The sequence below is a fragment of the Nothobranchius furzeri genome, chromosome 4 (assembly GCF_043380555.1).
Source record: "Nothobranchius furzeri strain GRZ-AD chromosome 4, NfurGRZ-RIMD1, whole genome shotgun sequence".
Lineage (NCBI taxonomy): Eukaryota > Metazoa > Chordata > Actinopteri > Cyprinodontiformes > Nothobranchiidae > Nothobranchius > Nothobranchius furzeri.
In genome coordinates, this window is record NC_091744.1 from 54,971,080 (window position 1) to 55,032,246 (window position 61,167).

At 41.0% G+C, this 61,167-nt stretch overlaps 2 protein-coding genes across 3 annotated transcripts; both read left to right on the forward strand.

Moving 5' to 3' along the window:
- Positions 1-8,496: 8,496 nt before the first annotated feature.
- Positions 8,497-35,885, forward strand: ticrr (TopBP1-interacting, checkpoint, and replication regulator). 2 transcript variants are annotated; one of them, XM_015963865.3, is made up of 21 exons: positions 8,497-9,369; positions 10,287-10,524; positions 10,722-10,954; positions 12,458-12,692; positions 14,335-14,473; positions 14,571-14,698; positions 20,165-20,368; positions 20,442-20,590; positions 21,550-21,650; positions 21,787-21,880; positions 22,038-22,120; positions 22,296-22,517; positions 22,695-22,782; positions 22,876-22,948; positions 24,217-24,348; positions 26,445-26,535; positions 28,034-28,092; positions 31,361-31,638; positions 31,831-33,970; positions 35,261-35,389; positions 35,642-35,885. In XM_015963865.3, the coding sequence occupies exons 1-21, from the start codon at positions 8,635-8,637 to the stop codon at positions 35,752-35,754; spliced, it is 5,664 nt and encodes a 1,887-aa protein (XP_015819351.1). In that variant the 5' UTR covers positions 8,497-8,634; the 3' UTR covers positions 35,755-35,885. The 2 variants fall into 2 exon arrangements, with proteins under 2 accessions (XP_015819351.1, XP_070406379.1); XM_070550278.1 differs by having other exon boundaries at positions 35,264-35,389.
- Positions 35,886-39,583: 3,698 nt separating this feature from the next.
- ckmt1 (creatine kinase, mitochondrial 1) lies at positions 39,584-59,009 on the forward strand. Its single transcript, XM_015963867.3, has 9 exons — positions 39,584-39,953; positions 42,282-42,480; positions 44,675-44,770; positions 46,499-46,720; positions 48,883-48,968; positions 53,207-53,330; positions 53,811-53,945; positions 54,236-54,361; positions 58,856-59,009. Exons 1-9 carry the CDS (start codon positions 39,808-39,810, stop codon positions 58,967-58,969), a joined length of 1,248 nt encoding a protein of 415 aa, XP_015819353.1. The 5' UTR covers positions 39,584-39,807; the 3' UTR covers positions 58,970-59,009.
- The last annotated feature ends 2,158 nt before the right edge of the window (positions 59,010-61,167 follow it).

Here is a 61,167-nt window from a genome sequence, read left to right on the forward strand (position 1 = left end):
CTACTGTGATCCCTGATGTTTTGACTACCACAGCCCCTATTGGAGAGGTGAGGGCCGACTGGAGCTCTTCCTCTCTTTTACAGCTAGTGACTCCACTATTTCAAGATCTAAAACAACGCCAATTAGCAAGCTGAGAAGCGTAACCGCTAAGCCACCTGTCAGTACTACAACTCCCACAGGAGGTGTGGCTGTGAAATCTGGCTTTCCCACGGCAACCTCTGGTAGTAACCATGTTCGTAATCTCACTCAGAAAGGACAAAATGAACAAGAAGTGACCAATCGCAAAGCTGTACCTAAGCCACTATTTGGGCCAATTAGACCTAGGTCCGGCGGTAACACAGGGCCTATCTCCCCTAGAGCGAGCAGACAATTGGCTATAGAGGATAGGCTTTGGGATGCCGCCATGCAAAATAGTTGGTATAAATGGGCTTTGTATACGACGAGAGAAATGACTCCTAATGACTGCATAGTGTGCGCTCAAGCACCCGGAATGTTACCTGAGGTTGTTCCAGAAAAGTATACTTCTAGTGAATGTGCCATTACACAACGATGCACATGTAAGACTAGAAAGGAAATAGAGATAAATAAAAAGATTCCACCTCTTCTTAAGATGCCATTGTGTGGATTCCAATGCAGATTGCTCCATGGTACACGAGATAAGTACAAATATGTTGAAAAATATGCAGAATATAACATCCTAGAGGAATGTGCTGAATTTGCGATCCAAACAGACCAAAATGGTCCTCCAATGGACTACAAAATTGATTATCGTGCTGATTATGAATGTTTCGCAAGCGGAGGTTTCGCTGACGATGGAGGAGTGGACGTAGGTAATACATCTGTCAATTGTAACGTCACTTGGGTATTATCCTGGTTCCCGCATGCAAATGTGACACCACTTCTCATTGACACCCCTGTTTGGTATGAAAACCCTGTTACTCTTAGTCAGGATTGTGATGACATATCGATGACGATTCCCACTCTGGATCTCATGGGTGAGCAAGACATTCCAGTGGCCGACAGCTACTGGATGTGTGGTGGTGATGTTCTAATGAATGTTTTGCCAAGTTTTTGGGTTGGGTTGTGTACGCTAGTACGTATGAAAGTTCCAGTGACTATCTTGCATGAAGGTGTGAGTGAATTACTTCAGTTGGAGACTACCAATAGACGTAGGACAAAGAGGTATGATGTGTTTGATCATAAAGTGCATTTAAACGCCATAGGACTTCCAACAGGAATTCCCATAGAATTTCAAGCCAGAGATGAGGTAATAGCTGGTTTAGAGTCAATTCTTCCGTGGATAACAATAAATAAGAATGTGAAATGGATCAACTATGTTTATTTTAATCAGCAAAGAATCTTAAATTACACAGTAAATAACCTTGGCCTCTTGGGTGAACAACTTCATGCCACCGTCAAAATGACTTTGCAGCACGACCAGGCTTTGGACTGGTTGCTGGCCGAGAAAGGTGGGCTCTGTAAGTTTCTGAACTCCAGTGGGCAAGAATGTTGCACCTACATTCCAAGTAATACGGCCCCTGATGGTGCATTTACTGAAGGAATGAGGAAATTGAAAGATTTAAAGATAGAGCTGAGGGAGAATGCAGGCAAGGAAAGCTGGTCCTTAGACTCCTTAGCCCTCAAATTGGGTCAGTGGGGAGCTATTTTGGTAAAAGCAGGAATTAGTGCAGTAGTAGTACTAATTCTGATTTCTCTATTGGCATGTTGCATCCTACCTGTTGTGAGGAGACTGTGGGAGCGAACTCTGGCTGCCCAAATGAACCTTGCTGCGTCGTCTCAATATGTGCAAATGGAAATGGCCGCAATGGACTCAGCACGACACCCACTGTGCCTGAAGAATGGGACGGCTGATGGGACAACGGTGGAGTGATCTTTGCGTCTCATCAGAGATGTTGTTGTTGTGGTTACATGCACTCGACTAAGGAATCGGCCTCAAAGTCCACTTCCAGCGACAAGACCCCTGCAGCAGTCATCAATAAAACTGCACCTGACTTTTGTGTTTTCTTCACTCCATTTCTTTTTTCAGTTCTGCAACTGGGACTCTGACTTCGCTCTCTATTTCGGTTGAGCAGTTGTGTTGTTACATTAAGTATATTCATTACACCTCCTGTTGTGTTTAACTTTTATAGGTTTAGTCACAGCGACATCATCTAGTCGTTCATTCGTATCCACGTCAATCATTTATTTCACATGAGTTTGTATTTTTGATTGCATATTCACGTACAGTTACTGGTTGCAATATTGCTAAGGGTAATTAATGCTCGATCATGCTTATGATTTTTGTTCTCTGTTGGAAAGTTTCATCAGTTTGTTTTCTCTTACGTGTGTTCTTTTGTTAATTCACTGTTACCTAATGTCTGCCATATACTTAGGCTAGGCTTGCATGCTCACTCTGTGCTTTATGTGATCGTCCTGTTTGGGGCCAGGAGGTCAAGCGGGAATTTTTCCTGTTAAGAACAGCGGACAGGTTTTCGCCCCCTTACAGTTTGCGCATGCATTTTGATGTGTTACTGAGCTGGTTAAAGACGTCACATTCCATATTGTGTTTTGAAGCTGATACTTACTTTGTGTACTCATCCAAGTGTTGGTTTGCAGTTACTTCGTCGTTACATATATACCTATATAGTTTGGTTGAAGTTTGTAGTGTATTTGTCATTTTGCCATTCGACACCCATTTACTGGTTTATGTTAACATTCACTTATGTGTTATGTTATATGTTATGTAGCCAGCTTATTAATGGGGGTGGACACCCCCATGGGGGGGATCTGTAGGAGCTAAAAGCAGTGTTTTGTGTACATGCATGTTGACATGTTGCTTATCAATACCAGCCGTTTATCAGGCAGCCCAGCTGCTGAGTACATTTCTCAGAGGTGGGGGTTGAAGAGTATATGATGCTGCGTGGTGTAGGAGAACGTGGGCTTTGCAGGAGGATCTCCAGCCGAGGTGTTTAGATCGAAGCTGGACGCTGTCGCCATGAAGTGTTGGTGATGTATGGATGAGTAGTGTAAATAAACGCCCCACGCTGAGTTTGGACAAAACTTGTCTCTCTCTTGTTTTTGATAAGGAAAAAGAACCACAACAGATTTCATAAACACCACAGAGACTCTGCCACGCTTCAGATTGGGAAGGTTCTGATTGGATCAGTACTACAATGTGTCATGTGATTATTTTCCTTAGTGTATCAGTGTGTGTAGTGAGCTAGAATAAGTCTTATTACTTATTAAAACATATTAATCATAATATTGCGATTTCACAGATTGGTCTCATTATATTATTGACTAACAGTTGTTTTGATTAGCTTTATTGAAAATAGAGTTCTTTGATTTAATAAAAGAAAAGAAAAGAGTCTTCATCTTCTGTCTTCATTGCTGGACAGTAAACAGTTTAGAAGCGAATGCATGACCTTGAGGCTGTTTCATGCACTCTGGCGCGGTGTCAAAGGGAACTGTGGAAAAGATTAAATAACCTTGGAGGAATAGCTCCTTCATCACGTTGCAGACCATAACATTTGCAAAACGGGATTTGCCGCAGCACTCTGGGGAGGATTTTGGCATTTATAGTAGCAAAGCTGAAGCTAGAATAAACTGGCGTCAGGCACCTCTCAAACCAAGATGGGATATAGGAAGGTCGTGGAAGATTTTGAAGACGTGTCGGTGTCAGGTTTCCTGCTCTTTGGCCTTGGAGGTTACCTGACTTACCAGAAAATTAATGAGCTGTCGAGGAATAATGGCTCACTCCCGGAGCTTAGAGATGGATTGCACCGCGTTGTGAATCCACAGACTCATATAATTGTCGAGATGAGTCGTAAGCTTGGAACTTTGGCTGAGAGTCATGCATTGGCACAAAAGACGGATGCGATCAAGGAGCGAGTGGACGAATCAGCACAGATTGGGATAGATTAATCTACGCCATTATTGGATTTTGAGAGTTTGAGGACCAGCGGAACTCTAAGACAGAGAAGAAATTATCTCTGTCTGGCCCCAAAACAATTTCTTATCTGAATCTGGTGCCCTTGAGCCTGTGAGGCTGAAACGAATACACCCCCCCCCCCCACCCCTTTTTTGTTCCTCCACCTGATCCAATCCTCATGTAACCCTCTGATCTCTATTAAGGTAGCGCGACTCGGGTAGAGAATGACCACAGTCACCAATTCTTGTCATGTGTTGTTGCCTATGTATGTCTGATCTCAGAATTGTGTGTACTGAAACTCTAATTTCACTCTGGGATTAATAAAGTATCTTTGAATTGAATTGAATTGAATTGAATTGAATTGAATTGAATTGAATTGAATGTGATCTTGGATAAAGTCACTGCATGGTATTGGCGAGATCAAACCCAAAAATTGGATTTACTGAGAGAGTGGAATGATCAGTTAAAAACTGAAAGGCAGAAAGAAAATTATGTCTGCCTGACGTAAACAATTCTTCTTATCTGAATCTGGCGCCCTGGTTGCCTTGAGCTGCGAGAAGAAAAAACCTCCACAGATCAGGGACCAAAATGTGTTTGTAACATCTCTAGAAATCAATCAGCTTTAAAAACTAAAGCAATTATGTAACTAACCTTACCTTCAATTTACAATACTAAATGAAACAATTTCCTAGTTTACATTATGTTATTTGAACCCAGTGGTATCTCATTATCTGATTTTTCAAACTTGTTGGATTGTGAATCGGTTAAAATTTTTTGCTATATATGTGTCCCTTTTTTATCTTCGAGCACCCGCCCCTTCAAATGTCTCTGCACGGCCCTGGCTAACATTAATATGAGTCAACTAATGCTAAAAAAACCACAAAGTAAAAATATCCAAATGAAAACCAGTGTTGTTCTATTTTTTTGCCAGAAGATGGTGCAAATCTTTCAAGGCACCAACACAAAGTGGAAGTGTTTCTACTAAGGAACTCTTTTAACTTTATAGATCTAGTCCCATCTTCTCCTACTTAATATAAAAATTTCACAAGAAGACAAAAAGAAAGATGAATACTTTTTAAGGCTTTAATAAATTAGAAGGATAAAATATTCTCTTCTAAAATGCTAAAAAAAAGAACACAAGTGCAGTGACAGCTGTCAGACACTGGAGGGCAGCACCTTCCCATCTTCCCTTATTTTCATCATGATGAGAGAAACAAGTGTTTTTTTTGTTGTTGTTGTTGTTTTTTGCCAACAGAGGACGCAAATTATCCATTCTTTCAAGGCAACAATACAAAGTGGAAAAATTTAGAAGACTGTTTCTACTAAGCTACTCTTTAAACTTTATAAATCCAATTATTTCTTCTCCGTCTAGTCCTGCCAGATAATATTAACATTCCCAAGAGAAAGAAAGAAAGAAAGAAAGAAAGAAAGAAAGAAAGAAATCTTTTATATAGCGCCTCTCAAGATAAAAATCACAAGGCGCTTCACAGAAACAAAAGCAAAAAAATTAAGTATAAAAAGATTTCTAAAAATGATTAAAAATATGTTTAAAATGAGAAAAAAAAAGTGAATGAAAAAATCATAACGTAAGGAAAGAGAGAGAGAAAATGAATAGGAAGAGGGAAATCAGTGGATCGTGGGAAAGGCAGAATAAGGAGAGTGGTGATGAAGAGAGAGAGGGGGGGGGGGGTCCGGATCCAGTATTATCCTCTTCTAAAATGCTAAAGGGAACACAATTGCAGTAACTTTGCAATTGCAGTTTTTTTATTAAACGCCCCATCTCCCATTCTTTTCTAAATGCTGCTGGAAACCATTGTTGTTCTAGTTTTTGCCAGGAGAGGGCGCAAAATCCACGTTATTTCAAGTCAACAGCTAGCTACAGCACAACAAACATATCGTGATGAATAAATGTCCCGCATTATAGTGCCTTTCAGAGTCAGAGGACTCCAAAGTGCTTTACCCTACAGTGTATCATTCATCCATTCACACAATGATGTGATGAGCAATAGCCACAGCTGCCCTGAGGCACACTGACAGAGGGTGTATGATTTCAGATCATACGCCCTCTGGTGGCTATATGGTGAAACTAAATCCACCGTACACTTAGAAGGGTTTTTACTCTTAATAAATTCAATGAGGTTCTTAATAGGTCATGTAAAATAAATATATTTAGATACAGAGTTTACCAGCAGTTGTATCATTTCTAATCAAACATGTCAAGGTTTTTAGGGCCTTACGTGGACAACCAAAATGGCTGGTGGCGCAGTGGTTAGCACTGTTGCCTCGCAGCACGAAGGTTGCAGGTTCGTAACTTGGCTGCGGCCTTTCTGCGTGGAGTTGCGTGTTCTCCCCCATGCATGCATGGGTTTCCTCCGGGTACTCCGGTTTCCCCCACGGATCACAACATGCCCTATAGGTTATAAATTGTAAGTTGCTTTGGATAAAAGCGTCTGCCAAATAAATAAACATAAACCTCCATCATATGTTGGTGATCTTCTCAGTCCCTACACTACCAGCAGGTCCCTGAGGTCCAGTGAACAAAGCCTACTGGTTGTGCAACACACCAGGCTAAAGGCAAAATGACATTAGCTGCTGTGACCCCCAGACTGACTCCCCTTGAGCCTGAGATCGGTGTATTCAGCGGTCTCTTTTTAAAAGCAGCTAAAAACTCACCTGTTCAGGCTGGCTTTGGTGTGACCTTCATCACTACCCTCTCCTGCTCTTTCTGCCAATTCTGCCTTTCCTAGGATCCACTCATTATATCTTTCTTATTCATTTTCTCTTTCCCTTTTTTAATGTTTTGAGTTTGTTTTATATTGGAAATTCAATCAATATTAAGAGATATTTACTTATTTAATTTAAATTGAACACAGTGAGTGTTCAGTTGTCTTTCACAAATATATATATATATATATATATGTATATATGTAGATAGATGATAGATAGATAGATAGATAGATAGATAGATAGATAGATAGATAGATAGATAGATAGATAGATAGATAGATAGATAGATAGATAGATAGATAGATAGATAGATAGATAGATAGATAGATAGATAGATGATAGATAGATAGATAGATAGATAGATAGATAGATAGATAGATAGATAGATAGATAGATAGATAGATAGATAGATAGACAGACAGACAGACAGACAGACAGACAGACAGACAGACAGACAGACAGACAGACAGACAGATAGATAGATAGATAGATAGATAGATAGATAGATAGATAGATAGATAGATAGATAGATAGATAGATAGATAGATAGATAGATAGATAGATAGATAGATAGATAGATAGATAGATAGATAGATAGATAGATCAACCTTATTAACAGGCTTTAGATATCGGCCATCGGAAACAAAATTCTTAAAAAATCGGTATCAGCACCTGGCATATTGGTCGGCCCCTATCAGTGACCTCAATCCTAGAGATTGGAGAGTCCAACCCAAAGTGCCCATGCTCTGCTTCCTCACTGGAAGATGTGCTGGTGCAAACCATTATTCACAATAAGGCTAACCTTCTGTGTGACCTTCTTCACCACTCTCTCCTTGTTCTGCTCTCCCTACCTACTTCACCTTCCTCAGGATCCACTGTTCCCTCTCTCCTATTCACTCTCTCTCTCTTTCTTAACATTTTTTATCACAAATGTCTATTTTGCTTATTTTAATTTTTTTAACCATTTTATGAATTCTTTTTTATATCAAATGTTTTGTTTTTGTGAAGCCTCGTGATTTTTATCTTGAGAGGCGCTATAGAAAAGATCGTTTCTTCTTCTTCAACCATAGGAAACAGTAATTACAGCATCCATTTTTATATAAGCTGCCTTAATATCACTTTGATTTTTTCCTGCCAAACTAATGTGTAATTTCGCCAAACCTAATGCTTCCCAACACACACACACACACACACACACACACACACACACACACACACACACACACACACACACACACACACACACACACACACACACTCACAAAGAGAGAGTGAAATCAAAATTAACGAAAGTCTCCGAAAAGGTTTGTAAAAGTTGGCAGCCCTGGCTCCAAATAAAGGAAATTAGCAACAAATGTATAAAGCATAAAAATCTGCAAGCTCTTTAAATAACCTCGGGGAGTTTAAGATTTTAAACCTAGATGCTGCTTTAAAAGTTAAATGCAAGCTGTGCCCGTCAGTCCTCCTATTGCCCGCCTCCTATTCCCAAAACACGGTAGTTCGTATTAAACTGATAGAAATTTAGTCCAATGAGAAGCTCTCGTTGAATCATGACGAACTTTTGACTATGTTTATTGACCAATCGTGATAGCGCTTGCACAAGTCTTCACCAATCACAGATTGGGGCGGGTGTAACACAAGTAGCGCGAACGGTTGAGGATTGTTATGAGAAAATGGCGATTGTGTCGTTCAAGTATGCGAGTAATGTTGCGTGGACTCGGTACGGTCTTAACATCTTTTGAAGATTGAGCCTTTTTCCTTTCTTCCGCCGGTGTGAGATTATTTTATGAAATAAGTAGTGAAAACAACTTTTCTGAGTAGTAGTTAACATAATAGCTAACATGGATAGCGTTGGCTAGCAGGTTGGAGTTAGCTAAGAAACACGAAGTTAGCAGATTTGAACGATTAGGTTAAAATGAGTTTCGCATTCATTGACAGGCGAGTCGGATCAAACATGTAAATCCCGATGAGTGGATATGCGTTTGACGTGCTTTCATGGCATATTTTTAAGTTTACAATCTGAAGAATCACTAAGTATGGCTTTGCACAACTTAGTTTTTGTTATTGATGTTGATTTTGAAAGCGATGAGTCAGACAGTCGACTTGAAGTCAGAAATCATTTCGTTAAACGAGGAATTTTATACATTCTGCTTCACTTTGGTTACAAGTATGGGTTTGAGAAAGTGCGATGGGGTTATAAATTCTTTCAGTCCAAAGCGGCTGGTACTGCCAGCGTCATATCAAGAGTGTCCGACTTCAAAGAGCTTCGAGACAAAACATTTGAGGACTTTGAGCAGGAGTTTGAAGCGAAGTTCGACGGGAAGGATAAGATGTGTTCATTTCTGCAGATGAAACAATCAAATAAATCTGTCTCCGTTCAAAATGCTCTTAAAGAAACTCTGCTGGACTTCCAGTGGGACAGGCCTGACATCACATCTCCCACTAAACTGTTCCTGAGGCCCCGGAAGTCCACTCGTGTTGGAGAGCCCAGCCTGGCTCAGGAATATGACTCTTCAAGCAGTGGGAGAAATTTGGTGTTGGTTGTCTCGCGGTGTCCACGTTCAAGGATACAACTTATGAACTACCTGTTTTCAAAACAGGATGACTTTCCAACAGATGTGACTGAGTGCGTAATATCAAAGAGCCTAAATGACATGCTGGTTCAGAGACGGGTTGTCCTGCACTGGATTGACAGCGGATCTCACAGTCAGGTGAGTACGGAAACATTTACAGTAGACTTTGGGAGAGTGGCTAGTGTTGTGAAAGGGTTTCAAAGGTAATGATAATGTTGTACATGTGTATAGCGCATTTCTAAAGCACTTTGCACACTGATGGTGATGACCGTGTAGCCACAGCTGCCCTGGGGCACACTGACAGAGGTGAGGCTGTCATCAGTCCCTCTGTGGCAGTGTGAGTATCCTGTCACAGTGTCCCGATATGCGCCCTGGCTACTTGGCCTAGGGGATGTCGCTTTGGCTGACTGGTTAGAGCGTATGACTCTCACCCGGGAGTCTGGGGATCGATCCCGCCCGGGCCCTCGTTATCCACCTTGCCACACCTCTGACAGTTGGCAAGAAGGGTAAAGTGTCTTGCTCAGGGAGACATTGACACAAACTGAGCCTAGGTTTGAACTATAAAAATTATTAGAAAAATAATTAGTTTCAGATGACAAATCAAAGGTTTGATCACCAGCTGTTTATTTTTTGTGTGCATCTCTGTTTTGATATAGATTAGTACAGTAACTAAAATATGAGCATAAACCAATGATACCGAACAGTAGTTGTGATGGTGGTTGTCACCAATACTAGGGGTGCACCGATGTGAAATTTTGGGCCAATACCAATATCTGATATTAATATTGCGGTTGTGGCTAATAACCAATATTTGCCGATACTGATATACACACGCTGACATTTATTCTTATGAACTTCTTTTGACGTTTTCTGATGGATCATTTAGTCATATATATTTTTCCATGATTGGAATAATTTTGTTTTGCACGAAAATGTTTTCAAATAAATATGCATTTGAAACAAAGTAACTTTTTCTAACATCAGTTTTAATTTGCCATGTTAAAAAGTCTGTACAACATAACCATTCCCAATGACAACATTGTGTCTAATTACAGGTGATGAACTGTGAGGACTATGTTGGCTATGCAAAGTTCTCTGAGAGCCTTGCTCAGGTGGGGGGCAGAGTGATCCCTGTGGTTGCACTCATGAACCTTTCCTACGCTCACCAAGCTGGCTCAGGATCCATGGGAGAGGTCTTTGCATTCAGACCAAGTGTTGGATACCTGCTGTCATCTGAAAGACTCTACCGCCAAGCTTTTCCTGCCACAACTGGTGTTCTGCATTGGGGACAAGGTTTGAAGAAATGATCACTTTCTAATGTACAAACCACGCTCTTGAGTGTGCAGTATTTTAGTATATATACTGTTTTTATTCATGTAATACTGTAGTTTCAGACCGTCTCCTATGACTCAAACATGTCTGATACAGCCACTGTAGTAAAGATACCAGAGCGTTCCATTTTAATGTGTTATGATTTTTTCTTTAACCAGGTAATGAGACACAAAGTTGTGGTGTCATGGTGGAGCCCATCTCCCACAGACAGAGGCTCCTCCAAGATTGTGTAGAAGTGAGACTAAAGGGAGTGCTGTGGGGCTGGGATGCCTCATCACTGACACAAACGCCTACCGAGACCTGGGTGCTTCAGGGATCCAGCAGCAGCAAACCAGGATCTGCTGCCTTTCATGATCTCTTAGGGCAACTCTCTGCTGTTGCTCTTCACATGGTGAGATATCCAGACGAACAAGTTCTGTTTCACTCTAAGTGTAAATCTTGCAACTGCGATAAAGTTCAGAAAAGGCTCTTTATGGTTAATGTGTGGAGTTCTACAGGGTTCTATTCTGGGCCCTCTCCTGTTCTCACTGTACAAGTTGCCATTAAGGCCTAGTCCACACGTAGCCGGGGTTCTTTAAAAACGAATATCCGCCCCTCCAAAAACTTGCATCCACACCACCGCGTTTTAAAAACAAACTCTGTCCACACGTACCCGGATAAATACGTTGTTAAGGACATGCCAGACCTGTAGGCGGCAGTACTTCCCCCGTTCTTAACCTCGTCCTTCGTCTGTGGACTTCCGCAAGGAGCAGTAATTCCGCTTGCAAAAACAAACAAGCAAAAAGCGCTTGGACAATTGATAAAGCGAGCGCAGCTCTGAGGGCATCCATGCTGTCGGCTAGTGTAAACACAGGTCGCACACGTGATGTCAGCATTTTTTTGTCGCGTAAAGTGACGTTGCGGACCTTAAAACTCCGGTTATGTCCGTCCACACGCAGGCACCCAAAACGGAGAAAACGCAGATCTTCACTTTGGCCGGAGTTTTTAAAAAGATTCGTTTTCGTGTGAAAAAAATCCGTTTTCGTGTGGATGACAGGCCAAAACGTAGAAAAATATCTACGTTTTGGCAGATCCCCGGCTACGTGTGGACAGGGCCTTAGGTCCATTTTCAGAAAATGCAATATTCAATTCCACTGGTTTGCCAACGGTCCTCTATGACCATTAATCCAGTCCTGTGAAGGCTTGCAGTCACTTTTGACTCCTTTAAATTTGACAAACATATCAGTTCAGTTGTTCAAGCCAGTTTCTTTCAGCTCACACTTTCAGCTAATGTTTCATTCCCAGTGACTTTGAAAAACTCACCCATACGTTTTACACGCTTTGACTACTGCAGTTCCTTTTATAAGGGTTTAAATCAGTTTTTCCACCACCATCTACGGGTCGTACAAAATGCTGCCGCACGCCTGCTAACGGGTACTCAAACTTGAATGCATGACACTGCTGCTGGCTTCTCCCCATAGACTCCCTGTCCAGTAGAGGATCCACTTCAGGCTCTTGTTGCTTGTGTTCAATGCTCTTCATGTTCTGGCCCCATCTTATTTCCATGACCTTCTATTTGTCTGCTATCCCACTGGAACCCCAAGATCAAACACCCAGATCTGCCTCGCGGTTCCCAAGTCTAAATTTCTATGAAAATACAAATAAGGGATGAATGGTAGGAAATTGGTGAAATACAGAAGTTTCCCATTCAGAGCAGGAGACTTGGCACCTGAGGTGTAAACGTGGATTTCCATAAAGCGTTACTGCTGTTCCGAGATACATGACTTTGTGAGACTTCACGAGTCCTGGTACCGAGATGTGTTGCTCTTCTCTGTTCACAACAGCACTCATTTTAATGTCCCCTTTATGTTTCAAATGTGTTTGTTTTTGTCCCACTCTTTGTTTATTCCCACAGCTTGCGGACGTCAGTGCTAACGGACTGTTGTGCTCGGCTGTATTCTCCCCGCTGTCACCCTCCACAGCTCTGCTGACCGTTCTTCAGCCAGTCTTCACTCTCCATGCCCGGCTCCCGAGGACAAAAACCTTTGCCCCAGTTACAACTCAAACTTCCCCCAATCTGCCAGATGTAGTGAACAGTCTTCTAGGAGTAATTCGTGAAATCACGAACAAGGACGGTGATGGCATCAATGGTAGGAAGCAAAAGCATGTCTGGTTATATTGGTGCAGACTTTTCCCAAGAAACACAACATCCACTCAAATATTTTAAATCTGGTTTTGGTTATTTAGGGACGGTCAAACATGATGCCCACAACCGAACAAGACTGAATATTTGCATGTTTCAAAAGTACAAAAATTATTTATAATTATTGCAGATTTATTTGTAAATTGATAAAACTTGTAATTTGTGTCATTTATTGTCAATCACTAATGATAAAATTACATGTTTGAAAATGTCTTAAAGTTATAACAGTCATTCACATCAAGTCAGTTGTTGTCTTTCACAACTGTTTACATTTCAGTTGTTCAAATGTGCTCTCAATGGAGTGTGGTAGGGCTGAGCGATCTATCGTTTTTGGACCGAAATTGCGACTTCAAGCAGCATGATCACGTGACTGCAGTTTTTTTTTTTTTTACCAGTTCTGACTGATCCAGGATCTGATGTGTCAATTTTTTTATTTACATCTGGGGTGTCCCCCTGTGTTGTGGTGGCAGCAACAGCCGGCGTGAGGGAGGGGGGTGGGGTGTACCGTCTGGAGCCGAGCCCAATTCCCCAACTGACAGAGCTGCTCATTTAGCTTATTTTCCCTGTTTTGGCGCTGCTAGAGCCGATAATAATGATATCATAGGTGAGTGAGGGAGAGAGAGACTCCTCCCACATCGGACCAGGTTGAGGCTGATTTTTAAAGCTTTGTTTGCGCTTCATCAGCGCGAGTGCTGAGTCACGCACTTTAGCTGATTTGAAAGTTCAAGTTCTCTTTTAAAAATGGTTTGAATTTTTCTTTTGGCACACGTTTGTTCAAACAAGCTAAAGTGGCAGAGTGTCTCTTTCAATGCGTGTGCATCTCTCTCACGGAGCTGACCGCAGCATAAACCAGGCTAGCGAGGATAACGGCTTCGAAAAACGTGCAGCCAGCCTGCCTTGGTAATGCAGGGAAAACTGTGCATTTTTTGTTATGTAATGCATTTGAAAGTTGTTTCTTCCTTCAGATTTCCTTCTTGCATTTTTGGAGTAAAACAAGAACATGTTTTTTATAAAGCACCTCTCTAGATAAAAATCACAAGTTGCTTCACAAGCACATAAAAAAAGAAGATATAAATATTATAATGGGAGAAAATATTAATAGCTTATTGTATGATTAGATAGTAAATATTAATGTGAATGATTTGTTGTACTGGATTAGAATCTAGACCATCTTTTCACTTAATATACAACATGGCTTGTAGTGACAAGGCCATGTTGTATTTGAAGAAAATCGTGACTTAAACTGAAATAGCAATTTCTGCTAGAAATATCGCCATTCGATCTTTTCCTAAAATCGTTCAGCCCTAGAGTGTGAGCCATTTTGATGATTACCTAAGTAAATTCTTGAGTTTTGTATCTTAGTAAGTCGCATAAATCCAACCCTCATTTTAATTTCTATAACAACTGAATGTTCTCTTCAGTAGCCCAGAACCCTTTTTCATTTTTAATCAAGATATTTTGATTTAATGTAACTAACGTAAGAATATTTTGTTGAAACTGAGAGACAAAGAACTGCTTAATAATTAACCGATTACATTTCTGGTGCAGGAATTTTTATATGTTTACTTCTTTGATTTTGTTTTCCACAGATGATGTCAAGGATCATCCGGTCCCCGCATGGGCTCTGCAGGAACTGAGCCACAGCCCACAAACGGCAGACATGTTGGAGGCGTGGTTCCCTCAGTCAGACCAGTCAGGAGTCAGCACTCATTTAATGGAATCAATGAGGTAGAACTGTTTATCCTTAACATGATTTATATTTGTGTAAACCTCATAAAGTGTAAAAATCTGATGATTGATTTTATTTTTATTTTTTGTGTTACAGATTGCTTCATGCAGTGCCAGAGCTGGATGTCGACGTGGAGCCTTTTGTTCCCCAACAGGAACTGGTCAGTGGTCTGTCAGACCTGTACCAGGGATCCCAGGACTCGGTCAACAAGAGGGGCAACAAACGTAATGAAACTTTTACATTTTTGTGATCATTTTCTTGCTGTTGATAGGTGCTGTTAACAAATGAAAGTCAAATATGAGAAGTCAGGGGGGAAATTATTTTGTAAATTTGCCCACCGGCAAAGAAATGATCACTCTACATTTTGAATGATAGTTTTATTTAAACACTGAGAACCAAATACCGTAAATCCTCTAATACAGGCCCGGGCCTGTATTTGACTCAAGCTCATCAAGCTCCAGGTCTTTATTGGAAGGAGGACCAGAATTAGAGGCAGGCCTCTATTTCTATTTGAGCAAAATGAACTAATGGTTTGCTGGAGTTTTTGACAATTAAAAGTGCGCCCACATTTTCAAAGTTAAACACATTTCTTTTAACAACGGTAGTTTCCGCTTCAGCCCTCTCCCCCCTCCCCCTGCGCAGTGGCCGCAAACTCACTGATGCGCCTGCAGCCTCTCAGAGTTCCTGCTGCTCTAAACATTAAAATAATTATTTCATTTTCTGTTCCTCACTTCTGATTACCTTCAATGGTGTCTGTTTGTTGCAACACCAGGTACAAAAACTAACTTGTTTTTATTTGACTATTTTTCTGTCCTGTCTGTTTATTATCTTCCTGCATCTCCTCGCAATCCTAAAGAAAAACTGCTACCTGGGTTCATATATATTCACCTCATGAGTTACCTTTGAACTGCAGTTCTAAAAGATCTACCGACCGCAAAAACAGTGGAGCGCTTGCTGTTTGGCAGCCATATCAGTGATCAGTGCGTCGGAGGACAAGGTGATGCGCGCAGCGCCCCGCTCCACAGCATGCAGCGAAACGCATCAGGCGCAAATAAAAGACAGAAAACATTAAAGGAAATGAACCGACATGAACGATCGCATGTCAGTACCTACGGTCTGGCACAGCGCGTTCCCCCCCCCCTATGCGAAATATCAAGAAATTCTTTTTTTTTTCATCAATTTCATCATAAAATGCACTTTTTGTAATAAAACTAAAAAAAACAAGTAAAAAAATTTTTTTTCTTGAGTTTTACCCCCAAAAAGAGAATGTGATCATACGATAATTCAATAGGGAGCGTGGTTTCACAGACGCGGAAGTGAGAGCGTCGGTGAAACGCCGGCTGCTCTAGGAAACCCCCGAGCGTTCGAGCGTCAACGAAGTGACACGGAAATGCCGGGCTTTCCAGAAGTAAGTAAGATAACTTACTATGAGCTGATAGTTCGTTGGATTGATCGGTAGGTTGGAAACTCTGATCATGAATCTGAAGAAACGATGACTGAGTGGTGAGCTGGAAAGGCGACTTCCGTTTATAGCCGCGGTTTGTGACGTAGGTGCGACGTGGAGGGAATCCCCGTGAGGGACATGCTGGGAGTCCCTACTTTGCGGATTTTCACCTATCGCGGCCAGGTCTGGAACACATCTACCGCGATAAACGAGGGATTACTGTAGTTCATACACCCCCTACTGCTGCTCTCCAGAGTGTTCTGCAGCATAATCAGCACGTTCTCTTTGAACTTGATAGTGTAATGACCTGGCTGGGGTTGTAAGCCAGGTGCATTCTGGGTATTGTGTTATATGTGTTTCCTATCGTTCTGCTAGTTCCTATGTGCTGATTTGCGTGTTGTGTGAGTGTTATGTAAGCCACAGGGAAGGTGATGTGTGTTCTGTGGAGCGGGTTGAATTAGCATGGTTAACTGACACCGTGACTCTGTGTGGTAGGAGCGTGATAGAGGATCGTGTCTGTAGCGTTACAAAGCGTTGAAGAAAAAGCCTAATAAAGGTCTGCGTGAACCTCTATTGCTTCCTGCTGGTTGATTTGATGACTATAACCCTACCGCTGGGACGCTCATACTTGCTTGTTACCACATTCCATCCGGTCACAATAAGAGACCGGCCATTATTTACCTCTGCTGACTCCGACACCGGCCAAAATTGGAGACCCGGCCTTTAATTGAATACCGGCCTGTATTAGAGGATTTACGGTATTTAAAAAATCCTGAAAAAATGCATTTCAAAATTTGTAATAAAGGAAAAGAGTACTTGAACCCCTGTCGAGCAGCAGGATTTCTGGATACCAGGTGTCTATTATACAGGGATTGAGTTGCCTGTAGAAAAACTTCTATGGACACCTAAACCAGTCAATCCGTATTCCAAACTCGACAACGTGGCCTAGACCAAAGAACTTTTCAAGGATGTCGGGGACTAGGTTATGGACCTACATAAGGCTGGAATTGGCAACAAGAACATCAGCATAACAGCTGGATGATCAGGAGACAACAATTGTTTGTGTGAGTGTTCATAAATGAAAGAACCATGAAATTCATCATCAAATCCAGTGAGTCGTGGTGGATGGCTGCTTATACTAAGCCAGGATCCTCTGGAGGTCTCTTCCTGTTAAAATGGAGTTTTCCTCCCCACTGTCGCTAAATGCTTGCTTAGTATGAGGATTGCTGTAAAGTAGGGCTGTAGCGAAGTGTCGATGACGTCGACAGCTCGATTCTAAAAATTCGTCGACGTCAGATCTGGTAGTCGACGCACCACGCCCACTTGTTGCATCCCCAGGAGTTAGTAAATAGAGGAGGAATCTGCCTGTTTTTCCTCTAGTTCGCCCTCTTCTCCTCCTTCACTAACATCTCTGCCAAATACAGAAGAACCGGAACAACGTCCGTCCGCTACTAGATTCCCTGTTTTGCCCGCCTTCGTCTCCCGGCAACGGACAACAACTTCCGGGGTCAGATGCGCTGCTTCGTGTCTATCGCAGATGTAGAAAATCACCAGGAGCGTTTCTCCCTTCATAAAGGAGCTTCTTTCAGACATTAGGAGAGCTGTTTTGGTGGTAGCAGTCTCTCCTCCATGCTGGTCTGTTTGCTGCTGGGTGTTTTTGGTTTATTTAAACTTGGTAACTTGAACTTAACGTTGGTAAAGCTACTGTTAGCATTTTCGCTAACAGCTTCTTGCGTTTGGATAAGCTGTTACGTTTTGGTTTAGAGTTCATCTTTTTTTGTGGTGTAGATCTCCCTTTTATTACATTTAGAGTGTTGTGGGATTTCGGTTTAGTGTAAAATATCACCTTGAGTTTGGTTTAACCACCCAGTTTAGAGTTTGGACCTTTGGAGATTCTTATTTGGTCCAGAACCCAGTAATCTTTGTCCTGTGGGACATCCCTACTTATTTGTACTTTTGTTTTAATTCCCCACAAGCAGAATTAGTTTTATTATTCCCAACCTGTGGATGGAAAGAGTTATGTATTTTTGTAGTTGTAAATAAACCTGATCATCATTTTAACTTTTAGGTCCCGTGTTATTGTCCCTTCCTTTTTGTACACGAGCCAAACTCCCCAGGAAGGGTCGTAACACCACTCGTCTCACTCACATAGGTGATCAAAACAAAGCAGCATGGAGACACTCCATCTCCAACCACCTCTCAAGCAGCAGCCTGCTCTCCCAAGTTCTACACGTCACCAGAACATAACCAACCGCATCACAATAAAAGCAGTGTTATACAAAATGGAAGGCCTGTGGTGTTTATTCTCTTACAGTAACTATTCACTTTTTTTGAGGAATTTATTTGAGATTTTTTGGTTTTTATTAACTGTGCAATAGAAAAATAATCATTAGATTTATCATCTAAATAGTCATGGGCTGTGCAGTGGTTAGAGCTGTTGCCTTGCAGCTCCGGCTCCCTCCCACAGTCCAAAAACATGACTGTTAGGGTGATTGGTCTGTCCAAATTGTCCTTAGGTGTGAGTGTGTGTGTGCATGATTGGTGTCCTGTGTGTCGCTGTGTTGCCCTGCGATGGACTGGCTCTCTGTCCAGGGTGTACCCCACCTGATTGCCCATTGGCCACTGGAGATGGGCACCAGACCCCCCCCCCGCGCGCGCGCGACCCTGCATGGACAAAGCGGGTTCAGAAAATGGATGGATGGATCTAAATAGTCATTAGAATAGTCGACTATTCGATAAAATAATCGTCAGAATAATCGTTTTAAAACTAATCGTTTACCCCCAGCCCTACTGTAAAGTCACTGACACTAGTCAGTGACTCGATGCAATTTGCTGGGTTCTTTAAAAAGGAAACTTTTTTCTGATTGGCTTAATGAACTGACCTGCTTTGGAATGTTTATTATGTGAAGTACCTTGAGACGACTCTTGTCGTGATTAGGCGCTATAAATATAAAAAAAAAGAAAGAAGTGTGCACCACGCCCCATAAGTTTGTAAATGGAGGATTCTGCCTGCTTTTCCTTGACTTCACCCTCTTCTCCGCCTCCACAAAACATCTCCGTTAAATACCCGGAACAGTGTCCGATACCAGATTCCTTCCTGCTTTGCCCGCCTCCATCACCCGGCAATGGACAACAACTTCTGGGGTTAAGGCTGCTGCTTTGTTTCTATCGCAGATGAAGGAAATCAGCAGGATTTGTGTTTCTCCCTTCATAATGGAGCTTCTTTCAGACATTCGAGGACAGCTGTTTTTGTGGTAGCACTCTCTCTCCTCCGTGCCGGTCTGTTTGCTGGGTCTTTTTGGTGTATTTAAACTTGGTAACTTGAGTTTAACAATGGTAAAGCTACTGTTTGCATTTTAAGCTGTTACATTTAGGTTTAGAGTTGATCTTTTGCTTGGAGTAGATCTCCCTTTAGGGTGCTGTGGGTTTTTTGTTTGTTTAAAATATTACCTTGAGTTTGGTTTAACTCACCATGGTCGAATAAGCAGGAATGCCGCCTTTGACTCAAAGAACATCATCTACACCATCAAGCATGGAGGTGGAAGCATAATGCCATGAGGGTGTTGTTCTGTCAAGGGGACAGGACAACTGCACTGCATCAAAGAGAGAATGGATGGGGCTTGGGTGAGAGCCTCCTTCCCTCAGCCAGAGCATTGAACATGGGTCATGGGCGGATGTTCCAGCATGACACGGTCAAGGCAACAAAGGATTGGTTCAAATAGAAGCATACTGAAGTCATAGAGGGGCCTAGGCAGTCTCCAGACTGAAGTCCTATTGAAAGTCTGTGTAATGAGCTGAAGGGAAGTGTTGCCAAACATCAGCCACAAACACTAGTGACGACCCCCCCCCCCCCCCCCCCCAGATGAGTACCAAACTACCAGACACATCTGACGTCTGTGAGTGGCAACAAAGGTTTTGTCACCAGGAACTAAAGCACATTTGCAGAGGGATCAAATGCTTCCATTCATGAAAATGCAAATACATTTGTAACATTTTCAAAAGCATTTTGTTCTGTCTTTCACTGTTCATCCAAATATACCATTGAAACTGTTGAGTGATAATTTCTTTGTTAGAGAGCCGCAAAACTTACCAAATCAGAAGGGGTTCTGATTTTTCCCATCTGATTGTATGTTTTTCAGAAATATAAACAATCCTTTTATTTCAAACTTCAATACTTTATTGTCTTGCAATTACAACACCTCCATTAAAATGTTTTTAAAGTTTAATTTCCTGCCTTGACCTTTAGGCGGCACCCACCGTACACCAGTAAAGCAGAAAATGAAGACAATGAGCCGCTCTTTGCAAATGCTGAATGTGGCACGCCTGAATGTCAAAGCCCAGAAGAACCAGGCAGAAACAGAAACGCTCGGGGTCGAGGGTCGGGGGGCAGACAGACCTGGGAGGAGATCGTTAAAGGACAGAAGCAAATCTGGTGGGACGAGTACCATCAGTAAGTGCTCCTGGTTTAACACAACAGAACTTATATAAAGACCTAAAATGTTGTATCATCTTCTGTTGCTCAGGCTTCACCTGTGAGGAAGAGCTGTTGTCCCACCTGAAGGCCAGTTATGAAAAGACTGTAGCAGAAAGAGACACGTGTCTGCTAACAAGTGTCCAACAACTCCTGATCACTGTAAAAACATTTCTTCTTGTGACAGAATCCCACTGGGAGGTGAGACACGGCACCTTTTAATTTCATGTACAGGTTTGGCAGAGCAATGTAGATCTTTTATTGTCTTGGTATTGCTTTGTCATGGTGGGCGACGGTGGCACAGGAGTTAAGTGCTCACCCCGTAATTGGACGGTTGCAGGTTTGAGCCCCGCTCAGTCTGTCGCGTCGTGTCCTTGGGCAAGACACTTAACCCACCTTGCCTGCTGGTGGTGGTCGGAGGGACCAGTGGCGCCAGTGCTCGGCAGCCTCGCCTCTGTCAGGGCAGCTGTGGCTCCATCGTAGCTCATCCCCACCAGTGTGTGAATGAGTGAATGACTGATTGTGTTGTAAAGTGCCTTGGGGGGTTCCAGGACTCTAGAAGGCGCTATATCAAATACAGGTCATTTACCATTTTACCAAACGTTTTAAAATGTATGTGCTACATAACTGAATAAATATGCCCAGCATGCCACTTCCTTTAAATCTGCCAACAGCACCACCGCTCCTCCCTAAAAACCAGAGTGCTGTAGATATCTGGCAGCGGGCTTGGAGCAGATCAAATAACATCTTGTGGAATAAGTCCGACCATATGAACATTTGTACAACCTTTTACTGAAGGAGTACAGAGATGTGCAGCAGACACTCCTGCTTCTACTTATCTAAAGACTTACATATTTATTCACTTACCTACTTTCTTGGCATGGATATTTACCAAAATCCAAGGAAAAAAACGCTTTTGCTGACCAGAGGATGTCTGCAATGGTGGCAGGACACCTCCAGTAAGGTGCTATGCCCTCTGTTGTCCTGGTGGAGAATTGCTTTGCTGGACTCTCCAGGCAACAGACCGGTCTGAAAGGAAAACGTCCTCGCTGATGGAGAAGTATTGACTAGGCTTTCAAAACTACAAAATTTCAGGTTTAAGCATAAAAGATAAAGCAAACAGAGACAAAACAAGTCACTAATTGCAGTTCTTTTTCCAGGTGAAGACTCTCTCGTTTGTGAAGCAACACCTACTCAAGTCAAGCAAGTTGATCCGCCAGCTTAGTGGAGTTGCTGCTGATGATGACAGCAAAGTCCGAGAGTGAGTGAATTATCACCCAGCTTTGTTTTGAAAGTGAAAAGGGGAATTCCAGTGTTTCTTGAAAAGTAACAAAGTGGATTAATTCCCTAGTCAAATCAGCAAGATTCAAAGTTAAATAACAGGATGTCTCACTTAGGTGCCAACTGCAAGTAGCATTGCGGCTGGAACTGTGCAGACTTATCTCTGCAGAGCAGTTCAACTCACTGGATGCTGATCAGATGGCAGAGGAAGTAAGTGTGTCTACACCTAGCAGGATTTGAGTCCAAATATTTGTTTTCTTCCTAGGCATATTTAACATTCACTCAGAAGGATTAAGATACTTGGAAGAGATTTTGATCCCTTATTAACTGCATTAGAAAATAGTTCAGATTATTTTATTTTCTTCAGGCAGCTGAAATGCTGAGGATAGTCTCACTAAGAAAAGACCCAGTATTCGTCTCAAGGTTTCTCCAAGATGAGGTACTCCCAGGGTAAGTGTGTGTGTGTGTGTGTGTGTGTGTGTGTGTGTGTGTGTGTGTGTGTGTGTGTGTGTGTGTGTGTGTGTGTGTGTGTGTGTGTGTGTGTGTGTGTGTGTGTGTGTGTGTGTGTGTGTGTGAGATGGGTAAATCTAGGGATCTAATCACTCGCATTTGTCCATCTTGGCAGGTTTCTGGCAGCCATTCCTACAGTGCTTGCAGAGATTTACCACAGTTTGGGTACTCAGTTGCCTGATGCCTTGGTTGCTGCTCTTCCCGCGGATTTCTTCAGCGATGATTCAGTGGCCAAAAACAGTGTCTCTCCTTTTGCTGCCTCACTTCCTGTCTCAACACACAGCCAGGATTCAGATGGCTTGAAGGACCTACGGAATCGCTCAGCCAGCAAAAGAAGGTTGGGATTCACATTTGCTGGAAAGGCGTAGTTTAGTTATGAAGTCTAGAGATTCAACCTTGGATTGTACGTTAGGAGGAAGACATTTGAGGATTCATGATAGTTTTAGTATCTCCGTGGGAAATCTGAGCATGTCAGGAATTGTAGTGTGTGTAACTAATGAATGTGTTTTAACAGGAGCGCGGTGTTGACTCGTCATCGCAGTATGGCTGAATCAGCCCAAACTCTTCGGCAAATAGAATTACCCAAGAAAGCTCCACGAACAGTAAGATGAGAGATCATACTTTTATTTTTTTCATTGAAATCATCTGAAACATCCTCACCAACAACTACTTTGTTTTGTTTTTGTTTGTATTAGTCCAAAACAAAAGCCTGTATTGCTTTGGAGAAACCTGTTAAAGGAATTCATTCTCAGAAAAAGGAAACACAAGGTATGTTAAGAGCGTTGGAGTCAAGAATGTTGAATGTATGAAAGCTTTCTGTTTGGAGAGCTAGTCGTACTCTCGTAACGTGGTCCGACGAGACCCAGGGGTATTGTTTCTGCCTTGAAAGAATTAGCAAACATTAAAAAAAATATATATATATTGCTTTAATTTTGACTTGTTATAAATTAAACATTTTAATTGTTCTCGTAAACCCAAAAGACAAATTTGTTTTTCTCTTCCATGGTAGAAATCTGGAGCTAATTTTATTCAACGTTGTACAAAAATACTTCTACCAAACAAGTATAATTGGTACTCTTCTATATTTCTCATTTTTGAATGGACTGCTTTATAAGACTCAGAGAATGACTGACATCAAACTCAGTTCAAAGGGCAGAAAATACTTCCTCTAGGGATGTTCTGATCACGTTTTGCCCCCGAGCCACGTCATTTGATTTTGAGTATCAGCCCACGCAGAGTCCCGATCCGATACCTTAGCAATGCACATGCTCACGTGCTTTGTGGTGCGTCAATCCACTCCCAGGGAGTCCCAGCCACAGAATGGCTTCTCTGCAGGACTCGTGAGATTACAAAATACCTCGAGATTTCAAAAGTCACAATTTTTGTTCATGCCATTTGACATTAAACCAAAAAGAAGATGGAGATCACGTTTGATATTGCTGTTTGATGGCATATATAATGCTGTGCCTCTCCACTGCCAGGAATAAAGCAATAAAGCACACCGCTGCACTTCTCAAAAGACGGTGGGAGTAAATAAGCCATTAGGTCACATGTATGAAAGAAATCTGTGTGGATAAGAAATTGTATCTGCAATAGTCTTTTATTTTGAAAATGATTATTTCCTTTACACTGAAACTGTGTGTAATTTCCTGTCTAGCCCTATATTAATTGCAGAAATTAATGTGTTCCAGAAGTGGCTCGCAGCAAAAATATAACCCAACCCAATTTTTAGCTGCCCGATGATTGATGTGCCTGAAATGCTCTGCTCTGTGGCCGGTTAAAATTAATCCCATAGACAATAATAGATTCATTTTTAAGCAGCAATGTTCCACTGCCGTTCCACATCGCTGATGCCACCGATGTGGCCTGACTTAAGTTGTGTTTGGGCCTGCTTTTCGATCACATGATCGGATCAGAGGACCCCGATGGCATCTCATGTTTTTACACTTTGGATATCAGAGGGCTGTTATTTCTAAGAAACTGTTAAAAGGGATCTCAAATTAACATTAGTTCCTATCAAATGTATTGATTCACAGAAGTAACCAAAGTAAGAAGAAACCTGTTCAACCAAGAGGTTGTTTCCCCTTCTAAGAAAGCCAGACTGCCACGGAGCCAGTCTGTTTCTGCTGTGGAAAGACTGAAACGCAAGCATTCTGATGAATCTGAAGGTACCATTTTATACCTATTGTTAAGCTTGTAGACTTATTGATCCCACAGTGGGGAACTTGACTAGTTACAGCAGCACAAATACTTAGCAGAATAATTTGAAGAAAAAATGTAACAAAGGTACATACATGCATACACACACATATATATATATATATATATATATATATTTCTGTAAGCTATAATTATCACCTTTGTCCACTAAAAATCACAAATAAAAATTAAACTTGGGTTCCAGAACTTTGCAGCATACTGCAAGAGACACGGACATACTATGTAAATCAGGTACTGCACAAGTATTGAACACATACTGAGTATTGCATTAGTGTTACTGTGTAACAGGATGATGCCAGTATCAGTTAAACTGAGGAGTTATACTCTTACTGCAGAGGGGATGAATGACCTACGGTAGCGTTTTACATCTGGGATGTCTCAGTCTGCCTCTGAAGGAGCTGTCCATGGTCTCAACAGTGGAATGCAGTGGGTGGGAGGGTTGCAGGGATTAACCAGTTTGACTATTAACCCCAGTAAACCCTGCGGTAAAAACATCTCCAACACAGCTTATAAAAACAAAACTAAAGGACAATAGCACGATTTGCACAGACAAAAACAAAAGTGAAACTGAACTCGCGCACGCAGCAAAAGCAGAACCAGTGACAGCAACCATCGAGACTGCTCTATTTTCACCTAGGAAGTGGTTTAAGTCTCCTTTGTAGAAATATTTTAGATATATTGGATATATTCCCACACAAGAGACTTAAACCGCTTTCTAGGTGAGAGCAGTCTCGATGGTTGTTGTCACTGGTTCGGCTTTTGCTGCGTGCGCAAGTTCAGTTTCACTTTTGTTTTTGTCTGTGCAAATCGTGCTATTGTCCTTTAGTTTTTTTATAGGCAGTGTTGGGGACATCTTTACGGGGTTACCTGGGGTTAATAGTAAAACCAGTAAATTCCTGCAACCATAGTGGAGGTCATTTTCCCCAGCATCCTCCTTTCCCACATCTCAACTGAGTCCAGTGGGCAGCCCAGAACCGAGTTAGCTTTGTTCAGTCTCTTCTTGTCTTGGTCAGAGCTGCCTGCACCCAACTTCCACAGCAGAGTGATAGAAGGGTTTTAGCAGATGGGAATTAACTCCTCAGCCTCCTCAGGGGGTGGAGGCAACTTTGGCCCTTCTTACTCAGAGCATCTGTGCTGATGGACCAGTTCAGTTTGCTGTTGAGGTGAACACTCTGGTACTTAAAGGTATCCACCACCTCAATGTCTGCTCCCAAGATGTTTACTGGTGTTCAAGCGAAGGTAGTTACACTTACACCAGTCCACCAAGTCCATGATAACTGACCTGTACTCCAGGTCATTCCCCTCAGACACACAGCTGACAATGGTAGAGTCATCAGAGAATTTCTGGAGGTGACAGCTGCTGGTGTTGTAGGTGAAGTCCGAGGTGTAGAAGGTGAAGAGAAAGGGAGAGGGCACTGTACCTTGTCGAGCGCCAATACTTCACACAGCCACTTCGGATGTACAGTTGTGCAGCCTCACGTACTGTGACCTGTTGATGAGGTAGTGTATGGTCCATGCAGTCAGATGTTCAACCACTCCTGCACCCCTCATCTTCTGCTGCAGTAGACACGGCTGGATGGTGTTGGAGACACTTGAGAAGTCGAAGAACATAATTTTCACAGTACAATTTTGCATCTTGAGGTGAGTCAGCGCCCGGTGCTGCAGGTAGATGAGCGCGTCCTCCACCCCCATGTTTGGTTTATATGCAAATTGCAGTGGGTCTATTTCCAGGCTCACCACTGAAAGTAGATGGGTGAGGATGAGTCTCTTCATAGTCTTCATCAGATGGGAGGTCAAGGCCACTGGTCTGTAGTAGTCTGATTCTCTGGGATGTCATGTTTTGGGAACTGGAACCATACATGTCTTCCACATGGTGGGGACCTGCTCCAAATGAAGGCTCAGGTTGAACATGGCAGAAGATACACAATGCGTTCCAGTGTTACATCTGTGTATCTATGTATGCCTAAAGTTTTTTGGCTAAAGAAGCAGCAAATTAGCTCATTTTTAAAATGTTATGTAAATGAATATGGTTCTTTCCTTTCAGAGAGGCGCAAGCTTCTTACAAAGAAAGTGAGTGAAACACCCCTCCACAAGCAAGTGTCCAGTCGCCTTCTACACCGGCAGAAAATGGGAAGGTATAAATCAGTATTTGGACGTAACTTCTTCTTACGGATTAGTCTAGCTCACCCCATGCCTTCATTAAAACACGTGATTATATGTCACGGAGATTCAACTGGAAGAGACAGAGCTGTCGCCCCCCTCATTATTTATGTTTATCAAACTACTCATCGTCAACATTTTTTTTTCCTCCTTTGTCCTGTCTGGCTCTGAAGCAAACAGAATTGATGTCTGAATGCTGGTGACAAGCCTTCAGAAACAAAAGGAAGGGGGGTTGGGGGTTCCACAAAATAAGCAGTCAATGATGAACAAGAGTCTGCTTCTAGACCTGCAGAAAAGGGACACAACAACAATACAACAAGAGCAAGCTATCACCGCGTCAACTTGATGAGGAAATATAAAATCAACATTGTTTAACTGAACAATCACACGATAATAAATCATAGTGCATTTAGTGCCAACCATAGCCTTAAGACATGTGTTGAACGTGCCCAAGCCCATACTTATGAGAGCACCATGTGAGCACCTGTGTGTGTACCCGCGCTTGTTTATGTAAGGTTTCTCAATAGGAGCATCCAATAGAGAGTGTGAGGGACCACAGATTTGCCCCCCAAAGATGTGTAGGAGATGGAAGGAGCTCCAAGTCTCAGAGATCCAGGAGCTGCCCCAGAGCGCAGGGACCCCAGGGAGACTGTAACCAGAAAAGCCCCCGCCCCCCTCGAGAGGCGCAGAGGATTGCCCCGGGGTCACAACCAGCAGCCGGCAGAGTCCCGGGAGACATCATCAACATTATTTATAAAGCCTCTTACAGGCATGAAACATGCCACCAAGGTGCTGTACAATAGTAAAATAAAACAGATAAAACCAACTGAAACAATCAAAACCAACAAGTAAAAATTGGAGTAAAATATCAGCAATGGCTAATCCACAGAGTTAAAGCCAGATCATAAAAGTATGTCTTCAGCCTCATTTTAAAAATCGATACTGATGAAGAGTGCCTAACAGAAAAAGGACGGGCTGTTCCATAGCTATGGTCCTGCTGCAGAAAACTTCTATCCCTTCTTGTCTTCAGCCGAGCTCTGGGAGCCAGAAGCAGCAACTGGTTCTCGAAGTGGAGTGCCTGAGCAGGAACATGTGGCTCAACTCCATCAAATAGGCCGGAGCCAATCCATTCCAAGCTAAATGTTCTGCGTATTTAACAGAAGCAATGTCAGTGCGCCCCAGGGCAGTTGTGGCTATATCGTAGCTCATCATCATCATTGTGTGAATGTGTGTGTGAATGGATGAATGATACACTGTAGTGTAAAGCACTTTGGAGTCCTTACTGTGAGAGGCGCTATACAAGTGCGGGTCATTTATCATTATTAAAACGTTTTTCTAAAATTTCAACCTAGTCTAATCAGTCCAAATCAAATTCAGCTTCAGTCAGCTCTGTTGCAGTAGAATGCAATGATGTTTCAAAAGCATGAGCAGTATGAACTATATACTAAAAACATTATTTGTGGTTTTCTACAGGACAGGTGACCTCACTGATGAGTGCATTGTGGAAGAGTCCCCTGTTAAACCTGCAGAAGGTATCGTGTTTTAACCCAGATGTTTTCTTTATGAAATTATAGATTAATGTTAGGGCTGCACGATATTAGGAAAACCTGCGATATTCGATAACAGTGCTTAATATTGCGATATCGATATTACTCACGGTAAATGAACAAATACTAAAGTATGCAGTGTTGATGTCATCTGGCGTGTGACGTCTGCTCTGGGTTCAAAGCAAACAAAAACTAATGCATGAATTCCATTACAACATAACATTTTTATTGCAAAACTATGCAGCTGCACCTGCTACTGTATTAGCAGCAAAACAACAAACTGCATGCATGCAGTTTCTCAGTGACTTTTAAACATCACCTCCACCATAAAACTTTTTCTGATGCTCCAAATACAGAAAAACATCCCTTACCAGGGTTTTTAGAATAAATAAAAAAATCAGAAAATAAGTTTAAATGTTAAATAATAGTTAACATCACTTAAATGCAACAGCAAATTCTCTCATTGCTACTGAGCATTTTCTCCACTTATGTGGTTATGATATAAGGCTGTTGCTGTAATTGGGAAGTGAACTGTGCTGGGCCAAACTAGGAGAATAATAAGATTTTCTGAGGGAAAGAGAAAAACAATTGTCTACCTTTCAGAAGAGGAACTGGCAAAAAAAACCATGGAAAATGTGTGAAAACGTTTGTTTTTAACCCCAAATTGAACAAGTTTACCTAGATCTTAAAAAGCAGCTCAGATGATGAAACTGCAACTATGATTCTGATAACAAGCTAACAAATTGAACTAGCTCCTCTAAGACAACCGGCTAGCAGAGCTTCTGACTGACAGTTTATGTGCAGCAGCAAATCAACTATCCTGATTAACAAGGTTATAAAAGCTCATAAATGAAAAATCACTTTGATGTGTGGGGGAACTTTTCCAGGCCCTCTTTAGCAGGGTGGGACTGGGAGGAGAGTGCTGTAGCCTTTTAGCTGGAAGCTAACTGGAGCCTGGGGCTAACATCACCACCCGGTAGAACACTAGCGACATGAAGGTGGGTTGGTTCACCGGCATGTGTCGGAGTCAGCCCGGTAAAAATGATTAACGACACAGAACGGACTCACGTTTGAAAGCAGCGCTGAATCCAGAAACCTCAGCACAAAGTGCGTTCGTTTTTCTGAGCCAGCATGACGAACAAGGGAACGGCGCCGCTAACTCAGTTTGGGTGTTGCGTTCCATCCTAAGGGTAGGGCGGGCGTATTACGTGAACGGACCCATTTGATTGGCCGCATATCAGAAGGGCTACATTTGATTGGTCAAATAATACTTCTGCGTAAAAAACAGAGCTGGTTTACAAAAAGCTGATGTATGACACGGATGGAAATGTTTGAACAAAACATTTATCGCCGTTTTTAATGTGCTTTGCGATGGGCCTATCGCACGTCCTGTTATCCCGATTACGATAATTTTTCGATATATTGTGCAGCCTTAATTAATGTGTAATCTTGTTTATTCATTCATATATACTCAGTGGTATGATTATATACACATGATTTTATGAAAAACAACACAGGGGTGGGTTATATGGTGATATAGAGTCATGAAGCACTGGAATGTGTTGCTGATGCCTAAGTGTTTCGCCTACATATACTCAGGTTGAAATTCCAGTGGCACTGCTGCAAGAACAAAATAACAAATATTCATGGTCAATTTGTGATTTCCTGGATAAGTTGTTTTTGTCAGATTATTGGTTCATAAATGTAGTGGTAATTAAAAATGAAATTAGCCAACACTGTGAAATGGCCATTCTATAGCTTAAAGAGCAAATTGCAGGTTAGAGACCCCATGAACCAATGTTTAAAGAAACAAAAGAAAAACTCGATTTAAACATTTTTTTACACAAACATAAATTCATTAGGCTTTTACAGTCATTTTTGTGAGAAATGTTTTATTTTCCAAACCAAGTGACATCAGCTGAGCGAGTCCTGTTAGCTTAATCCAGAGAAAAATATGGATTCTAATGCCGGCTCTGACACAGAGGAAACTTTAAATGTTTATTATTCTACTTATGATGCACCAAAACCATAAAGTTATGAGTTTGCTGCTCGCCCCAGAGAGCAGAAACAAACCTGAGGGAGAAACCATCGGCCAAAACAGAGAGATTGTGGAGAAGCAGTGAGGGAGCAGCAGGTGTCTTGTGAGTTAACGGTGCTAGCTTAAACTCGTGTACTAACATCACAGTGTTGGACAGATTACTACCATGTACCAGGCAATTAAAATAGTATCTGTTAGTTATTATAATATTAATACTAATGAGCGTCTGTCAGTTGTCATACTCGTTAATATCCGTTCACGTAACGTAGTTTAGCGTTGAGAGAGAGGCGCCTGTCATCCGGTTCTGGAGCTCATGCGGGCTTCTGTGAGCTGGATCCGGCCTAGACACAAGGGAGCCAGTTGAGCTGGTATTTTTAAAAGCCGTGCATCTTCTCCTGGTCGTCTAAGCGGCGGTTCTGATCCGGTTCCGACCCAGACACCAGCTCTACTGGCCCACTGAGCAGCGTGTCTCTTCTGGTGGTCGTTTCTGACCTGGTTCTGGTGGTGATCTGAGCTCCAGAAATCCGCATTTAATTTTTTAAACCCACCACGGGTCTCCAGAGCCCAGCGCGGACCTCCCTGTCCCGGTGCCGACCGATGTGGGCTACAGAAGTCCGTCTTTTCAGCTGTACTAAACGGCCTCAGGCCCGGAGATAGAAGCGTTGTTTCTTTTATCTGGAAACCCGTGGACTCGATGTCCAGACAGGCTGGAGTTGGTACAGCCTTCACAAACTATAGTATCAAAAGGAACACAACCCAAAACTAGCAAACACACACACACTGACTGGATCACATGACCTCTCTACCCTAAAACTACCCACTCTCCACACTGAGCTGAGGCAGCTTCTAGCTTCTAACTCCCTTTGGTTACGTCAGAGGTTAAGATTTAGAAAAAAGAGCCTTTTTAGAAGCTTTGCTGAGAAAGGCCACTTTTTACTAGAAAAACTCTGCCGTTATGTATTTTAAAAGGAAATATCCACAGTAAGCTTTTCAAATAGTATTTTTGGACAGCATTTTATATGAATTAGAAAAAAATGTATCTGCAATTTGCTCTTTAAATTAATTTCCACCTAATTTTGATAGCATTTGCCCTTCATGTAGATATTTGTTTCTTGGCTGCTTCTGATTTGTTTCTTTGTCATTAAATCAGAACATGAGTTTCAGTATTAACTCTAGCTATAAACTTGTTTAACTTGTGATTTGGTTTTGTTGCAGAATTGAGGAGGAGTCCAAGACTAAAGTCGTTTGCTAGAAGACACTCAAATGTTTTCTACTCGAGTTCTCAGCCTCGTTCTAGAAACCTAGAGAAGGCTCTGTCTGCATCCCAGCTCACGCTCAGTGACAGAACAATCCCCGGGATTAATGTTAAAGAGGTTCAGTCTCCTTTGCGTCTTCTTTTTGGAGCTGCTGATTCTCCCAGTCGTTCCTCCGTTGTGTTTGTTGAAAGCAGGACCACCAGGTCTCGCTTCAGCTCAGACTCAAGTGTCTTTGAAGTAAGATATCTCTTTAATTATTCTAAACCTCACGCACTTAAATGGATATGTCTAAAGTATTTATCAGACATGAAAATCTAACTTCATCAGATGGCATATTACCACACAATGTGATTTTCAAGCAAAAATTAGAAGAAAAGCCCAAATTTGTCTAATTTATTTTTATTTATTTATTTATTTTTGTATTTTTAGAGTCCAAACAGAACCCCAAAAAAGTCACTCAAACGTGGAAGGCCTGCTTTTGAAAATGTATCTCCTGGGACACTTCAGACTGCACAAATCTCATCATTGTCCACAATGGATGTTTCTTCGTTAGCCAAGAGTCCTGTAGCCGGCAGCTGTGGAGCTCCTGAAAGTCCTTTCAGACCTCCAGGCAGATCAGAAGTTGTTATAAACACACCTATCCAGCAAAGTTCTCTTACGAGCCCTTTAAAGGGTATCCTTAAGACCCCTGTTAAAGCTTCGATTCAGCATGGCGCCTCCTCAGGATTACATCTACTCAACAGCCCGGCATCAAGGACTCCTAAGAAGAGTGTTACATGGTCACCGTCTCCTCAAAAATATAGACTGGTGGAGGGCAGCACTACTTTTAAGGTCCCCAAGTCACCCAATATGGCTTCCCCCAGTTCTGAGAGACAAATGAAAATACCCATAAACAAGATGAGTCCTGTCCAAAATACAAACACTAAAAGATGTGTTTTTAACGTCCCAGGAAAGACTTGTCAAGTGAACCTGGTAAGATTCTTTGAACATGATTTGAGTCCAGAGAAAAATCATTCATGGGAAAAATATGTCAAATTGAAAACTCCTGAAAAAGATGAGAAACATCTGGAAATACTCCCTTCACTGTCCCCAACACCTTCAGACCAAAGGATCTCTCCTCAGTCCAACAGCAGAACTCAAGTAAAGAGCCCTAGTCCCACTCACAGAATGGTTACTCGCTCTGGACGAACTCCGGTGGGAAGTTCAAAAGCTGCATCCCAGTCTGACCCAACATTTCCCCCTTCAGGAGTCTCTGAACTTTCAGCCGGATCTGATTCTGCCGTTAAATTTCACGAAAAGAGCTTGAGAAGAATAAGATCTGGTCATAATCATGGAACAGCTAGAAATGACTTGGGATCTAAGTCGATTGAGAGTTTAGCCTCCCGACTAACGTCAGCCTTTCCTGAGAACCATCCCGTTACTAAAGAGGAGCAGGCAAAGAGCAATCAGTCTGCTGGATGTGACTCCAGCGTTCATACCGCATCGCAGGAGTTTGATTCATCCCATGGGAATTCTGCCACCACAGACGATGATAGTTTGGATATTGTTGATGCTGCAGTTGTTAAGGCTGAGTTTAATGAAGGCCTTAAAATGAACATTAGCTTCTCAAGGAAGCCTTCAGTGTCTACTGAAGAGTGTTTGTCAAACAGGGGTTCGCCTGCTCTACAGTCTCCTTCACACAACACACCTGGCCGGAGGTATGGCTTTCGACAAACCCCTGACCGCCAGCAGAGGGAGGCTGCTGCTCGTTTAGGATATGCAAATGAGTTTAATCACTTTTCAACCCCTAGAGGCCCAGCAAGATCCAAACAGCTAAAAAGCACCATTACTCCAAATCCACTCACCTATCAAGTTGAATTAGAAATGCAGACATCAGGGCTTCCCAAGCTCAAAATTAAACGCAGAGATTCCATGAGTACTGATGACTGTACTGATGGAAGTCCCTGGTCAGCAGCTCAAAGCTCGTCTGTGGGTAAAAAACTTAGCATGGAGAGTCCAGCGGCTTTATTTTTAAAGCACAGAGATACTGGATGTAGCTCACCGTTTGTCTGTGGTCATGTCACTCCAGCCAAGAGCACCCCTGGAAAAGGTGGTAGTGTCCAAACTTACATCTGCCAGTCATACACACCTACACGCCATGCCACAGTAGCGTCTCCGGTGACCACTGCGGAGATTGGCCCTTTAACTCCTTCACCTCAAAGTGTGGGGAAAGTGACTCCAGAAAATCTCAACAGCTGGCCTCGCAAGAAGAGAGCCCACATCAGAGTGTTTGGGGGGAAAGAGCAGGGCCCTAAGGGGGAGCCACAGCTGGAAGAGTTGTTGGAGGAGGCTGAGCTTGGTGTCAGTAGGTTACAGGACTTCGAGGACATCGACGAGCCTTCGAGTCCCACAGCAGAAAAAAAGGCTTTGAATTCCGAACAGTCACCCCCAACTGCTGCAGATGTTTCTCCTCTTTCACCACTGGAGGATTTGTTTTGGATGGAAAGGCTGGCTGAACAGACCAGCTGTGCTGATGCTCAGAGAGCTGAAGAAGTCCTCTGGGCCTCAGACAGCTGGGATGTCACAACAAGTAAGAGCATTTCCACAGTTCACACAATGGTTTCGGTTTTATTAATTTGAAAATCATGATGTAAGGTTATAACCACATCATATTGGTATTTTGTGATTACATTTGTACAGTCTCAAAGCAGGTTTTCAGTTCCAGTCTAGACATTACCATTCTCTGTTATTTGTATCTTTTGGGCTGTAATGTCCCCCAAAGTTTACAGATGATTGGGTTCATTGGCATCCCCAAATAATCGTAGCTTGTTTATCTGGATAATGACTAGTAAGCAGCCCAGTGTAATGATAATGAACTAGTGAGATGGATTGACGAGGAATGTTGGGCTGGGAAGGTGGTGGCAATGTTGAGAAGGTCACTCAAAGGAGGAGCATGATTATGGATGGCATTGAATGTAAATGGTTAAAGTTCCATTAGTCATCACACACCAGTAAAATTCATCTCCACATCTGACTCATCCCCGTGGGGAGCGGTGAGCTTTAGCTATGGCCGTGCTCATGAACTATTTGGTGGTCCCCCCCCCCCCCCCCCATCCAGCGCCTTTAATCCAAGTATCAGGCAGGGAGGCATTAGGTCCCATTTTTAACGTCTTTGGTATGACCCGACCGGGATTTGAACCCCAATCTCCGAGTCTCAAGGCGGACACTCTACCACTAGATGGATGTTAGAAAGTTTTTCTGATCCTGGCCACTAGCCAGTGGTGTTAATGGAGGACAGGGGTGATGTGATAAGAGTGGGTTTGAGTGATGAAGCAGGTTACTGATTTCTGGACCAGCTGAAGCTTATGGAGGGATTTCTGAGTGAAAAGCCTAGACAAGAGTTACGGTAATCAGTGTGGGAGGTAACAAGACTATGAACTTGAATGGGTGCAGCATGAGTTGAGAGAGAGTTGGTAAAGTTATGAGGGAGGGAGAATGGAGTCGGGTTTACTGGAGTGGTAGAGATTTCACCAAAGGGGAAGATGTTGGGCATAAACTAAGGAGCCCCAGGATGGAACCCTGTGGCACACCACAGGTAATAGGATCTTAGGGATCTTAAAGACTTAAGTTGAATGAACTGGGTGTGACCCAGTGTGTCTCTGAGATGGGCTTCGTTGTCTCATCCATGACTGAACAGATTGAAGCAGGTTTAGACACATTTTTGAAAGGTTTGAAATCATAAATGACTAAAACTGAACTGAAATGTTTTTTTGTTTTTGTTTTTTACATAAAACATTTGAGAAATCTTTGATCATGGTTATGATGACCTTGAGCTGGAATTTCAGTAACTTACTCAGCTCTGTTTTCTGTATTGTGGTAGCAGTGACCCCGTCCAGCATGAAGAAGATAAAACCAGTGACTGCAAGTGGTATTTTGACCCTCACCCAGTCTCCGTTGCTGTTTAAGAAGAAAGCTGATTCTGCTTGTAAGGGAGCAGCAAATTTTAAAGGTAAGATGTAAACATGACTACAGAATACGTGTTTTCATCCTTAAACTGCTAATTTATCTTAGATTTCAGGCACCTATAAATGAGCAAGCTATTTTAGCCAAATATATGATGCCATAGCTGCCTTACTGTAGTTTCAACTCGTTAACAGGACCTAGTTATTCCTGAGAGCTTAAACAAGATAAATAGAGTAGATATTGCATGATGCATACTGCAAGTAAACTCATCCTGTCTTTGTTTCCCCCTTTGTTGTAGAAGAAGCTGCTTCAGGGACGACAGAAGTAGTTGCTGAGCAGTCCCCTTTCAGACAGCCAGTCAGACACTCAAACACGGGGAAGACCTACAGCAGAAAGAGGCTGCTTCACTGAGCCAAACAAAAAGCCTGCACGGCAAGCAGAGAAAGACCCGAGCTGTTATGAAAGACGCCTTCTGCCTGCTCTGATCCAAATTCACTGGTTGATTGGTCAAAACTCTGGGATTTGAGATGAAGAGTGTGGTTTAAAAAAGATTATTTTTATAGATGTTGGAAGTTGATTTCACGTTTTGTTGTAATTACGATTCTAAGGTTTCCATGTTGCCTGTTTTTTTTTTTTGTTATAAAATAAACATTTGGGTAAATAATGTCATTTTATTTATTTTTTTAATTAAGAATTGTAACATGTTACAGTCAAGTCATAGTCTAACTTCAATATTGTTTATTTGTTTAGTTTCATATAGAATCTATTGATATTGATAAAATCACTGATATTTTTAATGAAATGGGAATGTCCAACTGTTGTAAATATGTTGCCTAAATTTTGTAAATAAAATTTATTGTTTTAAATTTATTGAAAAGCAAACAGTTGTTCTGTGTATTGAAACTTTAACCAGATTAATTTTTAAGTTTCAGGGACTAAAGTGGGTTTATCGAGAAGTGTGACATGGTTTCTGTGTATTCACCTGCTTTTCAAGGGTTGTGCTGTCGGTCTGATAACACAACTACTCATGAATACATGAGTCTGCACCGTTAACCAAACAAAAGCAAGCTCATTTTGGCACAGTTTTCAGTGTTATTGCGGAACAGTTTAAGGCTGAGGCATATATATTATCTTTTATTTATTTGTTTGCTCTAAAGACAAACTTTGTAAAATTGCCCTTAAGTGGTATTTTATTTCTAGTTTTCTCACTTGTGGCTGAATATTATTTTAGCTGCATAAACTGCATAGAAGCAGCAGCTTCTGACTGGTCCAGGAACACGTGGTGGACGGATTTGGTTCATGTTGTGAACTTTGTACTTGGATTTTCCCACAGAAGCTGTGTATTTGCAGATTCAGGTTTGTTCACAAAAGGCTATCAGAAAGTGCATTTGCTAAAGTGCTACTTATACAACCAATTATCTGATGTGACCAAATGACATGACAATGTTGGGTCGATGGCTCCTGAAGTCTAGGTTGTTCTAATGTAACTGGGTAGGAAAAAGCTAAAACAATATGGGTGCTTCAGTAATTCTAACTTAAATGTTCTTTATAAAAACCATACCTAATGGATAAAAGCTTGTTTGCCGTGCTCTTCAGTAGTTGTGGTTGAATTTCTGATCTGGGATGCACTTCTAGATTTGGTGGCTTTTATTATTTTTGATAAGCATGGTTCAGTGCACACAGGTGCTGAGTCTAATAAAATTATGACAGCTGAAGAGTTTGTCCTTTGAGGGGTGCCCCCAAGGGGGCCCATGGCCGCCCTTAAAAAAATTACTGGCCTCACCCACCAGTAAACCATATTTGTGTCTGCACAAACAAATTAATTCTCCAATGTTTAAAATTGAAATAAAAGCATATACTTAATGAGTAAATGAAAGAATCATAATTTAGAAGATGTTTAAAGGTCGCTGCTTCTCATAACTTTCAAAGTGTAAATTTCCCGTTTTTGTGGATGTTTTAACGAAGACAGTAATGTCCATTAGACTCCTCCAGAATTCTAAAAAAAATATATGTATATATATATATATGTGTGTGTGTGTGTATATATGTATATATAAATATGAATGTATATATATATATATATGTGTTATATAAATATGTATGTGTATATATATATGTATGTACATATATATGTATATATATACATATATATATTTATATATACAATGTTGAAGTTGTTCAAATAACGGCCTGAAATGCCTTTTTATGAAATGTTTGTGTCTCAAATTTGAGGTCAAATGTGTTTGGACTTTAGTGAAATGAATTTAGTGTTTAGTATTAGATTAATCACCTATGGTCATGAGCTTTGGGTAGTGATCGAAAGAACGAGATCGCAAATACAAGTGGCCAAAGTGAGTTTTCTCCGAAGAGTGACTGGGCTCTCCCTTAGAGATAGGGTGAGAAGCATGGTCATTCGGGAGGGGCTCTGAGTAGACCTGCTACTCCTCCACATCGAGAGGAGCCAGTTGAGGTGGCTCGGGCATCTGGTCAGGATGCCTCCTGGATGCCTCCCTGGCGACGTTTTCCGGGCACTCCAACCGGGAGGAGACCTAAAGGTAGACCCAGGACACGGTGGAGGGACTATGTCTCTCACCTGGCCAGGGAATTCCTTGGGATTCCCCCAGACGAGCTGGCCCAAGTGGCTGGGGAGAGGGATGTCTGCCCCCATGACCCGACTCCGGATAAGTGGATGAAAATGGATGGATGGTATTAGATTAATTGTACCGCCTCTGGCAGACAGAGTTAGCATAAGGAGGACCAATTATTCAATGCTCCACCTCCACCCCAAAATTTTCTCTCAAGAACTAGGTTTCAAGAACTCTAGAAGGCGCTATATCAAATACAGGCCATTTACTATTTACTTTAAATCCAGTATGCGTGACGTAATGAGGAAGTAAACGCAGGTTTGAATGACTGGCGTAACCTTGATGCAGTGTGAAACAGATGAAGAAGCTCTTCTGTCTAATGAAATAGAAAACAGTGGACCAGTGGGGGACCTAACTGTATTATAGCGTTTTCACTGATGTGATGTGAATCATAGCCTCACTGATGATGGATGCTCGCCACGCACCTACTCACCATCAAGTTAGCCCAAATATAAGGTGTTGGACTTCCTGTAGTAAACAACCCCCCAGTAATCAAACGTTTTAAATGGTCAAATACTAAATGTTTAGTAAAAACTGAGAAAATAACGATTTTAAAACAAAACACGGTTTTTAAAAACGATAGCCTACTTTTCCTGCATATCAGTTCTGAATCTTATCTTCTCCCACACACCCACTTAAATGATTTTTAATAATGTTTTACTCGAAACACCTGCTTTAATTTCCATTAATCAGAAGTAGCACTTGTGTTGATGATTTCATCACCAAAAGGTCTGGTGTGTTTATGTTTTTATTTACTTTTGGACTAATGTGATGTTTAGCTACATTAATGTTAATCATCATGTAAAGTGTGTTTCTAAGCAGTTGTTGAAAAATAGAATTTAAATTGTCGATTTGTATTCAATTAAATTTAAAAATGCCCCCAGATGTCACCTCCTCTGCTAAAATGCAATGCATCATTTAATCTTTTTGATCAAGCAGACCAGATTTTTTACAAGTTAAATCCCGTTTTGCTAGTTCACAGCAAAAGTAATCTATAAATGAGTGTTAATCTTTTGCTCTTAAATTTCACCTGATATCCAAAAATCAATAATATCAGTAATACACAATCTACATTAAAGATATGGGTTCTCCTGTTACAGATGCAAATATGTAGATGTCGTGGTCAGTTGAGGGCCAACATGTGCTGCTGATTTTCACAGCTGATATCTAGATATTTTCTAACTTATTTACTTACTAAAACATGTCAGAAATATCAGTAGACACAGAACATTTCTGAACATGATTCAGTTTTTTTAAACTGAATTTAACAGTTAAATCTTATTTTGTGTTAGAATAATTTAACCAAAGTTAATAACTCCAATTATTAAATATGAAATGTCAGTTAAATGTAATGTTTTTGATGTTTATCAGGAATGTAAATATACGTTAATATAAAATTCAGGAGCGGCTCCAGGCTGCCCATGCCTGTATTGAAATCGGCTCTACTAGAATGGGCGGATGGAGACAACATATCGTCCCTGCTGTATGAGCCAAAGCAATATGGCAGCCTATCTCTTATTTATATAGGTTTTCGATCATTCTAAAATGTTCGCTTTAGACCATCATATCAGGCTACTTTCAAGATTATTAGAAACATGCACAACAATAGTCCGAGTCCAGAAAGTTTCCACGCATGAGCTTTTATTTTGAAACCTAGCGTAGCTTCCGGTCCGTGTCGTGTGTCTCCATCCATCTTGACGATCCTCCTTGAAACGTTCTCACAATTCCATCAGAGGCTCTTTCTTCATCACCTTCGCTCCAACCCAGTTCGTTTCTCCTTCCGTGGGATTAACATCTCTTTAACACTATTAAAATCAACATGGCCAGCAGCTTCTCGAGAATCCTTTCCTCCAAACGAAACATCGGCATCTTGTCGCTGATGGGAGGCTCCGTAGCGGCAGGGTTTCTGCTCCAGCGGGAACACGCCAGCGCCGGATCACCTCTGCGCAGGAGGTACCCCGCCAGGTAACGTTGTCCCTCCGGCCTGAGTGTCAGTTCAGAACATTTCTTAATGTTTGAGCTAGAGGCTGACCTTGTTTTACAGAAAAATGAGAGCTTTAGTGTTCAACGGCTGTGAAATAAAGCAATAAAGTACAGTGAATCATGAAGGTTAAGGAACATGAAGAAACGTTTAGCTTTTAAATGATTAAAAGTCATAATGATAATATTGAGGTTATTTTAGCATTGTTACTGAGTAATGAGCAAATAGATATATCATTTATAATTATTTATATTAGCTAATGGAATATTACTGCGTCTACTGGTCAAAGGCCCGAGGACCCGAAGAAGAGTGCCCTGCACCTCTACCAGAATTATTATATTATATTATATTATATTATATTTCAGAAGATTTACACCTGAAACGGAAACAAACTGACATTAATAAAGCAATGTCTTAAAAGTTGAATGCAGAATGACAAATTCGCACATAATGAATATTAATACATGAGTTCAAATAGACCAGATTGCTTATTTAAGTTGTACTCAGAATGAGGTCAGAGAACAACCAATAAACCAGATTTTAAACACGTCATAAATCTACTTTCATTTCCATGTACGGGAGAAAGAAAGAAAGCCTACGTGCTCAGAAACACACCTGCACCAGCAATAAATCAGCCTGACTGTATGTAGATTAGGGAAACATTATCTGCTGCTCAGAAACCAAACCCTGCTGGATTATAATGACCATGCACAAAAGCACCTGCGGTTACAAAGTCAGTCTTATTGTTGCCCAATGTAACCATAAAGATTTTGCTGTATTGTAATTACATCACGTTTATGACGTTTGCCAGTGATTAAATGTGCACCATGTACACAGTTTGTGTTAGATCACCTGTGGGCTACATCTTTTTTTGTTGTTGTTTTATGTCATTTCCTGTCAGCTAATCTCACACAAACCCTTTTGGGCTAAGAAGAAGTGATTTTGGACACACAAAAACTTGGTCTCATAAGTGTCTGGTATCATTTTGCAGGATCATCTTGGAAGACCAGTGCAGTTAAAGACTGAGTTTAACAGATTTACTCAAGACAAGGGTCGTTATACCTAACCACATTAGTTTGTAGCAGAAAAAGGAGGAATGTTGTATTTTGTGTAATAAACCTACAAAATAACTCAAGTGCTGAAACCAACTCATCTTTCTGTGGGTCTACTCTTTTAGACTCACCACGCTGAAACACACATTTTAACCTAATTAAGAGTCTTGTGCCATTTAATCGTTGTTGTACACCAGAAGAACCCTTCCAAATCAAATGTGTTCTGCTCATTTAATTAAATTAACCACTCATAATTCATTGATTCAGGACTGTACAATTGAAGTTAAATGCATGAAGTGGTGTGTGTGTGTGTGTGTGTGTGTGCATTTGTTCAAAACATCTCGCATTATGAGATTATGTTAATAGAAACAATGAGTCATTTTGAGCCTTAGCCTTATGATCTGAGAGACTCAATGACTCTAGTCTGTCAAGGTGATCTGAGCCACGTTTCATTTTTCACCCTTTTGTAGGATATTAAGAGTAGTGACGCGCCAAAATGAAATGTTTGGGTCGATACAATATCCGATGTTAAGATCACTGTTATGGCCGATAACCGATATTTGCCAATACCAATATACTGACGCTCCTAAAATCAACAATTTTGTATAAAATGAAAATTATTAAAACGAATTTACATTATCATGTACACACACCACACACATTTATGGTTCCGAGATGATTTCATTCACTCTTCACATGACTAAACAATTACAGCCCCCCCCCCCCCCCCCCTCGTTGTTAATATCGGCCCAGGTTTATTTATCAAACCGATACCGATATGTTAAAAAAATGACTAACATTGGCCCATACCGATATTGATGCCAAGTCCATCCCTAATTGAGAGCAAAGGTTTTGTGCTTTTGACAGCATTCACCTTTTTTCCTGAAGGTCCAAATGCTTACCTGAAATACCATGTTTAGTCTTCATTTTTATTCAGCTAAAAGAAGCACAATCCTGTATTCAGCTTTAAATGATTAGCTCTTTCAGTGTCTTCTGTAGATGTATGCCCTTTCTGTTGCAGAACCTTTCCAGATTAGTCTCATGCCACTTTCTCCCGCAGGAGCTAATGGGTTTGTTGGATTTGTTTGCTAAAGGTGTGGTGTAGCAGGCCACAGGCTTGTTTCTGTTGCCTACACACAAGCCATGTAAAAAGTTCCTTAGTGTGCAGCTTCAAGAGCACAGTCCCATGAGAGCCACACCAACACTAATTGTCTTTAGATCAATATAGCTCTTTTTTATCTCCCATTTCTATTTATGCAGTTCGGAGTACCCTGACCTGCGCCAACACAATAACTGCATGGCCAGTAATCTGACACCTGCCATCTATGCCAAGCTGTGTGATAAAACCACTCCTAACGGATACACACTGGACCAAGCCATCCAGACCGGCGTGGACAACCCCGGGCATCCCTTCATCAAGACTGTGGGCATGGTGGCAGGAGATGAGGAGTCTTATGAGGTCAGACATCATCATGTTTTGAACACGCAGAATAGAGGTCGACCGATATTAGTTTTTCTATTATCGTTGCCGATATGTAAAGGTCAGCTGATGGCTAATTTGTGCTTCTGATTTTCATGACAGATATCTATTTTGTACACTGCTCAGTGTTAAAATCAGACATCTACCTAAAGTTAATCAAACAAATCAGTAAACTGACCAAGTAATAGTCAAAACTGTTAAATAAAATACATTTTAGTTGGAAATCTTTTTTAGAGCATTTATTAAAGCAGGTGTTATTCAGGAACATAAAATACACTTGAATTAAATTCTGCAGCACAGATGCCCAGGGATGTGCCTGACTTTAAATCGGCTTTACTTATGAGGTAGAGTATATGGCCGACAGATATATTGGTTTACCCTAACGCAGAACCCCTCTCTGTCTGTCTGAAGCAATCATTTGTTACTCAGACGTGATTAACCTTAACACGTCTGCTGCCAGCTTAGAAAATAAAGTTTCTTGTTTTTTTTTACAAAATGTTCTTTTCACTGTTGTCTTCTGACATGAAGATTGCAAGTTCAAATCTTCAGTGGGACTTTTCTAAGTGGAGTTTGCAGTACCTTGTGTGTGTCTGTGTGCATGAGCATGTGTGTGTGTGTGTGCGCGCATGTGTGTATTTTTGTGTGTGTGTGTGTGTGTGTGTGTGTGTGTGTGTGTGCACATTTCTGTATGTGTGTGTGCGTGTGTGTGTCTGTATGTGTGTGCTTGCACGTGTGGGTGTGGGTGTGTGTGTGTGTATGTGCATGTGTGTGTGAACGTTTGTGTGTAGGTGTGTGTGTGTGTGTGTGTGTGAGCAAGCGTGTGTGTGTGTGTGAACGTGTGTGTGTTTGTGTGTGAGCAAGCGTGTGTGTGTATGTATGTGTTTGCTTGCGCATGCGCGCGTGTGTGTGTGTGTGCGTGTTTGTGTGTGCATGTGTGTGTGTGTGTGTGTGTGTGTGTGTGTGTGTGAGCAAGCGTGTGTGTGTATGTGTGTGCTTGCGCACGTGTGTGTGTGTGCGCATGAGCATGTGTGTGTATGTGTGTGTGCATGAGCGTGTGTGTGTGTGCATGAGTGTGTGTGTGTGTGTGTGTGTGTGTGTGCATGTGTGTATTTTTGTGTGTGTGTGTGTGTGTGTGTGTGTGTGTTTGTGTGTGTGTGTGTGTGTGTGTGTGTGTATGTGGTTGTATATGTCTAGGTCCCGTGACCCTGAACAGAAAATGGATCATGATTGTTAACCAAAGAAAGAGGGAGACAGAATTAGCAAATGTACATTTTAAGCACCACCTATAATGATGTAGATAGTATATAGTGGTACACACACCAATGCTCCATACCAGTGTGCAAGAATGATTTAGAATATTTGTGGATGAACTAGATTTCTGCTTTAGTAGCAAACTTTGGTGGAATATCTCAAGACTATGTGCTGTTGAGACATCAGCTGTTAATTTGGTTCTGATTTGTTGGCCTAAAAATGACCAATTTGGTGTCATAATTTTCAGAATGTCTACAGTTTTTTAACAGCTCCTGTATTTCCAAACACACACACACACACACACACACACACACACACACACACAGAAACATGATATGACACACTGTCCTTTATTAGCCATGAAGAATGTAGTGTTGCTGCTGACTCAGCTTTACACTTGTTTTGTTGAATTTTTATTTAGATATAGGTGTAACAGTGATTTCCTTTCTTTCTGGCAAACTGATAAATTCTATATATGAACCGTGGTGGTTTACATTAGAGAAAGTACTGAAGTACTTTTCAGTGCAAGTACTGAAAAAGATGCTGTAACCTCTTGATACAGTCAGTACCTAAAACTGAACGTTTACTCTGCAGGACCTGATGAACAGAATCCTAATAAAACTGAAGTTACCACATCACAACTATTTAACCCCAATGACTTGTTTTATGACACTGACCTACCTAATCTGAGCTGTTTGACAGATTGATAACTTGTGATTTGGTTAGTGTCCTTTACAGAACCAGTGCTAACTAGTTATTTAAATGAAGACAAATGTGGAAATGATTACTTCTGTTTTAAAGAAAAAGTGTCATATTGGGGTTGGCAAGCATCTCCAGTTCTGTGCTGAAAAGTCCCTTAGAGGACTTAACCATTCTTCTGCATTGGTCTGTACCACCTTTTTAATTCTGTTTCTCTTTTTAGGTGTTTGCAGACTTGTTGGACCCTATTATCAAAGAAAGGCACAATGGCTACGACCCTTGTGTCATGAAACATCCCACTGACCTAGACTCCAGCAAGGTACCAGAAGTTGTTATTTTTGAAGTATGGAAAGAGTTGTTTTTGTTGGTTTGTTGTCACAGCTGCAGTGTTCTTAGGTACAGCTGTAGAGGAGTGATGCAGTGATAGAGCTCCTATAGAGCCACAGAGGAATGGTGGTAACACAGACATGGTCACACGACCTTGGAAGAGAGACATTTATATTTCATCCATTATGTAATAAGAATAAAATGATGTCATTATACAACTCTTTGTTTAAACTTACCCAAAACCTTTCTCTTCATTTCCAGTGGATGAGATCAGCCCTGTGTGTGTGTGTGTGTGTGTGTGTGTGTGTGTGTGTGTGTGTGTGTGTGTGTGTGTGTGTCTGTGTGTGTGTGTGTGTGTGTGTTTGTGTGTGTGTGTGTGTGTGTGTGTGTGTGTGTTTTATCATTTGATTGGTAGTTAGAGGTTGTAGTTGTGTTAACTCCTACTCCACTAATCTAGCTGGATGCTAATCTTTTGTAGCATAGTTAGAAGGAGTGTGTATTCTGCTGCATCAGCTGTTGGGCAGAAGGAGCTGAAGCCACTTACCTAGGAATCATCTGGAGGGGGAACAAAGATGCATAAATAAATTATACTTTTATTCTGCTGGTTTTAGTGTAGGAAGTGTTCTGATGAGGCCCTGTGCTTTTCAGGCTTTCTACTGTGCTTGGGATCATTGTCCTGTTGGGTGACCTCATTCTAGCCAAGCTTCGGCTGTTGAACAGATGGCTTCATATTTGATTCTATATCCACTTTGATATAAAACAGAATTCATGCTCAGTGACTGAAGCAAGTCCAAAGTATCATCCCTCTACACTAGAGGTTGACCGATATTAGTTTTTCTATTATCAATGCCGACATGGCCAGCCGATTGCCGATATGTACTGCCAGTCTTTATGGGCCAGTTTTTATGGCTGATATCTAGACATTTTCCATCTTATTTTCATGTTAAAATGACACTAATAACATAGTTGATGCACAACATTTCTGAAGCTGAATCAGTTTTGAACTCTGATTTTAATCAACTAGTAAATCTTAGCTTTGTGCACCACTCAGTGTTAAAGTCAGACACCTAAATAAAGTTGATTTAGTGTATTCATTGTGCAGATGTTATTAGTAAATGTAAAAATAAATTTAAATAAAATTCTGCAACAGCAGTTTCCCCAAAGATGTGCCTGACTTTAATTCGGCTTTACTAAGGACAAATATCGACCAATGTATAAAAACGGTAAATATCAGCCCGATATATCGGTCTACCCCACTCCAAACCAGTGCTCAACTGTTAGCAGGTTTCCAGTTTAGCTGATGTGTTGTTAGTCTTCTTGTGTAGGTTTGCATTGTGGTCAGATGTCTCCACTGTGGTGTTCTCTGTTGACATCATTATTTTACATGTGATCATGTCCACTGTAGAGAGTTCAAACTCCCAATGATTCTTTTAGCAGGTGGATTTAGTTTGCAGCACCTTGCTGCTGCTTTCAATCTTAATTATCAGTCGGTCAGTGTTGATGCACTTAGTTTGTCAGTATTTAGATTTGTTTCATTTAATATTAACACGTATTATGCCATGCCAAGGTTTTACAACAGATTAGTTTAATTTTCATTGTACTAAATTAAATACAGTAATATAATCCCATACGTATGATGTCATTTACCTGAAGCTTTCATCCACCAGATACTTTCTTCCACCTTTAAATGAATCCATTTCCTTACATGTTTTTGTTTCAGATTCATTCAGGCCAGTTTGATGACCGTTACGTGTTGTCGTCCAGGGTGAGGACAGGCCGCAGTATCCGCGGGCTGAGCCTTCCCCCTGCCTGCACCCGGGCTGAGCGCAGGGAAGTGGAAAGAGTGGTGGTGGATGCCCTGGCTGGTCTGAAGGGCGACCTGACTGGGAGATACTATAGCCTGACCCAGATGACAGAGAAGGAGCAGCAGCAGCTCATTGATGTAAGGGAGGCACACATACTGCTCAACTGATTAAGCTTAGATCTATCTGCTGAAATGGGCCCGGTGTTAGATGAGCCGACCCGCCGGAACCATGCAGTCCTAGTGCACCTGCAGATGTTGACCAGTCTCGGGTTTCCTGAAATCGGCCTGTTCCAGCCTAAAGACTAAAGTCTAATTAAATATTATGCTTAGAGCTGGAATATCTGAGTCCAATGGCGCCCCCAAGGGGTGGCCCTAAAAAATTGCTGGCCCCCCAGCAAAAGCCAGTGTTAATAAATCATATTAATGTTCACTCAAACCATAAATTGATCTTATTTATTAAAGATGTAATTGTAAAAGAAAATAAAAATAATACAGTTAATGAGTAAAGAAATAATCAGAATTAAAAAACACGTGTTTCTGCTGCTCACCATTTTAAAAAGGTTTTTATCTTCATAGTATTTTGTGAACAGGTTAATTAAACTAAAAAAATACATTTTAAAATAAAATTTGAAAGAACATTTTAAATTACTGCAATGAATTTTTCTGAAATGTTTGTGTTTGTAAAATGTAAGTTCAATATTTTGCTTTCGTACTGTTTTTTTTAAGTAAAACGAATAAAGGACCAGTGCAACACTTTGCCACAGGCTAAACTCTCCCAGAGTTACCACAAGGACCAATTTGGTGTCCCACCCCAAAATTTTCTTTGGCCCCCGTCTGGCCACCCCTATCAAATTTTTCTGGAAACGCCCCTGTCTCAGTCACCACTGAGCACCTTAATGATGCCATTTTGGATCCATGACTATTGTCTTCTTCCTCTTTGCCTCCAACTGAAATTGTGTTTCTTGACCTCTCGGTTGCCTTGGTTACCAGTAAAATGCAACAGATCTGGTTGGTTCGCTGGAGTTTTTGACAATTAAAATTGCGCCCACATTTTCTAAGTTAAACATCTCTTTTAACATCGGTAGTTTCTGCATCTTGCTTCAGCCCTCTCCCCCTTCTCCCTGCTTCAGCCCTCTCCCCCCTCCCCCTGCGCAGCGGCCGCAAACTCACTGATGCGCCTGCAGCCTCTCGGAGTTCCTGCTGCTCTAAACAATAAAATAATTATTTCATTTTCTGTTCCTCACTTCTGATTACCTTCAATGGTGTCTGTTTGTTGCAACCACCAGGTACAAAAACTAACTTGTTTTTATTTGACTATTTTTCTGTCCTGTCTGTTTATTATCTTCCTGCATCTCCTCTCAATCCTAAAGAAAAACTGCTACCTGGGTTCATATATATTCACCTTATGAGTTACCTTTGAACTGCAGTTCTAAAAGATCTACCGACCGCAAAAACAGCGGAGTGCTCGCCGGCCGCACCGGTGAGCTGGTCACCAGAGGACAAAACAGGTGATGCGCTCGGCTCCACAGCAGCAAAAAGCATCAGGCACAAATAAAAGACAGAAAACATAAAAGGAAATGAGCCGACATGAACGATCGCGTGTTAAATTAGTTTTTGAGGTGGCGACACCTAATTTGATAACGTTACTGTGGCCGTGCTCAGGACGCAGATGTCTGGATCGCGTCAACGATCAAAGCTTTGCATGCGCAAGCTGGTTAAGGTTAGGATGGGGGTGAGGGGAAGGTTAAATTGCAAGAGGGTAAAGGTCACAATTCGGTCAAATGTCTGTTTTACGGTGGGTGTCAGTACCGACGCTCTGGCACAGCGCGTTGCCTCCTGACGTGCAGGGGCTCGCCACCTGCTGTCTTTTCCGAGGACTGCATCTTGTCGGTCGTTATAACGTGACAGCGACTAGAGTAGTGAAGTTGACTAGTCGACAAGTTGATACAACCCCTACTTTGCATGAGTTATTTTTTTGCTGAGCTTAAGTAGAGTTTTAGTAAGACTTCTACACAAAGTTTTGTAAATGAGACCTGTGAACTGTTTCATGGTGGCAGCAATCGGCTTTGTTCTTGGCTGTGCTCAGGCTAGCCATTAGCTCATCTGTTGTTTTGGATGTAAATTCTATTTCTCCAAACTGAGGCCACTTACTTTGGTAAGATAGTAATTATTTATAACTTTTACATTTCAAAACTGAGCTTTAATGTACTTAAAACAAACTATGTTTGTTTGTTTAGCCTAACAGATACCAACCAGTGTTCCCATCCACGTCGTGTTTAAAGTGTTTTTTTTATCTGTAGGACCACTTCCTGTTTGATAAGCCTGTGTCCCCCCTCCTGACGTGTGCAGGCATGGCTCGTGACTGGCCAGATGCTCGTGGTATTTGGTAAGCAGTTGTTAGGATTTTCAAACCCATATACATTTTTATCCATTTTATTTGGATGGGCTGGTGGTTTCTCTGTAATCCGCTAGTCTGTCTTTAGGCCACTTGCCCACTTTCTTTTGCTAATAGAGAAACCTTTAATTCTTTTGCTTTTAGCAAAAAATAAAATATTGGAGAAGAAATGATTTAAGCAATGTTTAACCAACACTTCTACACTGATACTACACTGTATGTTGTTGTAATGTTTGCCAATACAAATATTGTGTTGTCTGTTCAACATTTAATGTGATAAATCATTCATATTAAAGAAATATTTAAACAGAGACCTTTTTAGTGAGCTTTACCTTAATATTGTTGTGCAGGAGTGTCATTTCTCTGGTGCTGAGAGGAGAAAACCCAGTTCGGTTCGTCAGAAAGCCAAAATCAATCATCAGCCTGGCTCCTTGTTTCCTCCACCAGCCTATTTTAACTCCCCTTAATAATTCACATTCTTATCCCTCTCCTCATCATCTCTTCTTTCAGCTGTACCCTTTCCCTTTAGTTTTCTCTTGCTTTTGCTTTACCCCCATTATATATTATTCTTTTTTATATACTTTTACTTATGAATCCTCTCTGCTATAGGTTATTTATGCAAATCTGACTTTTTGAATATTAGATGCTGTCTGCTATATGGGCCTCAACTGCCTCTATAAACACTCTAAATGTTAAAAATAAAACCTCCACCTGTTTCTGTCAGTGTTTTGTTTAAGGTATTATGTGCCTAACACCATTTCGAGTCCCCTATTGTGATGTCACAATAAGGAAAATTAGCATGTAACCCCCTACTTAAATTGTGTATCTCTTGCAGTATGCTGCAGTGTTGGAACCCAAGCCTTTTCATTTTTTATATGTGGTTTTTAGTGGTCGAAGGTTACAATACTAGACTACTGCCTTTGTGTATGTACCTTTGTTATTATTTTTAAGTGAATTTTCCATCTGTGGGATCAATGTGGGATCCTCTGGATGTTTCTTCTAGTTAAAAGGGAGTTTTCCTCTCCACTGCTGCTACATGCTTGCTTAGTATGAGGATTGCTGTAGATTTGCTGGGTTCCTTACATAGAAAACTTTTTACTGATTGGCTTAATGAACTGACCTGTATTGGAATGTTTACTGTGTGAAGGTCCTTGAGAAGACTCTTGTCGTGATTTGGCGCTTTATAAATGAACTTGGATTGAATTGAGTTTAAAGTAGGGCTACTTGATTATGGCAAAAATAATAATCACGATTATTGTGACTGACATTGAGATCTCGATTAATTAAGACGATTTTTCAATTTATGTTGATTTTATTTGTTTTTATTCAGTCATAAAATTGCTCAGGGCACAATCAGGACAAAAAGAAATAATAAACAAGATGGTCACTAAAATAACTCCTGATTCCCAGTATAAAAAGACCAATATACTTATAGCTCATAGTTTATGACCTAAGAGCTATAGACCTTGGTTTAACTCATTTACGTCTAACCAGTACAGACCCAAATACCAATATCTTGCAAATACTGACAGCAAGAATGACACAGTGGCATTTATAACAAATAAATGCAAATACATTCATGTTTACAAAATGTTGCATAACATTTATTGAGTCGTGTCAAGGTGCTGTAGGAGAGTGCACTAGCACCGTGTCCTCAGAGAGATTAGTTATTATTTATCAGCATGAGGAACTTTTTTCTTCCTTATTTATAAACTATTTATTTACAAGTCCATCAGTTAATGTAATAATTGTCCCAACCACAGCTGCACCCCCCAACCCGGTCTCAGCAATCAGGGGCAAGATGCACGTGTGTTTAGCACGCTGCACGTGCACATTTAGCCGTTTTTAGCGGCTCAGGAGCCCGCAGGTACGGTGTGTGTCACTCGCTTTGGTTAATCCAACAGGGAGCCGGCTCTGAGAGCCGTTTCTTTAGCGACTGACACATCACTACATCATTCCCTTTCCTAATGTTGTGAAGAACGGTCGGGAGCGCAGGCGGAGTGTTTAGCTAACCTGCAGGAAATGTCAACAACAGTTATCCAGAAAGTAGCTAAGGGTTATAAGAGATGTTTCTGAGGTGTTCGCTAGGTACTTTTAAGATTTAAAAAGTCTCGAAGGGGGTCTGAAAAGCTGTTGGAAATAGCGTCAAAGTCAATAAGTTGGCAACACTGTGGGAGGAGCGCTTCATGTGCAACTCAGGGCAGCGCAAGTGGGAGGAGCAAATAATCGGCTTGTTTTGTTTTTATAATCGTTCAAAACTCAGATCGTAATTGTGATTAAAATTCGATTAATTGAGCAGCCCTAGTTTCAAGTATATTCTATTCTAGGGATGAACCGAAATGAAAAATCTTGGCTGAAAACCAAAACACCTAAAGAAATGATTGTGTCAATAATTAGAACCATAGCATTTATGGCTATGATGTGTACTAACCTCACTAAAATCAAGACATTGCAATAAATCAATTACAAAACCATGAAAGTATTTATTTAGCACAGACAATGCACAATACAAATTAACTACAAAAATTTTACTTAACCCCACGTGTGTACATTAAATAACAATAAATTATAAATGTACAGGCTTAAAACAGAAGGCCTGTTAATAGTAAAATTAACCCTTTAAGTGCCAAAGTCACAATATTGAGTTTAACGAGCCACAGCTGCAAATATAATCCCTCATAAAGTTATTACTTTACACCATAAGATGATGGAGATGCGTAACTTCAATCTGAGCAACACTTTCGGGGGTTCCTTTTGAAATATTCTGAGTTTATAGAGTTTGAAAACTGCCCCACATCTAGACGCTCCCGAGTGCGGAGAGGAGGCAAGCGGAGCTTACAGAGGGTGAATGTTATACATTAGAGAGGACAAACTTACTACACAGACTGGTCTGTTCATTGTTGACGAAGCTCTTTGGTAATGGCTGACTCTGATTCGGATTAATAATATTCATCCTTTGATGAAGATATTCACTTGTCCAGTGAGAAAGAAAGCGACGCTTCTGTGTGCTTCATCAGAATAACCTGGATCCACACACAGGATCCAAAGCTTATTTTACCGTATCCAGAACATGGTGGGTGTAGAAAGGATGGTAAAAACACCGCTAATAGTGACAGACGTAGCGGAAAAGTAAAAGAAACAAAAAAAAAAGCCATGTGAAACTGAAAGTAAAAGTGAGTCACATGATTGGTATAAATATTCCAGCTATCGTAATAAAACAGCATTACTAAAAGGGGAAAAACTTTACTTTTTAAATCAGTACAAATGTATGATTTTTATAGAGCAAACAGCAAGTTGCCACATAAGGATGGAGAAAGATGAAACAAAATGGGGTTCACCTGACGACCTGTTTCGGCTGTGTTGTTTCAGTGAGGTAGGTGTTACACTAAACACCAAAAATGCACTTTTGGGTCATTTTCGGTCAAAAAAATGTCAGTGGCCAAATTGTCAGTGCATCCCTAGGACCCGCCCACCACCACCTGTCAACTCTGGAGGAGCAGCGGCTCTACTCAGAGCCCCTCCTGAATATCTGAGCTCCTCACCTCATACCAGCCTATTGGACAATGGGAGGGCGTGGCCAGCTCCAGCTTGTTTTCTTGTGACAGAGTCCTGAAAAGGCTCATTGTGGAAGGGGCTGAAAATGTCAAGAATACAATGTATGAGATTGCTTTATTTGAGAGGGATTTAGTTCAAAGAACTTCATGAACGTGGTTTTTATCGACCATAGAACTATTATAACTTTACAAAAGTCATAATATGTCCCCTTTAAACCACCTTTCCTTTTGTATTTCTTATTTGTAGGTCATTAATTGTACCATATTTTCTTTGATCCTTCACTCTTTTGCTCAGTCTCCTCCCATTATTCAGTTTCAAACAAAAATTAGGTCAATACTTATAAAAATGCTTTGTTTGCTTTAAGATTTGATACAACTTAAATGAGAAGGAAGCCAAAGGGTTCACTATAAGAAGGAAGGCTATTTAATAGAGTGTAACTGATATGTGCACGAGGAAAGCATTAAGAAATGTGGTCACTGGGGAACTGATTAGTCACCTTTTCTGTGCCTGAGATGAGAGCAAGTGGAAAATCTGATGGGTTTACAGCACCGTTCATTAGGTCTGTGTTTTTGGAGTTCCTGCAGCAGTCAGATGTTCTGTGAAGGGTTCTTTACCGATGTGGCTGTACAAGCATCAGGACCAGTTCACTAACAGAATGACTTTCCTCCATGCAGGCACAACAATGAGAAGACCTTTTTGATTTGGATCAATGAGGAGGATCATACCAGAGTCATCTCCATGGAGAAGGGGGGCAACATGAAGAGAGTGTTTGACCGGTTCTGCAGAGGCCTCAAGGAGGTACGTTTCAGGTTGACTGATCGTTGAAGGTGTGCTGGGCGAACCCAGGAAGGACTAACGTTTATTGTTTTCCAAGATTATTCTGTGTGAGTAATAATGGCTGAATGATTGTGAGTGTGCAGTGCAGCGCTGCAGGCCAGCTTGATGTAGATGAGGTCTTGCAGGGTTAGCATTAGCACACTGTGGATCTGCTGCATTTACACTAAAAATACCTAAAACCTAAAAACAGCTGACACAAATCCTCCTTCTGCATCTAAGACTGCGATGACAGACATGCAGAGGAATCCGTCCAAACATGGTCTCGTAAATTGTTTATTTATGCTTTTGATGGTCCACACTTATGAAAGAGTAAACAACAAGCTCAACAACATCTCTGAACAGATGTCCATCCTACACGTTTTGTGTTTCGCTTTCCAAAGAGATGAAGAGCATTGACATAAATCTTTATTTAAGTGCTGACTCTGATTGGCTGCATCTCAGGTTGAGCGTCTGATCCAGGAGAGAGGCTGGGAGTTCATGTGGAATGAGAGGCTCGGTTACATCCTCACCTGTCCCTCCAACCTGGGAACAGGACTCAGAGCTGGAGTCCACGTCAAACTGCCCCTACTGAGCAAGGTGACTAAAGCACAACGACGGTTAGAGATTCTAACACAAGGACCATCTGACAAGCAGCTGATTATAAATATTTCACATAATTTGATCTGACTGTACCATGTCTAATATTACTCAAATATGGAGAATCTTTTTTTTTTAGCAGTTACTTTACCAATCACAGGTTAAAACCAATCCATCAAATATTTCATTATGTCAGAGATAACTGAGGAGATCTCTGAAGGCCTGGCTGTTTGTCAGTACTTGGATACTTTCAGATACCTACTACTCATAGAGTAATAATTTTTCTCCAGGACCCCCGCTTCAGTAAGATCCTGGATAACCTGCGTCTGCAGAAGCGAGGGACAGGCGGTGTGGACACTGCTGCAGTGGGTGGTGTGTTTGACATCTCCAACCTAGATCGCCTGGGACAGTCGGAGGTAGGAAGTTTTCACCTGTCCAGCTTTGGCTTGAGATTCATAGTATCTAATAAGAAATGGGTACAGGGAATAAAAGTTGTCATCATTAAGTCATCATAGTCCAATCTCACATGCAGTAATGGGAGTAGCGCTGTTTAAAGTAACGGCATTTTTTTTTGGGTAACGGAATAATCTAATTAATTACTTTTCCCGCCGTTGCAACGCCGTTACCGTTACTGGGGATGGAAGGTTGTGCATTACTATGTGCTTGACGAACGTTGAGCAACAGTGTGAGGCTTTCTGAACGCCACATTTCAGCTGCAGCCAGGGAGAGAGAGGTGTCGGTAACTCTCTTACAAACACGATGATGATCGGCCTGGTGGGCGGGGACCCTCACCGTCTCAGTCGCTGCATTCTGTAGACACAACAGAGCAATGATGGGAATAACACCGTTTAAAATAACCACGTTAATAAAAAAAATATTTCTTTCAGTAACGAGCAAACTAATTAATTACCGTCTTCTTTTATCAAAACGTTGTTTCTGTTACTGATAAGACAATGTATGCGTTAAGCAGCGCGGTGTGTTGAAGCTGTCATCAGCTGATCAGGGGCTAAAGAGGCAGATGTTTTCATACAAACGCATCACGGCCCGTGAAGAACGAGGAAGACGTGATGAATAGTTTACGCCCTTCTTAGCGTGACAGCGGGACGTCCCGAAGGTCCGCTCACCTGTTCACCGCTCAGACGTCCTGATCTTCTACCTTCCTAGATCATCCAGCTGTAACCTGTTTCTGATCATGTCTTTAGTCCCGCTGTAACACTGATGCATCAGTCTCAGACGTCATGGAGCTCAGGTGTTATCAGAACTACCTGTGTGTGTTCACCACCCAGCTTCAGCTCTTCTGTGGTTGGGTCTGACCCATGTTAGTAAATGTAAGTCCTCCATCAGATCTGTGCCTCTTCTAGTGTCATTTTAAAGGATTTATTTATTTATTTAACCGTTACTAGATTACCCGCAACAGAAATGCTGCTAAAAACACACAATTATGTGAAGCTGAAAAAATTAAAATACTGTACAAATTTACATTTTTTTTCTGTAATTTAACTAGACTGAAAGACCATTTAAAGGCTCAGGAACCTTTACAGGTGTTTCTATTTGCAATTTTAAATTTTAGCTGATGTCAAATATCACACAGTGACCTTTTAGTCAAGTCAACTTTATTTATAAAGCACTTTACAACAGCATAAAAGCTGACCAAAGTGCTTAACAAGCCAAAAAAAACAGAAGTTCCCTAAAAATTCTAAAAATAAGATAAAAAATTCATCACAAAGTAAAAACATGATGAAAACAAACATATCAAACTGACATAAAAGCTACTAAAAACAGATGCATTCTCAAACTGAATTAAAAGCAACTGAGAACAGATGAGTCTTTAAAAGTGATTTAAAACCTGACAGTGACAAAACCATCCTAATGTGAATTGGGAGTGCATTCACCTTGGAGCTGCTACTGAGAAAGCTCTATCACCCCTGAGCTTTCTCTTTGTTCTCGGCACCTCCAGGAGAAACTGGTTGGCTGACCTCAGTGACCGAGACGGGGAGTTTTAATAGTCTAGATTAGTGTAATGTTCCTGTTAGTAGTTCCTCCTGTTAAGTGCTTATTTATTTAAATTATTCAGGTTTATAGAAAACATTTTGACACACATTTTGTTATGTTCCAGTCACGAGTCATTTATATTTCACTATTGTAGTCATTTATAGTAAATTAAGTAAGTTCAATTAACCCATTTTTCTTGCATTCTTTAATGAAAAAAGTAACTAAGTAGTTATTTTTTCTTGGCAATTATTTACTTTTATAATCTTGTAATTCTGTAAGTAACCTAGTTACTTTTTTGACAAAGTAATTGGTAACTATAACTAATTACTTTTTAAAAGTAACTTTCCCAACACTGCTCACTTGTACCAATAAAAGGAAAAACAAGGACAGTAGTAATAATAGCTGTGATGTTGAGGAAGCAAAGGAAATGAGTCAAAAACAAAGATTAGATTTTCTGTCTTGGATAAAATGAAGCTTAAACTAACTTAAACAATTATTTATTCTATCATTATTCCTTCATTGACGTGTTTGGCAAACTTAGGCCTGTCTTTTATCAGGGTGTCTGCACACTCTGTAGATACGTTGTTTTCCAGACCTTGAAAAGTCTTGAACTTTGTGTGCAAGTCCCAGTATATAATACATCAGTATTCACATGTCTACAGTGTTATTTACAGCAGTAAATATCATAAGATAAGAACAACTTTATTTATCCCGAGGGAAATTCTTGTGTCATGTACATGCTCAAAGCAGACGGAGAGACAAAGGAACAGGTGAAATAGAAATATGATATACAATATATACATTAAAAAAATGATCTACAGTAGTACCATTTAGGATAGTGCAAAACAAACAATCGCATATCTCAATAATTAAATACATGACTGCATCCTTGTGGATAAGTAATTAAGCCGTCGGTGCAGGCGATTCACAAAAGTGATTAAAGTATTGTGTAATAGAATAAGGGTTTGTAGAAGCATATGATATGATGGGGGGATAAAAACATATTTACAATCAGAACTCTTGGGTAATATTGCACAGTCGGTGAGGGCACAGAATAACCTAGGTAAAAGTATTAGGAGAATCACCTATAGGGTGAGGAAGAGTTAAACAATCCTATTGCCACTGGTACAAAGGATTTCCTGCATTTCGGGGCAACGAGTCTTTTGCTGCGTGTGCTTCGATGGGCGTGCATGGGTGGGAGGGGTTGTCCATGATAGAGAGAAGCTTTTTTAGCATTCTCCTCTCAGACACCTCTTCCAGGTTCTCCAGTCTAATACCTAGGACAGACCCAGCCCTTCTAATCAGCTTGTTCAGCCGGTTGGCATCAGCTATCTTCACCCCACTGCCCCAGCACACAGCTGCAAAGAACACAACGCTCTCAAACACCGAGTGGTAGAACATGGTCAGCAATTTCCTCCCAACATTGAAGGACCTGAGCCGCCTCAGAAGAAAAAGCCGACTCTGTCCTTTTTTGAAGATAGCATTGGTGTTCTTAGTCCAGTCCAGTTTACAGTCCAAGTGGACACCCAGGTACCGGTAGTCCTCAACGATCTCAACGTCAGCCCCTCTTATGGTGACAGGAGTAGGAGGTGGGGCCTGCTTCCTAAAGTCCATAATCAGTTCCTTAGTCTTTTACACATTTACACATGCATCTTTCTGTCTGCTGCCTGTTGTTCTCTGACTGTGTGTATTTCTGCCCTCAGACAGAAAATGGTGTTACCATCATACTCATCATTCTCAATGACGAGCTTTGGTCCTCAGCTTTCAGAATCCATTTAAGCGTTAACGGTTGCAGAGTTATGGTCATTTAAGCTACCAAACTAAACACAAGTGATACAATCTCAACCTGTAGAGTAGGCAGTGGCACGCGAGCATCAAGGTACATAACGTCACATGAAGAAAAAAAATCAGGTTATATTGGTTGATTTCATGTTGCTCAACTTTAGTCATCTAATGGACTAATTACTTGACCTGCATTCAGTTATGAATGTTTACAACAAAAATCAGTTTTTTTGTTGTGTTTCTGCGGCCTGTGAGCCTTGAGTCGTGGTCTGTGGCAGCACCTAGACTGCTGGCATGTTTGTGTCTCAGTTTCAAATGTTTGGAGAAATGTATTCAATTCAAAATGAGACGGCGCTGTTTGTGACTCACGAAAAGAGCTTCTGTACATATGTGTCCTTGTGACGTCCTTGATCACGCTACCACCTGTGTGTGACGATGCTATATGGTACATGACTTATAGGCTAAAATACCTGTAGTGTTTGGGTCTCCTGTTGTGTACCATTGTGTGACTATGTATGTTGTACGTTTTGTGTGTTGCTAAGAGCTGTTGGGTCATCCATCGTTCATCGTCCCACAGGAGGGCTGAGGGTGGGGGCAGTAAGGAATGTGGATGGGTGATTTTAATGTGCAGGAGCAATGGTGCTGATTCACTGTTCAAAGTTTGTGTTTCTTCAAATAAAACATTTGAGACCGAAATAAAAATAGTCATTTTTATTTTTACGCATTTCCTTCATGATTAATTTAGAATTTAAAATTTAAAAATCTAAATCTACAACTCATATTAGACGTGTTTTATTGGCCAGATTCAGATTTAGATTACACGTTGAACCAAAGGAGCGTGCTTAAAGGATCATGTAAATGTACTGAGTTGATCATTAAGTACATTAAGTCTATGCAGCTTCATACTGAACTGTTTGGCATGTGAAAGGTGCTTTTCGTCTTATTTTAAAAGTGGTAATTGTTCATATTGTAGGATGAGTTCAGGGTTAGCGGTTTGTTTTAATCTGCAGCTGTTGGCCCTGAGTCTGGTCTTAAAGGTCGTGTGCTCAGACTGCTTTAAGGCTTTTGTGTCTCACTGATGATTTCCGTTTGCTGAACAGGTCTCTGTACTAAACATGACGCATCCCTCCCTTTAGGTCCAGCTGGTGCAGACAGTGGTTGATGGAGTCAACTACCTAATTGAGTGTGAGAAGAGACTGGAGAGAGGCCAGGACATCAAGGTGCCCCCACCCATCAAGCAGTTCAAGTAGTCACTGATCCCTCATCCCTGCACACAGACAGACCTATGGGCACAAACACGTGCACAAGCTCAGTGTCCATAGATATTATAACTATGTCAATGCTTCGGTTGTCACCATTACCTTTACTATGCTATCTAATCACCCTCCTGTCTTATATGTACTCCATCAGTTAATCACAACATGTTAAATGTGATCAAACATCAAGACCCAGACCTTGGCTGCATTCACCCCAAAGCTCTAAGATCACGTTCTGATTTGGCTCTAAAACACAACTAAATCAGAATGAGGTTGGAGGAAATTCAGGCTGAAGAATTCGATAAAAAATATTTCTGGCTTTGCTCCCAAACCACTCCTCACTCCTTCACACCCTGTCCCCGCCTCCGTCCTGCTGCATGTCCTGTACCCACCCAGCCTGTCTCTGTCCCTCGCCCCTGTCATGATTTTATCTGGTGCTTGTGAAGTCCATCCATCTGTGCTATACTCTCCATTGTGGACTGTGTGTACATAGTTTGTTTTGAAAGTTTTGAATAGATTTGAATGTAGATGTGCTGATCGAGTTGTGTGTACGACACACTGGCCAGGTGGGGCTCTGTACTGTAAGCTCCTGAAGCAAAATCACTTGAGCTGTATCAGAATGTCACTCTGAAACATCTTTTATTAAATAACTCATCTATTTAACAAAACCTCCTCCTTTCTCTGGTTCTCATTTATCAGTGGATTGTTGTTGTTTTGATTTTTGAAGGAGAGTTTATCGGAGTCCCTGGTGTCAAAGATGATCTTTATTTATCAGAAAATAAGAACAACAAGCTTGGGGTAACCATGGTAACTAAGATTTCAGGTCAGGTGTTGATCCACATTGACATATGACAATCTCAGTTTTAATTCATTTTTCATAAAAGTGAAACCCGAAGATTAGGGATGTCTGATATCATCTTTTTTACCAGATACCAACCCTGATAGTCTAACTTTGATTTTCCGATACTGATATAAACAATACCAATATATGCAGGGTCTCCCTCTCACAAAAAGAGGGTAAGTAACATCCCATATCTTCTGTCATGCAACTTTAAACATCTGTACAAATTTAATTTCTTCTTTAATTAAAATAGGCGATTTGTGCCAAAGTAAAAATCTCAAAACTGGTCTTATTTGGACGTTTCGAGTGAGAAAAGATGTAGCTGAATATTTCCATGTATAGTATGTAAAAGTTGTGTCATTTAAAGAGTAAAAGTGAAAATCGATCATTTCCGAGATAACGTTTTAATGCCAATATTGACTGATATCGGACACCCCTACTGAAAATCTTAAAATATTTTCAAATTCTGAAGAAAAATAGGATTCTGTTGAGTTGACTACTGATCACTGGATCAGTTAAATAGTAATAATAATAATTGCTGTAAGATCATAATAAACTCCCCAATGAAGGCTTGAATGCTGAAGTGCACTGGAGCATTTTAACTGGTCTATGCAAGGAACAAAATACATTTTAATCCTTTATGAAGAATGTTGGAGTGCTTTTAGGTTTTGACTTTAAACCATGTTTTTTTTTTTTTTTTGTTGACAATGGGAAATGTTGCAGCTGTTTTGGTCACAATTTAGAAACTAAAGTTATTCGTAATCACTCAAGATATTCCAGGATCTGAGGCAATATATTGAGACTTGGATTATTGGATTATGTGTTTGGAAGACGCTGAACACTAGCCATCTAGCAATCCATCATATATATATATATATATATATATATATATATATATATATATATATATATATATATATATATATATCATTGCAACTGGACAACATTAGGACCAATCAGTAATGAGTGACGTGATGTATTTCTTGTTAAGGAAATCAGTCAACAGGTCAGTATTAGGGATGCACCGATACGATACTGGTATCGGTATCGGCACCGATACCCATACTAATATCAGTAATGGTAAAAGTAAACCGACACCAATGCAGTTGCTTGAAAATTGCTTCACTGTAACTTGTCATTTCTGTTCACCTAATATTTTAGTTTTGTGATTATTTCCATTCATATATTTTACTTTTTATCTACCTCGCGGTCTTTTCCTGTTGAAAGCAGAGAAGAAAATGAAATATGTATTCCAAATCATTGCATTTTTTGTGTGGTAGAAGTATCGGTATTGGTAATCGGTATCGTATCGGTTTGGAAAAAAGTGGTATCGTTGCATCCCTAGTCAGTA

What these genes read in the sequence shown, in the direction of transcription:
- ticrr (XM_015963865.3), top strand. Translation starts at nt 8,635, where the DNA reads ATGCGTTTGACGTGCTTTCATGGCATATTTTTAAGTTTACAATCTGAA. An exon ending in TGACAGAATCCCACTGGGAG is followed by an intron (nt 20,591 to 21,549) that starts GTGAGACACGGC and finishes TTCTTTTTCCAG; the next exon opens with GTGAAGACTCTCTCGTTTGT. An exon ending in GCATTCTGATGAATCTGAAG is followed by an intron (nt 24,349 to 26,444) that starts GTACCATTTTAT and finishes CTTTCCTTTCAG; the next exon opens with AGAGGCGCAAGCTTCTTACA.
- ckmt1 (XM_015963867.3), top strand. Translation starts at nt 39,808, where the DNA reads ATGGCCAGCAGCTTCTCGAGAATCCTTTCCTCCAAACGAAACATCGGC. An exon ending in AGCAGCAGCAGCTCATTGAT is followed by an intron (nt 46,721 to 48,882) that starts GTAAGGGAGGCA and finishes TTTTATCTGTAG; the next exon opens with GACCACTTCCTGTTTGATAA. An exon ending in AACTGCCCCTACTGAGCAAG is followed by an intron (nt 53,946 to 54,235) that starts GTGACTAAAGCA and finishes ATTTTTCTCCAG; the next exon opens with GACCCCCGCTTCAGTAAGAT.